At 38.0% G+C, this 72,089-nt stretch overlaps 4 protein-coding genes across 6 annotated transcripts; 3 read left to right on the top strand and 1 right to left on the bottom strand.

Moving 5' to 3' along the window:
* The first annotated feature begins 9,825 nt into the window (after positions 1–9,825).
* LOC149833609 (flowering-promoting factor 1-like protein 1) lies at positions 9,826–10,369 on the top strand. Its single transcript, XM_090009765.1, has one exon. It carries the CDS (start codon positions 9,865–9,867, stop codon positions 10,198–10,200), a length of 336 nt encoding a protein of 111 aa, XP_089865891.1. The 5' UTR covers positions 9,826–9,864; the 3' UTR covers positions 10,201–10,369.
* A 4,945-nt stretch (positions 10,370–15,314) lies between these two features.
* LOC149833608 (ras-related protein RABA5a-like) lies at positions 15,315–27,574 on the top strand. 3 transcript variants are annotated; one of them, XM_090010898.1, is made up of 3 exons: positions 15,315–15,402; positions 26,362–27,000; positions 27,088–27,574. In XM_090010898.1, the coding sequence occupies exons 2-3, from the start codon at positions 26,661–26,663 to the stop codon at positions 27,411–27,413; spliced, it is 666 nt and encodes a 221-aa protein (XP_089867024.1). In that variant the 5' UTR covers positions 15,315–15,402; positions 26,362–26,660; the 3' UTR covers positions 27,414–27,574. The 3 variants fall into 3 exon arrangements, with proteins under 3 accessions (XP_089867024.1, XP_089867023.1, XP_089867022.1); XM_090010897.1 differs by lacking the exon at positions 15,315–15,402 and adding an exon at positions 15,513–15,723 and having other exon boundaries at positions 26,370–27,000; XM_090010896.1 differs by lacking the exon at positions 15,315–15,402 and adding an exon at positions 16,326–16,353.
* A 4,434-nt stretch (positions 27,575–32,008) lies between these two features.
* Positions 32,009–42,843, top strand: LOC149833607 (ankyrin repeat domain-containing protein 2B-like). Its single transcript, XM_090010895.1, has 8 exons — positions 32,009–32,123; positions 33,759–33,895; positions 35,532–35,741; positions 35,834–35,982; positions 36,080–36,245; positions 41,571–41,663; positions 42,264–42,403; positions 42,491–42,843. The coding sequence occupies exons 1-8, from the start codon at positions 32,111–32,113 to the stop codon at positions 42,588–42,590; spliced, it is 1,008 nt and encodes a 335-aa protein (XP_089867021.1). The 5' UTR covers positions 32,009–32,110; the 3' UTR covers positions 42,591–42,843.
* A 2,585-nt stretch (positions 42,844–45,428) lies between these two features.
* On the bottom strand, positions 45,429–51,890 carry LOC149833606 (aquaporin SIP1-2-like). The gene is made up of 3 exons (XM_090010894.1): positions 51,307–51,890; positions 50,900–51,172; positions 45,429–45,908 (listed from the first exon to the last, which is right to left on the bottom strand). Exons 1-3 carry the CDS (start codon positions 51,595–51,597, stop codon positions 45,759–45,761), a joined length of 714 nt encoding a protein of 237 aa, XP_089867020.1. The 5' UTR covers positions 51,598–51,890; the 3' UTR covers positions 45,429–45,758.
* Positions 51,891–72,089: the final 20,199 nt, after the last annotated feature.

Below are 72,089 nucleotides of genomic sequence, written 5' to 3'. Positions count from 1 at the left end.
TTTTTTTTTCTCTCAGCAGAAATCAAGGAACATCATATGCTCCTCGGTGGTCTCCTGTGAATGCCGACTGTGACCAGTAGTTTCAGCCTTGCGATAGAGATTCATTGCACCTGGGAATAGCAGCGGCCAGAAACACCCTCTGCATGCGTTGTCACTAGCCCAACAACATTTTTTTTTCTTTGATGGTGTTTTCAGCCGTTCGAACACCGACCAGTGTTTTCTGTTCTATTTTTTACGGTATTGGCAGTCGACCGTCGATCACTCTGACGGTCAATCTCTTTAAGCCGTGATTCCTTTTTGCAAAACCCTAAAAAAAACACACAAAGAAAACACTGAGAAGCTTCGTGAAGAAGCCTCGAGAAATGTAGAGAAGCTTCTTGAAGAAGCCTCTAGAGAGAGAGAGAAAAACGTGAAAAATACGCATGAGAAAACGAAAAAATTTGGGTTTTATACCCGCTTTTAGAAAATTTCAATTTGCCCCAGAAATTATTCAATTTTTTTAAAGGGGGGTTCAATTGTGTTTTTATTTAAGCCGCCACGTTTTATGTTTTCAGTTTTTGCAAAAAGAGGTTTGCGTTAGAAAATTTCTTGTAAAAACTGAAACTTATAGAGAAATTCCATTTCAGTACCTCTGAATTTCAGAATTTAGCAGAAAACATTTTATTTTATCTTTTTAGTCGTGGACCATTCTTCCAAATTAAAGCTTATTAATAATTTATTTATTTTTACTCTTCAAGAATTATTTTGCTTTATTAAGTATCAACCATCTTGGTTTCTTCAAGTAAAACTAATATAAATTTTTTTATTCTGTTAAACTTGCTATAACAATAAAAATTTAATATTCAAAAAATGGCGAGTAGGTTGTGTGCGTCAGAGCTTGCTAAGATCGATAAGCTAAATGAGAACAACTTTCCCATTTGGAAGCGTAGGATTCCCTTGGCCTTGACTCTAGAAGGCCTGGAGTATGTTCTCCAGAAAACTATGATTCAACCTGGGGAGACTGCCACTAAAGAGAAGAAAGACAAATATGATAAATTTAAAAAGGATGATCGTATGACTAGGACCATCATGTTAACATATATGGATGATGATTTAATTAGAGTCTTTGAGGATTACAAAACTGCAAAAGAAATGATGGATGCCATAGCTGCCAAATATGATACAACATTTGAAGTCCATATCCAATTGCTCCTTGAACAATACAACTCATATAGAATGAAGGAGTTCGATATTATAGTTGATCATTTCAACCAGATGTTGGCAATGGCTAAAGACCTAGCCATAGCAGGTAATGTTATACCAGATAGGAGTATCCACTATTTTGAATAGTTTGCCAGCTTCCTGGAAGATGGTAACCACTACTCTTAGTCTAAACTTCAAAAGCCTTAACTTGACCAAACTACCCCTTCAGTTGGCCATTGAACAAGAACACATGGCTAAAGATAAGCAATCTAAGCTAATGGTAGCCCAGGACAAGCTCTCCAATAGTCGAGTACCCTTTAAAGCCAACCAATTTAAAAGAAAGGATAATAAAAATAACAAGTTCAACAGAGGTCAAATTGCAGGTTTTCGAAGGCCTCAAGGGAATAACGGATCTCAAGTGAAGTGTTACAAATGCAGAAAGCTGAGACATATCCAGAAAAACTGCAGGACAAAGTTCTCCAACAATGGGAACCATGGAAACTATGAGTACAATGGGAGAAACAACAACAGAAGAAATGACAACAAAGAAGTCATCTGTGTAGTGTCTGAATGCTTATTTGCAAATGAAGAGTTGTCTGGATGGTGGGTAAATTCTGGAGCTACCTGACATATATCAAAGACCACAGAAGGGGCAGTGGATATGAAAGAGCTTGGTCCTGGTGAACATAAAGTGTATATGGAAAATCATTCCTACTGTGATGTAATGGTATTGGGTTTTATAGACTCAATGTGGGAGGCACTAGTGTTTTATTAAATGAGGTTTTGTATGTACCCTCCATGAGGAGGAACCTAGTGTCTATGTCAGCTTTGATTGGTAAAGGTTTTGAAGTCAGGTTTGTCCCTGGTAAGGTCACAGTAGGAAAGCATGGCTGAGTCCTTTTCGAAGGAAATTTTGTAAAAGAACATAGTATATTCAAGTTATGTGACAATAAAGGATTTGTTTCTGCTTATATTGATTATGCATTTAATGTTGAGGTCTGGCATAAAACGCTAGGGCATATAAGTATAAAGAAAATGAAGAAATTAGCACAACAAGGAATAATACCTGCCTTTAATGAAACTCACTTTGAAAAATGTGAGTCCTGTATTTATGGTAAGATGGCAAGAAAACCTTTTCCATCCAATGTGATACATGCCATTAATTTATTAGAAATTATTCATACGGATATTTGTGGACCGTTCAGAGTCCAAACCCATAGTGGCATATTATATTTTATAACGTTTATTGATGATTTTTAAGATATGGATATTTGTATCTAATTAGACAAAAGTCTGAGGCTTTTGAGAAATTCAAGAAATATAAAAGTGAAGTTGAAAAACAACTCGAAAGATATATTAAAGTAATAAGGTCTGATAGAGGAGGTGAATACACCTCAAATGAATTTTATGAATATTATAAGGATCTTGGGATAAATATACAAAGAACAATGCCTAGAACACCACAACAAAATGGTGTTGCTGAGAGGTATAATCGAACCCTCTTGAACATGGTGAGATCCATGTTGGTAGGAGCACAATTACCCAAGGTATTTTGGGGTGAAGTTGTAAACACAACTATGTATACGTTGAACAGAGTGCCCCGCAAAGCAGTCCCAACTACCCCTTATGAAAGATGGACCGGTTTGAAACCAAATTTGTGCCATCTCTGAAGATGGGGATATGTAGCATATATGAAGATTTTAGATCCAAAGATGGATAAATTGGATAATAGATTTGTAAGATGCATATTTATTGGATACTTAAAAGGATCCAAAGGCTACAGATTATACCATCAACATATGGGACTGATTGAGAGCAAAGATGTAGATTCCTAGAAGAACTCAATAATGAATCTACTGATCTAGTGGACGATCATTTTTATTTACTGGATGATCTTGATGATCTAAATGAACAGTTAGACAATGAACCAACTATAAAATAGTTAGGCAATGAACCAACTGATTATGGTGCCTCTACTTCTCAAAATCGGGGTGGTCATAAAAGGTCTGGAGCTCCCCCATCCTACTTGGATGATTGCTATGTTTATTTGACTGAAGAGCTTTGTTATTCTGTAGACCTAGATGAAATGACTGATAATCTGACATACAATGATGCAATAAATTCACATGAATCGTCAGATTGGAAGAAAACCATGGATAGAAAAATTGAATCTATTGAAAAGAACCAAGTTTGGGAATTAACAGACCTTCCTGAAGGAAGAAAATTTGTTGGTTGTAAATGGATTCTAAAGAAAAAGTATAAAGCTGATGAAACAATTGATAAATTCAAAGCAAGACTGGTAGCAAAAGGTTTCTCACAAAAAGAAGGTATTGACTATACAAAAATTTATTCACTAGTAGCTAAGTTTGCCTCCATCAGGATAATTCTTTTCATAGTGGCTTTCTATGATTTAGATGCATGGCAGATGGATGTAAAAACTGCCTTCCTGAATGGTGACTTAAAGAAAATAATATATATGGAAAAACCTGAGGGATATATTATTGATAAAGACAAAGTGTACAAGTTGAAAAAATCCTTATACGGGCTAAAACAATCACCAAGACAATGGTATTAGATTTTTCATAAAGCTATCACAAAGATTGGATATGTATCCAATCAATTAGACCACTGTGTATATGTTTAGAAAAGTGAGAGTCACTTTTGCATTCTGTCCCTATATGTTGATGACATATTATTGACATGAAATGACAATGACATGATAACTAAGACTAAGCATTGGTTGAACATCAATTTTGAAATTAAAGATATGGGTGAAGCATCCTATATTTTAGGAATTAAAATCACCCGTGACAGAAAGACTAAGATCCTTAGTCTTAGTCAAGAAAAATATATTGATTATATTTTGAAAAATGTTTGGATGCATGACTCCAAACCGATTGGAACTCCTGTAGCTAAAGGATTTAATCTAAGTAAGAGTGATTGTCCAGGTGAGAGACAACAGAAGCTAAACATACCTTATGCTCAAGCTGTTGGCAGCTTGATATACGTGATGCTATATACAAGACCTGATATAAGTTTTGCAGTAGGTCTTGTCAGTCGATATCAGAGAAATCCTAGGTGGCCTCACTGGCAAGCTACTAAAAGAATATTCTGATATTTAAAAAGGTTGAAAGGACTTCAATTGTGTTTTCAGACTGATGAACTGGAATTGGTCGAATATTCTGATGCTGACTTTGCTGGATGCAAAAATGATAGCAAGTCTATCTCTGACTATATCTTTTTGTTTGGAGGTGGAGCTGTAGCTTGGTCATGTAAGAAACAAGGATGTGTTGCTCAGCACACCCAAGAGGCTGATTATATCACTTGTAATGCAACCACCACCTTTGTTGTCCGGATTAACAGGTTTCTAAAAGAACTAAAGTTGGAAATCGTGAAAGAACTTGTTCAATTATATTGTAATAATCAAGCAACAATCTCATTAATGAAAAGTGAAGTTGATAGCTCGAAAAGTAAATACATAATGGTAAAATATCATTATGTACATGAAATGATTGAGAAAGGTGAGATAAATGTTGACTATTTGTCGACATTAGATATGGTGGCTGACCCTTTGACTAAAGGGATCTCAGAGGAACTGTTTACTAAGAATGTAGCCCATATGGAACTAAGATATCTGTGAATGGATTACGATGAAAACCATGATATGGAAAATCCATAATCTTTGTTGGAAAGCCCATGAAAGTGAGAGCAAACCAACAGTCTCATGGCCAAGTGGGAGATGTTGGTATATGGCCATGAGCCATATCCTTCTTGTATCTCATAATCGTGGGTGGGCCCGCTCATGGTTATGAGTTTTGCAGACCTTTTCAAAAAGATAATTCAAAATCAAATAACCGTTTTATAAAACTATTTTAATAAAGATCATGCGCCGCTTTTCTCTCAATGGCTTAACTGCCAAGACTGAGCAGTAGGGAATCCAACAGTAGGGAATCCAAGAGTGTATACATATATGCCCAGCACGTATACAAAGATACATAAGATAATACACAACACTCTTGAAGCAAACCTACAGAAGGCATATACCTTCATATTCCTCTTTTACTCTCCATCTTCTATCATTGTAGCTGTTGAGGTGAATTTCGGTTACTGCTCGCTTTCTACTGCGCTATCAACACACACACACACACACACACACACACATATATATATATATATATATATATATATATATATATATATATATAGAGAGAGAGAGAGAGAGAGAGAGAGAGAGAGAGAGAGAGAGAGAGAGAGCTGCTAACCACCAGCTAACTGAGATTTTTGAAAGTTTTTTTCGTGTCTTTCTTAAATCTGACCGTTGTGTTCTGCATGCTTGGCTTTATAGGAATCAACTCTTTGATCATTCGATTCCAATACGAAATTAGATTTTTATAAAGTTTAAAAATTGACAGTCTAAAAAGTTCATAAAAGTTTAAAGCTTAAAAAATCATATTTTTTTTATCTAAAATATATTATTCAAGTGTCGTTCCCTAGTAAATTGACTATGTAAAACACATATCCATGGTCAGATTTAAAGAAAACATAAAGAAAACTCTTCAAAACCCCAATTAGTTGGCGGTTGGCCAAAAAAATGGTCAGCAGCTGCCACCTTCCCTATATATACATATATAAAGTTTCCGGTGACAACTTTGGTGGTGACTCAAAAGCCCATGTGGCAGTCCTAGCCTATCCATACTCAAATCTTTGTCCCATGACATCCCACGTGAAGATGGCAATTGTACCCTCATCTGCCCTTCCGTTCCCTCGTGGTGCAGTGCAAAAGGGCTGGGGAGAGTGTTGGGGTGGTCCATTTAGATTTGGAAGAATTTTGAGAAGTTGACACTTATAAAACTTTGGTCTATAGTATGAGTTTGATACCATTCATGGCCTTTTGCCAAGGACCAGGAGTTCGATACGTCCGTGTGGTAGGCCCCTCTTGGCATGGAGAAAGGTGAACAGAGAGTCAGCAGGGTGGTTAACATGGAATGTTCCTATTTAGGGATAGAGAATAGAGTTTGTGGTATTCAATTTTGCTACAACTCAGTCCCCACTCGGAACATTATTTTGGAGTTACCGCAAAACTTAGTTTGATTTTTTATATATATATATATATTTACACGGAGAAACCACCCCAGGATCAGAGACCTAGCCGCGCTGGCTTTGCCTACGATGATACTTACAGTTGCTATCCTGCCAGCGTAAAACTTAGTTTGATTCCTCAACCAGCACTTAGAAGGGAGAGGCAGGGTATCGTGCATTCCTCAGTCCATTGCTTCTCTGTTATGGCATTTCGAAAGAGTCCAAGTTAAACTTAACAGCCGGCAAAGTTCAAGGATGGCTAACCTGTTGGCCAAAATGGCCTCTAATTCAGTACTGGACCGCCAATGGGAGGATTGCCCCCCCCACCCCATTTGGCATCCCCTTGATTATTGAGTTTTATGCATTGTAGATGATGTATCTAATATCTATACCATTTCGTAAGTGTACAGATGTTATTGTTTTAATACACAGGTAGGGTCGGCCTAACCCTAGCTTCATCTTAAAAAAAAGCAGAGAGGGAAAGGGTGACGCCAAGGCACGTGACGTTGCCATGGATGCTCCCCCAAGGGTGTGCAGCAAAGTGTGCCACCTTTCACTAGCATGCGTTTGTGCTTGATATTTTTTTTGAGATGATGAGATGGGAAGGACCACTGCTATAAGTGCTTATTTGAGGGAAGGTCTCTCTCTCTTTCTTTTTGTTTTGTGGGTGTGCCTAGATTCTAGTGGTTGCACCTCGTCAATATCGTCTTTGAAACGACTCTCTCTCTCTCTCTTTCTCTCTCTCTATATATATATCTATATATGTATATATATATATATATGAGAGAATGTACACACCTACCAACTACGCCGAGGGGCATGCAAAAAATCATAGTTGCAGGTAGGTTTTTATTAAAAAAAATCCATTTAGGGGCTAACCTTTCCCCCCTAATTAAAAAAATGGGCCACACTTTTTTGGAACTTAAAATATGGGCCAGTCAATTAAGGAATTTTGAAAACATGATTCCTTTTTGGTTTCTTGTATTGCGCCATGAAAATTGAAGAGTAGTCATTCATCCTCGTAAAAAAGAGAAAAAAAAGAACTCTTAATGATGAAGGTCATTGTTGTAATTTGGCTTGTGATTGAACTTCAGTTAAAGGACAATATTAAATGCAAGCCCTTGCTTTGCAGTTTTCAGGAAAATAGAGGTTCATATTTGGAATTTAAGGAAAATTTTGGCTCCTAAATGAAATTTTTTCTTTTGATTGACTTAAAATTGTAGATGCATAATTTATTGTATTTTACTCGAGCGGTGTGTATTTTTCATATTCAGGTGTTTTTTAAGAGAAAACAATAAATCCATGGCCCATTTCTCACTAAAGTTTTCAGGAAAATAGAGGTTCAAGTTTTTGTTTTTTTAAGCAGGTTAAATCAATTCAATCCAAAGTATTCTTTTTTAATTTAATAATTGGCAACACTACACATGTATTGGCTTAGATTAAGCAAAAAGCAATGCAACTATAATTTTTTGCAGGTCCTAGTGAACAAGTTGGGATCCACGGTGGGCTTAAGTGAACCGGCTAATCACATGACAGCATTCCATGTAGGGCCTGCAATATGTTTCTATGGGCCCCATGTCATGCTGTCATGTGATTGGCTAGTATAACGTAAACTGTCACTTAAATGCACCCTGGATCTCTCTCTCTCTCTCTATATATATATATATATATATATATATATCATGGAAACTTTTGGTACACACCTACTTTAATTTTGAGTGGATTGGATAATCAAATATTAAATCTCATCTTTCAAATATATCTAGATAGCTTCAGTCAAAGCCAATGGGATAATATGATCAATGCTTTGATTGCACTAGCTAGTCTGACCCAGCTTATGAAATACCCCCAAGGTGCCTACTAGATATGATGTTCGAATACCTCAATGAGATATAGTCTATGCTAAACACAGCAAAAAGCCTAGATCTGAAGTTTCTTAATCATATCCATTGTCACTAAGATTTTGAAAATCTCTAGATATTCTGGTGAAACTCTCACAGGTTCTAAAAATCCTGATACTATTTTGAGTTATAAATTATTTTTTTTTACCTATTTATGATATATCATTAGTGTATCGTGATATTTTGCTTTTATGATATTTATTCTTAATAGTTTACATGTCTTACGCCTTATACTTTTTTAAGCGGACCAAGATTTATGGCATGTTTTCAAAAGACATGCCTGCGTATTCACAAATGCACAGACATATAAAGCTGTAATAGCATGAAGGCACATATATAATGTTAGCAATCCAATGCCATTCTTCCCACTTGTTTAATTGTCATTAATATGGCTAGTAAATGGGCTGAATGAGCGGAGCTTGAGGTGTTCAAGCTTGGCTCGTTCTTGTGGCCTATGACAAGCCTGAGATAATTGTGCCGTGTTCGAGCTGGTGCATTTATCGAAAGAATACATTGTTCAAAACTGAATAAGATTTGAACTTTAGACATTGATGCAAGGCTAAGCTGGCTCATTTAATTTACATAAAAGACAATTTGTTTTAAACCTAGAATCAGTAACATTCGAACTCTAAGCTTATTGCTTACACACCAAATACTTGAAAGAGTTAACGTGTCCTTCACTACAATATTATTAATATATAGAATATCTTTTTTTTTTAAAGGCAAGCTGGGGTTAGGCAGACCCACACCAGTTATTATTCAATCGTACCATTTGGGTTTTGAACTTGCAACTCCCCACCACAGGGAGACGTGCACTGACAGCTCCTACCAACAACGCGGAGCCTCACCGAGCATGTTTTATGAGTTTGAACAAGCTGTTACGAGCCGAGCATGAGCTCATCTTGTTTCTCAGCCCTAATTGACACATGCAGCATGCATGCCAAGGTTTTGTGACAAATGAAAAGTTGGTCTTTAAGGAGGCTGCCATCCCAAATGTCAATTTTTTGCGGCAAAATTAAATAGGGGGACTCCTTTGTGACTATTCCCATCCATCAACAATGTCAGAAGCAATACCATACTGAACTCACAATCAATGCTATGTGTGATTGGAGTTATGACATTACTGTGAGATCGCGCATTTTTTTTTTTCGTATGATGAAGGAAAACCCTCATGGAGAATGGAGTCGGCCTCCCTGCAAGACAAAACTCTGGGTTGAGGACATAACCACCCATCCTTATGTGCTCCAACTGTGCATGTGCCAGTGGGTTTCGAAGCCTATTTAGGGTCCTCTCGGTTCCTTGTGATCATTTCAACAATGTTTCCAGCCCTTCATGCAAAATTTATTTAAAAATTGTGCACATAGATTGGAGATTTCTAGATGCTCGTGTGAAGGCATTCCATATGTTGTACCTGCTCTTAGAAATCGGAGCATTGATGTGAAACTGTTTGGTGTGTTTTCTTTTTTTGTTTGGTGGGGCCAAGTTTGGCATCCAAATGCAAAACCATAGGGCACGAACGTGCTTTTAAGCACAATCGCTCTCGCAACTTGTCTTTCCATTTTATGTAAAGAGAAGCCACCTTTCACGCGTATATAAACCCCTTCGAACCTCCCCCATTCCATCCATCTCCTCCTTTTCTTTGTGCCTCTCTCTCTCTCTCTCTACCACTTGAGTTTATATATTGCTTCCATACAATTCCAAGATGTCTGGAGTGTGGGTGTTCAAAAATGGCGTAGCCAGGCTCGTTTCGAACCCGGCAGCCGAGCCGATTGACGGCTCAGTGTCGACTAGCATGCGCCGGAAGGTGCTGGTCCACACCCCAACCAACGAGGTGGTCACGTCTTACGCTTTGCTTGAGAGGAAGCTCCTGAGCCTAGGCTGGGAGCGATACTATGACGACCCGGACCTGATACAGTTCCACAAGGAGTCCTCCATCCACCTCATATCCCTCCCCAAGGACTTCTCCAGGTTCAAGACCATGCACATGTATGACATAGTGGTTAAGAATCGCAATATCTTCGAAGTTAGGGACATGTAGCTAAGGTCCCCTCCTCCTCTTCTATCTCCTTTCTAGCTACGAGCTACTATCAGCTAATTAAGTCAGGTTAACCCCAATGTGGTGTAGATGAGAGATAACCAGTGGGGTAAGTCTAGCTATATTATGTTATAGTAATGTTCTCAATCAAATAATAATGTTCGGAATAAATAAAATGTTATAATAATGTTCATTCTCTTGTGCTTTCTAGTATTAATGAAGTATCGGCTTTCTTTCTGTGAGAATCTCTGGTTTCGAATGCAACTGGAGATCAGAAATATATAGTTGAGGAAACAAGTTGTTTTTCTCTCTTTTACCTTAAGACGATTGAAAAAAAAGAAATACTTGTTATATTGAATATAATTGTGTATTTAATAAAATACCTTCTCAATTCATCATATTTGGTTAGATCCTAGATATGATATGGTTTCAAGGATGGACCAGATATGAGATTAACATTAATCAAGTGGGCTCTCTTGGGACTCCTTCATGAAACAAGAGGGCAATCAAGTGGGCACTCTTGGTTAGATCCTAGATATGGTACTTGTAACCTACCATAGAGGTTACTTAAATTGCCTTAATCAAATTCAAATAATAGCTCGTGGAAGAAAAGTCTTAATTGATTCTTGGGGATGCTATGCTTTAAGTTGGTATATTGATAGAAAAATATTGTTGTTTTATCTCATTTAGGTAACCAATTTCTGGCTATCATTATTAAATGTATCACGATAATATATATGCACATAGTGTATTTCCAATAGTCTGAGTGAGGATTTGGAATTTTTTCCTAGTGATTCTTCTTTTCTATCTTATTTATCATTTATTGGTGAGAGTCAATTCCATTGATAGTCGATACCATCGATCTTAATGAATAGGGATGTGAGGCAATCAGTACAATTTTCTTTCTTTTGACGTTGTCATTGTATGCAATAATAAGGGTAATAATTTTTCTTTTTGTTCTCCAACTTTTGTTTTGGTCCTTAGCAACAATATGCTATATGCACACAATTTATTTTATAAAGAAAACCTATGAACTAAATAATAGATACATGAATAAAAAGACTTAATGATCTATTTTGAACAATACATGTCTTTCACATTCAACTTTGAAAAGTTAATAACTTGTTTTGTGCTTTTGTATTCATAAGTGCTCTATTGGATTTAAATTATGGATCAATTCAAGGACAAAGAATTTGATGTCCTCATCAATTTTTTTTTTCTGAGATTAAAGAAATTCTAATGGGTGCTGGTTAATTTCTCCATATATAGAGGGAAAACATTAAAAATCAATACTTGAATGGTACAATTCCTTTGTCATCCCCTTTCCATATGGTGTGATTTAATAGTTTTTGGTATATGAAGATGAGTGTGTTTGACAGCCTCCATTTAATTTGTTGTTAAATTGATTTTTTGGTACATGTCTGGAGGAACTCAAAGGAATGATGAGGTTGTGTCCTTTGGTCCTCGGTGTGACTGAGGGTGCTGCTTGATCCTCCTAATAAGTACACCTAGGATGAGAAGAGTTCATCTATTGAGCTCAGTTCAGGTTAGGTGTTTGTTTTTTTCTAAATGATCAAGCTGCCCCCTCACCTCTTCCAGTAGAGGTGGCTATAAAATCAGGCAGTTATTCAACCACCTATGCCAGTGGAGTTCGAACTTGCAGCGTCTTATCACATGTTGACTTGCGCAGACTGCTCTACCAAACAGATGGAACTCCCCACCGGTATAGATATATCACACTAAATGTTGAATGTACCGTTCCATGAAGGCGCTGGTTGGTTCGGTGCCACGTCAAAACTGTTTTTTTTTTTCCTTGACTGATCTGAGCAAGGACGATTTGGAAAAGAAGAGAGTATGTTCCCCCAAAAAATGAAAGAGAGCAGCGGATCAGGTCAGAGGCAGCCCTGACAGTAACCCCTCAGAGCACTCTCTGGTACCGTTTATCTACCAAGATGAATGGCCTGCCAGACACCATAGTGAGGGAATTTGTATCTTATATGGATCCTACAAATTCTTTTAGAGTGTACAAAATGGATGGCTCAAAATAAACTCAAAACAGTGTGGTTGGGAGGCCGTTTATCCTGTACAAAATGAACGGTATCAGAGGCAGCTCTGATCTGATTCCCTCTCCAAAGTAAAAGTGTGTTCAGGTTCGATGATGCCACAGGTGGTCACGGGACACCAGACCTAGTAGCAGCTAATGGGAATTAGCCACGTGCCAATCGTCAAATGGGACAGCGAACTGGAATCTGATGCAAAGTTGATGTGGTGTTGTTTTCCTTAAATTAAGGCAAAGGAATCTCTCTGGTCCACTATTGTCGTCATTCCATCGAATCTCGGTGTGGTTCAAGATGAATGGACAAAGTGCCAGATAGCAGAAACAGATTAAGAAAATGGTGATTTACAAAAACTAGCCTTGTCAACTACTATAGAAATGGGGAATTTTATGTAACAGAGGTCCACGATCAATGATTTAAGCCAAGATTTTCTCTGAAATGTAAATTAAAAAAATTTAGATACCTGAATGTACGTAGTAACCAACAAGTTGGTGGATTTTTGTAAATAGCTAACAACCTAGGTGCCTTTCTGCAAATTACTGCTTGAATTAAGATTTTCACAAATGGCACCTTGATGTGGATCTTTATAAAATTTGATACGGGACATGGCATGTTGATTCCGAATTTGCCAAAAATATCCAATGGTTACCTGGATCTGGATCCAAGTAAGTTTCCTTCAAGGTCAGATTTTGATCCAAGACCCATCCTTTACACTCTTATATATAACATGCCCAATAAAGAGTCAAAAACTTTAAAGTTTTTTTTTTTTTTTTAAGGAGAGTCCAGGTATAAGCATTTATTCTTATTTTTATTTTTTCAATTTCTTGTGGGGCGAGAGACACTCCATTTGTGGCCTTGCATTGTGTCCCTTTATATGGTTATATTGATCAAAGCAGGGTCCAATCCGACACCCCGAAATACTGATCGATAACATCATTAATAAGGGTAACCAACCAAATTGGTGTGCTATGTCCAGTTTGTAATGGAAGGCAGCAAAGCTGGATACTGACACAAGAAACAAAGCCCTTCCAGATGGTACCGACTGTCTGTACCGGTTTTCAGCAATCTGTTATACCTTGTGTTTTTACGTGGTTTGCAAAAGAGTCCTTCATGTGTAACTGCAGGCAAAATGGTAGTTTTTGCCATTTTTGGAAAAAATTGTAACAAAATGACTGTTCAAACTTTCACGGCCAAGGATTTTAGGGTTAGGAACTGAGACACGAGTAGAATGGTCTTTTTGTGTACTCATCTAACCATGGTTAATCTAATGTCAGAACCAGTTTGCACTAACGACAGAAGGTAAGGACGATTTGCAGAATTGCATATATATATATATATGTAGAGAGAGAGAGAGAGAGAGAGAGAGAGAGAGAGTTAAACATTTTAGGTCATCTTTTCTCATTCTGCCCTGTTAGGCCCCATAGTTTGAAGTGTTTTATGATAGATCTGAATCATTAGATGTATTTAGCACGATCGATTACTATTAGATCATGTTTTTCTGAAAAAAAAATGTATTTTTATGAGATGGGAAATTTTGATGCTTTCATAGCCATAGATTTTGGATCACCAGAAAAACCTCTATACAGGTCAGATTCCTTTGATCCAAAAGCCGGTTTCCACTAAACAAAACCTATAGATCACATCATCTATGGTGTTAGTTGTGAGAAAAAAATACCGACAACTATGATTTTCAAAAGGGAGTAACAGGGCAGAACGAAAAAAATGGGCAGAACGAGCACATTACTATATATATATATATATATATATATAGCAGTGATTTGCATAAAAACCTAAAGAGTAATATAGGTTTCCCTACATTAACTCAGTACGCCGAATCTGGCCCCATATGTCTTCCAAACGAAGAATGCCAAAAGTATTCCGAGTAGGCATAGAAATAGGAGAGTCTTGGACATCTGCAGTGGTTTAAAATGGCTGTTCTGACTAACTAAGCTCTGAAGATGATCAATTTATTAAAATGATTTAAACATCAACAACTCACCATTGCTATGGTTGTTATTTTAAATGGAACTAGCTAGCTGCATATAGAGAGTTTTGAAGATAGGAGGTAGGGTCAGAGTCTCTTGAATTAGAAAACACGCCTCATTGGATCTAGTTGCATCCTTATCTTCGTACCCCTCATTGGGATTTCATTGATGCAAGTTGTTTTGATCAAATAGGACTCCATAGATGTGATCTAAGTCATTCTTTTAGTGAAGATCCACATTTAAATCACTGAAATCCAGCCTATGTGCAGGGTTTTTTGGTCATTAAAATAAGGAAGACAAAACACAAAATCTTGTGAGTTAAAAAATCACACTTTTGGTCGATCAAGAGTTGATCTTATTAAATCGAGCAAGCTGAAACTATCGGTAAAGTCAGATTTGATAAAAAAATAACTTGCATCGTAAGATTTGAAAGGTGTATGAAGATGGGGATGACATAGGTAGGGATGGCAGTGGGGGCGCGGGACAAGGTCTCCACCCCCGCCCCGCCTCAAGATTAGAACCTCCAGGGATGGATTTTAACCTCCACCCTTGCCAGAACCGTACCTGTGTTTTATGGGGCATGAGGCGAAGGGAAAAAATGGGCCTCTTTTTAATAGTAGGAGTTAGAGGGCAGCGCCTTCAAATTTTTTTTAAAGAATCAAAATAACAATAAAATAGGCCCTTAAAATTTTTATGGGGAGCTGGGGCCTTAAAAAAAATTGGTGTATGCCCTCATTCTTTGAGGTGGTGCTTAAGCAAACTAAACTTTTTGATATTTACACAAAGGAATGACCTCCGGGATCAGGATTGTCGCTGTCCTCGCAGTATAAAAATTAGTAGGCCTTACCTCTTGCCGGAATGACCACTCTTGGGCTTGCGCAAAAAGTAAAGCCCACGAGATTTGAACCAAGATCACTAGCGGCATAGTTTATCCCTTTCATAATCACATGAGTAAAACGAAGATCAGGATTGATTAGAAATAACAAAAGATAATAATTGAAGGTCGAAATAGAAAACGGTAAAACGGAAGGCACGAATACGAAGGGATTATGATCCTCGAGAGGGAGAGAGTCTTCAGAGGGTGGGGCTTTTTGCTCATCACCGTTGAAGGTGAGTCAAAAAGGGGTCAGTCTCCGCCCGGGGATCGGGCACGGCGTCTTCTGGTAATCTCCGTCGATCGAGATCGTTCTTGAATTTTTCTTTTTTTTGGATATGGATTTTGATTGCATTCTGTTTATTATTATTACTGTTACTATTTCATTGGAAGTTGGATGATTTTCGTTTTGCTACTGTTTGAAGATTATCTTTTATTTTCATGTGGTTTGTTGTCGTCTTGAATAATTCTCGGTTTACCGCAGATCAAGAATGATTAGTAGGGAGTTTCTCGCTCTGAGACTGAGGACGGACGATTTTGCGGCGCGGTTTGGATGGTTGTCTGTTTAGGATCTTATTCTGTTTGGGAAGAGTGTGCCCATTTCGATGTGGTATGCGATGGCGTTCTTTTTTCGTCTTAGCACATTATGCTTTTTTTTCTTTTTCCTTTTTTCTGTGGGTTTTGTTCGTTTATGAGGTCCAGTCGAATGCTTGGATTGGAATCGGTTCGAGTTTTGGAAGGGACTTTGGTTGATGTTTAGTTTAGCTTAATGGGATTGTTTTTGGGAGAATGTATGGCCGTGGATGAGATTTAGAAAGCTAGAGTTTTGGGGAGGCCTTAATTGGGTTCATATGTTGAATCTTGGATATGTGACTGGGGAGGTAGTGATAGTGGAGGACACGTCATTGATGGATTCTCCATCAAAAATTGAAATCGGGATGTTCTTTTTGTGAAATAAAGTCAGGGCACCCTCAGTCGCTCACGATCAAGAAATTCACAGACAAGAAAAGAATCTGTGTGAGCTATTGCATGATGTTGCGAATTGCAGCAGAATGGTGGACAACTGCAGATAAATGTCATATATCTCACTTTTTGGGACAAATCTGGGAGAGGAATTCCGTGTTCTAAAACAGCTCAAGAGTTCAACTGTTTCAGATTTAGTCTGTCTAGATTGTTCTCTAGGGTCTGGTGGAGGGTGTTTCTGTTTGGATTGCTTCTTTGGGATTCTTCAATTTCTAAGGTAACTACTTTTGTTGAGTGACCATGTGTGCAAGGGCTTTTCTATATGTATTTCTCTGCATCGTTGGCTGCTCACATTCGGTGCATCCATGATTGTATTGAAACAGTCATTTTTTTTTTGGTCTGGAAGAAACATAGTCATTTTCTTTTTCGTTTGCATCCATGATCACCGACTTACGTGTAAGCTCAAATTGAAGGCAATATCATGGCTATATGGCTATGCTGAAAATCTGACACAGTATAATACTTCAAAGTTCAAATACAAGTTTTAGAGATGGAAAAAGCTTTCACTAAAACTCGTCAAATGTAGAGAAATGTTCTCTTTTCTGCTTTCTAGGTCTACAGTAGACAAGGGGAAAAGGTCCTTATGAAATGGATTAACTCTTAGTTCTGGTGCATTGGGAGTGGACCATGTGAAAGAGGACATAATTCCCTTAACATGTTTGTGATTGATGAAACTAGATTTGGTTGTGATGAGGAATGATTAAGTGATTAATGTTTCTAACAAGTTTAATGTGATCGACGAAGTATAATCTGTGACGCCTACAGGACCAAATAAAGTCGAGGACCCTGACTTGAAGTGGTTCAGATAATTTTCAACCCAACTCATTATGCAACCTCTCACAAAGTAATCTCCTGTGACCAGTCATTGTGTCAACTTTTATTTCATTAGCATGGATTCCACTGGATCTTCGACAAATTGGCTTGATAGAGTTAACAAAATTTTTATTCAGTTCCATCCAGTCCAAAGCAGCTTCATGATCCAGCTTCTAGTACTGTTAACAGTAAATGTAAAATAAAATATCAAATCAGATTATGTGTGTAACAAGAGATTTTCCAACAGTTTGGCTATAGACACCCTGTAGAAAAAATTTATGATTTAGAAATTGGTTTTGATGACAGTGCCTATAAATCTACAAAACTAGGCTGAGATAGGTAATGTATCTTCAACAAAGACACAATTATGTTGCATTTTATTCCTGCACTACTATAGTTACCTTGGTGGTAGCATGGGCCTTTTCATAGTAGGTTATAGACTGCTTCAAAAGAATCTCATCGAAGAAGCCTAAGCCGATATTCAAGTTGAAGGGATTGTCGTTCTAGTTATCAAAGTGAATTTTCTCATTTCTACCATGATGATCATTCATGTGTTTATCGAAAACCTGTGCTGACAGTAAAGGTACAAGGTTACTCTGAAGGCTCGATTCTAAAGCAGATTCTGAGTTTGCATTGAGGTTGATTCTGCCTTAATGATAGATTTTGAAGGTGGTTGCTATGAACTTTTAAAGAATGGTCAATTATGAATCTGCTTTTTGAAATGATGCAGTTCTCTGACTAATTAATAGCAAAAGGAAACTCGAGGATTAGGTATTCTTGATTTTATAAAATGATGCATCTCTTCAAAATTTCTAGCTCTATCAGGACGCTCTTAGGATTTATTCAAGACTTACTAGGGCTATTGGTTTTTTTCCGAGTTTGGATGTTTCAGGCTTCAAGGTGCATCACAAATAGCAGCACTGTGAATATTGACTGATTCTATGTCACATGGGTGCGGGGGTGCGGCGAAAAAAAAAAAAAACAGACCCGGGTAGGATTCGGATCCGACCCAGATCCAAACCTGATAAAACATACCCGTGCTTATTTAAAGCACACAGGGTAGAGTTTCTCATTCGAGAAACCCTCCCCCATGCTGCTCACTCTCTCTCCTCGCTCGCCTTCTCCTCCGGCCGTAGGCTCCCTCTCTCCCGTTCGTTTTCCAGCCACTTGATGCCGACAAGCCCCACGTCCGGCGAGCCTTGGTTTTCTGACCACCCGACGCCGGTCCTTCTTGTGCCAGCGATGCGCCCTCCGACCCCCTTTCAGGTGAGCTCCCTCTCGCCTCTCTCTTTCCTCGTTGTCTTCTTCTTCTTCAGGCGAGCCTCCCTTGACGTGTTTTTCTTTTTACATAAATGATCCGGGGTGCGGTCAAGCACCCAGGGTCGGGTTGACCGCACCAGGTGCCGCACAAGCGCACCTGCATCGCATCGCGTCGACGCGGGTGCGGCACCTGGTTGGCCGAATCCCTGTGACATAGGACTGATTTATAGTTTTTTTATCCTTTCTCCTCCGTTCATTTAGGTACCGATGCAACTTAGTTTCATAGTGACAAAAGGTTAAAATGGCAAAAACAACTGTTAGTTTCTCATGAGAAAATCAAACCCTTTTTACATTTCCCGTATGTTTATTTGCATTCAAATGTGATTTGGAATCTCATGCAAATGGGAGAATGAATCTCATTTGCACAGCTAACCAAACATTTGATTTGGAATCTCATGAAAATGAGAAATGGAATGTGATTTGAAATCACATTTGAAGTGAATCTCATGTGATTCCAAGTCACGGTGGAATATATTAGAATATGAATGGACATGGATCCCTTATTGGATCCATATCCATTTCGTGTTTTATAATGTTGTAATTTGTTTTTCTTATACAGGGCATTTTTGTCTTTGTAAAAGGGTTATAACCCTATTTAATATAATGAAGGTTTACGGCAGCCGACTGTATGAAAAGAGGCTGTTGATTCTCAGAAAGCATGAGTTCCCATCTTCCTCCCTTCCCATACCTTTCTCGATCTCCCCAACAACAAGTCCTGCCAGCTATGTCACACGGACTCGGCTCCAAGGTCGCCGCACCCGCGTCGACACGCACCGACACGGGTGTGGCTCGGACTCGGTCAACCCAACCCTGGGTGTGGTCAACGCACCCAGGGTCATTTTGGTCCATTTTTTGGAAATTTTTTTTTTTGAATTTTTTTTTAAAATTTTCTGGGCTACAGCTGTAAGGAAAAAAACCCATCACAACTAAAAAAACCTGTACACTTTCAAGTTTTAAGTACAGAATGGGCACAACTCAAGTTTTTGTGGTTTTTTCCTGTATGAAGAAAGTGAATTATTACAGTGTATGAAGAAAGTGCCCAAAAGTGAATTATTCCTGTACGAAGAAAGTGTACAAAATGCCTTCACAACTCATCACCTGTCCCCTAATGGGCACAACTTTGACCGAGTCTTATATATATATATATTTTTTTTTATTTTTTTTTATTTTTTTTAATATATATATATATATAGCCGAGTCCCCGTGTCCAAAATTTTTGAAATTGCGCCGCACCCGTGTCGCACCCGCACCCGCACCCGCACCCATGTGACATAGCCTGCCAGTCGAAGGGCAGATTTATCATGGTATCAGAGTTGAGAGCCTAACAACGTCATCAGATTCTTCCAGAAAGTGCGTCAAAGAGGTTTGCTTCAAAATCCAAATCCTTCTTCTACCGTCCTCTTATTATTTCTTCTTTTCTTCCTCTGATATTCTTTTCTCTCAATCCCTTTATGTTTCTTCTTTTCTCTTAACGTCTCCTTCTTCTCTCTTAACGCCTCTTTTGTGCTTCTCTCTTAACGTCTTTTTTTTTCTCTGGGTTGCTGTTAAAACATGATACAACTCTGTTCTTTCTTTCATTCATATTACTTTCTGGGTTGCTATTAAAACGTGATAAGCCTCCGTTCTTTTCTTTCATTCATATTATTTTATGGGTTGTTGTTACAGCCTTCTTTCATTCATATTACTTTCTGGGTTGCTGTTAAATCATTATTTTTCTGGGTTACTGTCCTTAAAATCAGAAAATCAATATATTTTTGGTTGATTCCTTGGACTCTGATCTGCGTATTTTGTTGTGGGTATCTTTCCTGGATCACGTTACACCTTCGTTTCAGCATATGCCTCTTGTTTTATATCACATCAACATATTATTTGAGTATTTGGATTTTGTTGACAACATTATCAGCCTTCAGTTTTGAATATTTGGATTCTATTCTGCTGACATCGTTAGCCTGCAGTTTGCTTGATAAAAAAAAAATCTTTGAGCCTCAATTCGGTCATGGACCCTTCTTTCTCCCAATCTGCTATTTCTTCTAGCTTTTTGGGTCAACTCGTTTCAGAGAAACTCAATAACAATAACAATAACTTCTTGACCTGGAAAAGACAGATAATACCCTTTATTAAAAGTCAGGACCTCTTTGGACACTTGGATGGATCTGTCCCAGCCCCGTCAGAATTTGGTGTGCAGGAAATTAAAGATGCAGGTGAAGCTATCTCAACTAAACTCACTCGAAACCCTGAATTTGTTTCCTGGATGAAACATGACCAAGCTCTAGTTGCATATATTACCTCCACCTTATCCCAGGATGTTCTTATTGCCATTTCTGATGATTGCTCTGCCAAAGAGCTGTGGGAAAGATTGGTTCATACATACTCACAGATTTCAGAAGCCAGAATCATGTACCTTAAGCGTGAATTCCAATTACTCAAAAAGGGGACTATGAATATTATGGAATTCCTAAACAAAGTCAAGAGTATCACTGATCAGCTAGTAGTGGTGGGGTGTAAGGTATCAGATCGAGACATGGTGCAATAGACATTGAATGCATTGGGACAAGAATATCATGTGTTTGTGACCTCCTTGTTATGTCTACCTGAGCTCCCTAAGTTTAAAGATCTGCGAGCCAAGATGTTACAATATGAGGCCACGTTGAAGGGTTTAACAGGTGAAGCAAGTGGACAATCTGATCCTCATGAAGTCCTTGCTACAGGCTTTGGTTTAGGGCACGGACGTGCAGACAATAATTTTGGTGGAGGACGAGGAAGAGGGAGGGCTGGGCAAGGAGGACGAGGATTGCTCCCCACTCCCAGTGGATCATCCAATTTATTTGTAGGAAGTCAGAACAACAAGAGTGTTCCCATTTGCTATCAGTGCAACAAACGTGACCACATCAAAGCCAACTGCTGGTTCAATCCCCAAAATTCTCAAAACCGCAATAGAATACAAAACAATAGAAATGTTGCTACATCAGGATATGTGGGTACCTTTCGGGTTCGTGACGATGCTAAGGATCTTCTCTTGTCTGCTATGGCTAACATGAACCTAAAACAGAATGACGATGAAATATGATATGTTGACTCTAGGGCAGCAGCTCATGTCATTGGCAATGCAGGTAAGTTCTCTACTTTAATCCCCTATTTTGGTAAGTCTAATATTGTAACTGGAGATGGGACTCACCACCCTATTTCAAATGTAGGCAACGTCCTCATCCCTTTGTCTGAATCCTCATCCATTCCTTTATCTAATGTTGTCCATGCACCAAATATAAAGAAAAACATTGTTTATGTTTCTAAGCTTGTTGATTCTACCAATTCATCTGTTGAATTCACTCCTACTTCTGTCTTTGTCAAGGATCTTCAAACGAAGAAGATGTTCGCTAAAGGAGAGCGACGTGGAAACATGTATGTCTTCAATGAAGATCCAACCTCTATTGTTCTGAAACCCCCCAAGTCTGATCATGTCTCTAGAAGTGTTTTGAGTATATCCCAATGTAATAAGCCAGAACTTTGGCATTCCCGTCTTGGTCATTGTAGTCAAGTCTTTATTGAAAAATTAGTGTCTAATGGTTTCTTTCCAGAGTCTGTTTCACCCGCGTTGAAAAATAAAATGTGTTCCAGTTGTCAGGTCTGCAAAAGTCATGTACTTCCTTTTCATCAAATAAATAAAAGAGCCTCCATGCCTTTTGAGATAATATGTTCTGATGTTTGGGGCCCAGCCCCCAATGTTTCCTCTTCTAGAAGTAAATATTATGTATCCTTTATTGACAATTTTTCTCGCTTTACCTGGATATTCTTCATAAAACACAAATCAGAGGTTTGTCTTATTTTTCATCATTTTCATGCCTACGTTAAAACCCAATTCTCTCAAAATATTCAAATTCTCCAATGTGATGGAGGTGGTGAGTATTCTTCCAAAGAATTTTTAGATTTTTTCCAAGATAATGGGATACATCGTAAAGTTTTTTGCCCGTACACTCCACAAAAAAATGGAATTGCTGAACGCAGACACATTGTGGAAAGTGCAATGAGCATGATGCATGATTCTAACGTCCCTATTAGTCTTTGGACAGAAGCTTTTCATACTGTCACTCATGTGATAAATCACCTTCCTATGCCCATTCTTGAAAATCAGTCTCCCTATTATGTTCTCCATGGTGTACATCCAAATTATGATGAGCTACGAGCTTTTGGATGCCTATGTTATGTTCATATTGATAGATCCCTGAGAACTAAATTTCAGGACAAAGCCTCTGTATGCCAATTTGTTGGTTATGCAGATGAACACAAGGGTTACATATGCTATGATCCTGCAAGCAAAAGAATCAGAATTTCCAGAAATGTTGTTTTTGATGAAAATAGTTTTTTGGGGAATGAAATTGATCACAATCGTGAACATATTGACACTACTGATAATTGGTATGATTCATGGCTCAGTGTTGAACTTATAAGCATATGTGATGACACAACTTCAGATGAGGCATCAAGAATAGAATGTTTGAGATACAAAGGGAATGTCTATACCAGGAGGCTCAAAGAGCAAATCGATGTGCCTGCTGAAGAACACGTGACATTGTCCAATAACAGAGAGGCACTAAGAAGATTTGGCATGATAAGACATCCTATTGAAAAGTGGATGAGTTATGATAATTTTTCAATGGTTTTTCAAGTTTTTCTATTCAAGATTGAAAAACACGAAGAACCACTTGATTTTTGTCAAGCTATTCATTCTAACAAATGGATTGAAGCGATGAATAAGGAAATTGAGGCGCTTCATGAATGTCAAACATGGGAGATAGTTGGGCGTCCCCCAGATAAAAATGTTGTTGGCTCAAAATGGGTTTATAAGATTAAATATAAACCAGATGATAGCATTGAACGGTACAAAGCACGCCTTGTTGCCAAAGGTTTTACTCAAGAATACAGTCAAGATTACGAGGAGACATTCAGCCCAGTGGTGAAAATGGTAACTATTCGTATTATTCTTGGCCTGACAATTGAACACGAGTGGACTCTTAGTCAGTTTGATGTTAAAAATGCATTTCTAAATGGGGACTTAAAAGAAGAAGTTTACATGGAGCAACCTCAAGGTTATGCAGAGGGAGACCCAAAGAAATATGTATGCAAACTAACCAGAGCATTGTATGGCTTAAAGCAAGCCTCCAGATCATGGTCTGAAAGCTTCTCCTTAGAAATTCAGAACCACGGTTTCATCCGTTCCCAACTAGATCATTCTCTATTCATATACAAGGTTGGTACCACTGTGGTTTTCTTACTCATATATGTTGATGATATCGTGATCACCGGTAATGCCCCTGACCACATTCAGCGAATTAAAGTGCTACTAAGTATGCGGTTCAAGATGAAAGATTTTGGGGAACTGAGATATTTTCTTGGTGTAGAGGTGGACAGACAGGATGGAAAAATGTCATTGACTTAACACAAATACACTCTTGATCTTCTGGCCAAAGCAGGAATGAGAGATTCCAAACCTCTGCCTACACCTAGTGTTATCAATCAAAAGCTCAACATTTGTGATGGTGAGTTGTATCCTGATGCAAACAAGTATCGCAGTATAGTGGGCATGTTACAGTACCTCACTTTTACTAGACCAGACATCGTATATTCTGTAAATCAAGTATCTCAGTTCATGCATGAACTGAAAACTGGTCACATGGATGCCGTCAAACGTATTCTTCGCTATCTAAAAGGCACGGTGGGTGATGGACTCACATATGTTCAGTCTTCATGTGGGACATCAAAACATGATATATTGGCTTACACAGATGCCGACTGGGCAAGGGACCCAGATGAAAGAAGATTTGTTTTAGGATACTGTGTTTTTATTTGAAAGAATCTTGTCTCATGGAGCAGCAGAAAACAAAAGGCTGTAGTAAGATCTAGCACAAAAGCTGAGTATAGATCTATGGCAACTGCTACAGCTGAAGTGACCTGGATTAGGCATCTACTTACAGAAATGGGAGAGAATGTCTCAAGTTCGAATCTTATGTGTGATAATAAAAGTGCCATACAAATTGCAATCAATCATGTTCATCACAGTCGGACCAAACATATTGAGATTGACCAACATTTCATCAGACAAAAGATAGTAGACAAAGAAATTGAACCAGTTTATGTGTCTTCAGAAGACCAAGTCGCTGATGTGTTCACAAAAGGTCTCACGAGAAACCGTTTCTGGTATCTGAAGAACAAGTTGCACATGGTTTACTCCCATGCACAACTTGAGGGAGGATATTAGAATATGAATAGACATGGATCCCTTATTGGATCCATATCCATTTCGTGTTTTATAATGTTGTAATTTATTTTTCTTATACAGGGCATTTTTGTCTTTGTAAAAGGGTTATAACCCTATTTAATATAATGAAGGTTTACGGCAGCCGACTGTATGAAAAGAGGCTGCTGATTCTCAGAAAGCACGAGTTCCCATCTTCCTCCCTTCCCATACCTTTCTCGATCTCCCCAACAAGTCCTGCCAGTCGAAGGGCAGATTTATCAGACTATGTGATTTGAAATCATGACTTCAAATCACATTTGATTCCATTTCATGTGATTCAAAATCATGAGATGCAACCAATATTGACTAAATATGAATAAATTACAAAGTTTTAAAAATGCAAGCTTCTAGAACCTCTTTAAGACGTTTATATCAGATTTTATATTGCTATTGATTAATTCTACTGACACCATTACTTGTATTAAGGTAGAACCTACTGATTTGATTGAAGTGGCTTAAATCATGGTATAGATGACCAGGTAATTGTTATAAATGTCTGGATTTTATTAAAACTATGTTTGGTTGTTTAAATTCACAAATATAGTTGTTGAAATATCTCTTCATTTACTAATATTTTCCCTAAAGCATATGGGAACTTCCTAAACATTGGGGTCTGCATGGTGTACTACTTCTTTACAGTAGACCATCCAGAATAGAGTTGATCTATGTCATAGTTGACTAGCCAAAATATATACTAGGAAAACAGTGCCTTATTTTTTGTGAGTTGAACCTGCTAAAATCACTTCCATTATTTGGTGATACAATGTTCCATTTTTTAACTTGTGTATAGCATGTATTGCCATTTTTGCTTTTTGAACATCCATCTTTTAGCAAAATTATAATGCAATGCCAGCACAATGAGGGAACCAAAGTTCATGTCAACTTTCATTATTCTGTTCATGGTGGGATGCTGTATGAGGGCATAAGTATGTTTCCTTTTAGTTGCAGCTAAGAAACAAGTGCACATTGAATGCTTCCCTAAACTGTTGCAGCTTCAGAAATAATTACGCATTGACAATCAGCTCTGCCAAAAAATTAGCAGCTCATTGGAACATGATATAGGGTGTGGTTTATACATCCCCCTTTGATCTTGCATGTTTGCAGTGTCAGTGCTATTATTTTCCTCCTAGAAAGTCATCTGAGTTTCATTTTGGACTTGACCTATATCCATTTTATGATCCAGTCAAGGTGAAGTCAACACTTGGGATCAAACGCATCCAATGTTAATTATATATTTTTTATTGTTAATTCTATAGTTAATTATATATCTTTAACATGTTCTAAACTTTTAGGTCGTATTTACAGTCTGCAACTTCATATGTAGAGCACTTTGTAAAATATAGTATATACTTGTGCATTATTCTGTCTGTGTATATGTGTGTGTGTAACTGTCCCTTGTACCCTTTCTTTTAGAAATTCCTCTATCATAGTACTTTGTACCTATGTGACATAGTATCTATCTAATAAATACCAAGTTGAGGATTATAGTCTGATGTTGAAATTAAATCCTGTGCTTATTACAGACTGTTTTTGTTCACATTGATTTTGTTGTGTAGCTTTGCTATTTTTACTTTGTTATATTTGCTTTCTTATGATTGTTGATGCTGTCACACGAAGTTGTGCAAAGAATGCTCTGAATTTATGGAAGAAGAAAACCATAAACTGTTAAAGTTCATGAAAAGACAACTCTCTCTCTCTCTCTCTACATGCGCACACCCATTTGCACACATATATTTGTTTGTATGTATGTATGTATCAAAATTTGAACTTCAGCCTGGCATGATTCTTATTTGCTTTCAGTTCCTCAGTGAGCAGTGGAAAGATCGGCCACAGTTTTTCTGTCAAGAGGAGGAAAATCCTCAGCATATTTCTCATCAGAAAAAAAACCCACCTTGCCGTGGGCACTTGAAGAGAAGAAAATTAGGGACTGACATTGTGTCCACATGCTGTCATTGCCAAGTTGTGCGTTGCCATTTTTTGAGATGCATTATACACACATTTCAGTCTTTGGGACCAAGTTCTCTTACCATTTCTCCCTCAACAGGATTGAGCATTCTCTTTTCTGAATTTGACCTAACAAGCCGAAAAGAAAGGAACCAATGATGTCATATGCTGATGAAGAACGTCGTGAGGACTATCTGTTCAAAATTGTTCTGGTTGGTGATTCTGCTGTTGGAAAATCGAATTTACTCACAAGATTTGCTCGGAATGAGTTCTATCCTAATTCAAAGTCAACAATTGGAGTTGAGTTCCAGACCCAAACAATGGATATCAATGGGAAGGAGATCAAGGCCCAAATCTGGGACACTGCAGGCCAAGAACGTTTCAGGGCAGTCACCTCTGCATACTATCGAGGTGCTGTTGGTGCTTTAGTTGTATATGACATTAGTAGACGGCCGACTTTTGACAGCATTGGTAGATGGCTCAACGAACTTCAAAGTGAGTCTCTCTCTCTCTCTCTTCTGTTGTGCGTTGCATGTGATAGCAAGAAATGCACTCATATTATTTCTTTTATAATTCGAACAGCTCATTCAGATATGAATGTTGTTACCATACTTGTTGGGAACAAGTCTGATCTCAAGGATATGAGAGAGGTTAGTACAGAGGAAGGTAAGGCTGTAGCGGAGGCTCAAGGTCTGTTCTTTATAGAAACATCGGCACTTGATTTATCCAATGTAGATGCTGCATTTCGGACTGTCGTCAAAGAGATCTATAGTATATTGAATAAGAAAGTTTTCCAGTCGCAAGAGCTGAAGAAGCTAGATAACAGGCTAGGAAATGGGAAGACTGTGGTCTTACAAGGAAACGATAATGAACCTTCAGCTAAGGGATCATGGTGTTGTTCTTCCTAATACAATATTGTTTTATTTTGTTTCTTCACATTCTTTTGTGCTTCAGTGTTGGTTTTGTTGCAAATGTTGGTCCAAAGACTCGAAACCACTCTCACTACTGTGTAGAAAATTGTGAGACGCCTGCTGTTATCAAGTTCTGATCAAGTTTTGGTGATGTTGACTGAATAACGTCTGAATGTTCTCTATTTGCATCTTATCACTGGATTCCTTGTTCAATCTGGCTCATGTTTTTTCATGTATTTATTTATTTGTTTGCTTACCTTGCAATTATTGATAATGGATAAAACTCTGATCATCTGCATTCTCATTTTTGCTTACAACTCAATGTTCAAACAGATTCTTTGGATCCTATGAGCGACTTGATTCTTATTCTTTCACAACCATATACTTTTATTTTGGTTGCCTCTGAGACTGATAGAAAATCACTTAGGCGACAGGCTATATTTGCACTGTAAAAATGCCAAAATCAACCAACCCCATCATCAAACTGATGTTACTTCTCCATTTAAGTGGCGTATTTGCCAAATCTTAATTTTCACTAGTATCTTTAAAACTATCTGTTATATAAATTTCAAACCACATGATAGCTCTGGATTCACCACCAAGCTCATTCAGCATGACTTGACCACAGCAAATCTCTCTCTCTCTTTGTTTTTTCCTCGATTTGTTACTTAAAGAAACTGCGTTGGGGACAAGCGAGCTAGTGGCGCTGGATAGGCCTGCTGTGGCTTATGGTCACCTGCCCCAACTCGTAAAAACTTGAAGGGCTACCTTTCTGGGCTTGGGAGAGCCTCCAGTTTTGCCTTGTGAGTCGTGACAGGCGCGTTCACTCTGCAGCTCGAAACGGTGATGAGGTATGCTCTGCCTTGAGGGTTTATGTTGCATTTTTTTTCAAGAGCAGATCAGGTCCATGGGACTTTGGACAGAAAACTGTCCAAGGTACCTTGGATGTCTCTCATCATCAAAATGAACGGTACCCAAGAACCACCAAAAGCTTCTTATTTTTGGATGAATCTCAGTCATCCATTTTTCAACTGCTGAACTGCAGCAGTTCATTCAGAAAGTGAACAACGTCCAAAGTTTTTGTGGGACCCATGCCATTTTTGTTTTTTACAACTTTTGGGTTTTGTTCATCTTGACGATGGGCGGCCTTGGGCAGTTTTCTGTCAAAAGGTGGTGAACCGTCCCGTCGGTTTTGGGTATGCTCTTGAATGTTCCAACATGGGTTCGTCGTCATCACCAGCGATGTCCGGGTTGACGACGAGCTTGTGTAATTGTATGGTGGTGGAGGGACTGAGCTGGCGCCCGAGCTCCTCTGTCCATTCCGATTGGGTGCAATTTGAACCGGTCCAAATAACATAAACATTGGGCCCAGTCCCAACCACCCAAGGATGGCTCCACCTAAGGCTGTGTCTCAATGCACCCATGCATGTGGAAGGAACGAGTTAGGATTGGAACACATTATGATATCTCAGTTTATCTCACATTTTCTGAACATGTAGGTGCACCCCCAATCAGTGGCTGAGCCAGAAATCTAAACTAGGGTGGGCACATACCCACAAAAAAAAGACACTATACTAATTGGTATAAAAATAAATGAAACCGGAATCTTTCAACCCAAACCAAAAATTCATTATTCATGGATTCATGCCTATTGATAATTGAAAAAAAAATATAAAGAAACCAAAAAATACAACTAAACATTTATGCCATTAAAAAAAAAAACACACAAATCAAAACCCTAAATCTTAACAAACATCATTCATATATGTTAATTAAAAAAAATAAAACCCCTAAATTCTTATCAAAATCAAGTATGCATTCAAGGAATCTTGCTTAATGTTGATTGAAAAAAACACAAAAAATACCTAAAGATCTTAATTAAATATTCATGCCCTTTGAAAAAATCAAAATCAATACCCTAAATCTTAAAAAAATCATTGATTTATCTCAAATAAAAACTCTTTAATATTCTAAGAAAATCAAGCAATCATTATTCATAGTCATGCCTATTGCGAATTGAAAAAAAATCTCAAAAACCCAAAAACCTTACTTAAACATTCATGTTATTTGAAAAAAATAAATAAATCAAAACCTTAAATCCTAACAAACATCATACATTATGCTAACTGAAAAAAACCCTAAAATTGAAACCCTATTCCGCATTCATTCAGGAAAATTATTAATTTTCATTGAAAGACAAATCTACAAGAGTTTTAAGCATCTAAGGGTGTTTTTTTTCAACTTCATATGATACTAGTGCTGCTCTCTATCTCAAGTATGAGTTCATAAACTTAGGAAAAAGGAAAAAAAAGTCTTGATTACATGGATGATGTCATGTACAAGTATATATATATATATATATTTCAATCTTGCAGAGAAATAAGTAGAAGTGATAAAGGGACCGGGTGAGCATCCAAGTGGGTGGACCATGGGAATGGCTAGAGACATGTTGATTGGTGGAAATGCATCAATGGATGGTAGAAGCCACAGATGGGTAGACCACACTTCCAAGTGGGCCAAGGCCTAAATAAGGAATCTGTTCACACTTAGAGAAAAAAAGAATCACAAGAATGAAACAGAAAAAGCGAGCTAGTTCAAGAACTTGCTGACTAAAGATGGCAATCTCCTCCAAGCCCGATCCACAGAGCCTTGATGAGCCAGCAAACCAACAATGTAATTTTTGGTTGTCAGCCAGAAACTTTGTGCCAGAAAAAAATGGTTGAGAAAAAAGAAAAAGAAAAAGAAGGGACTGGAAAAAACGCAAAATAGAAGGAAATGGAACAAATCTGCTTTTTATCTAAATGAGTGAAAAAGGGTTGAAAAGAAATTAAGAAATTTTGATCATGTTGGTTTTGGGAGGTTTTAGGCATGGGTGGGCCCCGGACCCCTCAGTTGGGATTGTTGGGTCAGGGTGGGCACGTGCCCATCCTGTCCCCTATGTGGCTCCGGCACTGCCCCAATTGAATGAGGTGGCGGTGAAAGAATTTTCTCTACTGCTTCCAAGAGTACATATATGGAGATGGAGATGGAAGCCAACCCATAAAAACAAATGTTAGACATGAGAAAAAGTAGAGTAACCGGTCATGAAAAAAACTGAAAGCTTTTTCAAGGCAAAAGGAAAAGTGAAAAGAGGGTAGGCAGGCAATATTGAATTGGCATAACTTAATTGGTTAGGAGATTTATATTGTCTAGGATAAGCCCTAAAGAGATAGGTGGGACATTGCATAGTTTGTCACCTGTGACATGGAACAACTTAGGGTGTCAATGGGTCGGGTTTGACCCGGACCAGACTCATACCAAACACTATAGGGTCAGGGTTTGGTGATATATTAAAAAGGTCCGATTAGATTTTGGGTCGAACCCAAAGAGTCTGATAAATATATGGAGCTGGGTATGGTTTGTAAAATTTCATACCAGACTCAGGCCTAACCCCAGTCCCGACTAAGATCCATAATTTTTTAATATAAAATATTATTTTACCAGGTCTGATTCATTTAATTCTCATAGAATCGGGTATGGTTTCTTATGGTGGGTTCGATTGGACCTGAATATGAACCTGGTACCGTCATCTCAAATCAGGTTTGGGTTTGGTTTGGTTTTACCTGGGTCCAAACTAAACCCGACCCGGGTGTACTCTTCAGTGAATAAGGACCTCAAGGGTTTTATCAATCCAAACCTGCCGATGTGTGTCCTTCATGTCTTTCTTGTTCCTTGCTTTAGAAGAAACTAGGGATGGCAGTGGGGGCAGGGCGGGGCGGGGGACAACGTCTCCACCCCTGCCTCGCCTCAAGATTAGAACCTCCATCCCCGCCTCCATCCCCGGCGGGGATGGATTTTAACCTCCACCCCTGCCTTCATCCCCGTTTCATGTCCTCCATCCCCAGTTCAAACGGGGATGAGGCAGGGCGGGGCGACGATGAGTCAGGGAAAAGTGGCAGGGACGGGGCGGGGAAAAGAGTACGTCCATCCCCGAACAGGGATGGATTTTAACCTTCGTCCCCCCGGTCCACTGCCATCCCTTGAAGAAACAAGTGACGAGTGAAATGACAATGTAAGATTTTAAGAGGGGTACTTTGGATAATCTGAACAAGACGACGTGTAAGGCTGTTTGTATCGGTATTCGACTTGACACGAACTCAAATCTCTTAAGTATGAACATAAAAAGCCTGACCTGAATAATATTCGGATCAACTCGAACCTGACCCAGTAATATGCGTGTCAGGTTTGGGTTATAATTTTTGTTGGGTACCAAACTTGATCCGGCTTTTGATGGGTACCTGATCTGACCCAAGTGGTTTAATATGTATTTTTGGTAAAAAATAAACTTTTAAGTAAACTAGTTTTTGGTGAGAAATAACCATAATACTAAGGGAGCTCCGCTTGAATGGCAGGAGCAGTTAGTGCACGTCACCTTTTGTTGGGGCGTTGCAAGTTCGAACCCCAAATGGTATTGTTGTATAACTGGTCCCAGCTTTCTCTGTCTAAAAAAAGAGAAATAACCATAACATTTGGAAGAGAAAATATAAATAATTTTTTATTTTCTTAAAAAAAGAGAGAAAAAAACATTTGGAAGGGAAAATATAATCGTGGGGAGCCTCAGACCCATCGTCAAGAGTGCGACTTGGGGAGCGAAGAAGAGAAGTCAGATAGTCGATCTCCGCGCCACAAAGAAGAGGGGTTTTCAGGAATCGACCATGGCGTCTTCTGGTAACGATCGGTGGAATTCGTGCTTGAATTTTTTTTATATGAATTTCGATTTCATCGTGTTTGTTATTAATTTCTTTTTTATTGTGTTGTGTCTTTGGGGCTGAGATTAGTTTCGTTTTTGCTATTGTTTGAAAATTAGGGTTTCCGTGGAGTTTTTGTTGGTTACTACTATTTTCTCTCCCCGGCTTATCTCTCGTCTCGTATAATTGTGTGTTTTAATCAGATCCGGAAATGATTTGGGTGGGTGGTGCTCGCTATGAGACTCAGGATGAACGATTTGTGAGCGTGCAAGATGGATTTTCGCGGGTGACTCCGTTCATTTTGCTGTTTGGGGTTTTTGAGTGACTGCGTATGTGCAGTGGATCTTCTGTGTCGTAGCAAATCATCCAGTTTTTGTGTTTCTTGTCCGTTTGGAAGGTTGATTTGAATGCTCGAACTGGGATGGTGTGGAGGAAAGGGCATTGCTTCTTATGACGGGGGATATTTATAGATCAAAGAAATTCATTGAGGCATGCTTCTAAAATTGAGTGAAATCATATGAAAAGGAGAGAAAATTAACTATCCTTTTTAGCTTTTTCTTTTGGTGGATGAAATTATTGTTAAGGGCCGAATCAAGTCCTTGATGTAAAGGGTTTGGGTAGTCTATTCTTGGACATAGGGAAGTTGATATTGTCAAAAATGGGGCTGAGGGAATATGTACTGGCCCTCTTAAAAGATACCAGAATTCATGAAGCAAGAATGTCGATTGTGATGAATATCAAATTCATGGTTTTATAGCAAAAGACAGAGCTTTTGATGATCTCATTATTTACCAAAAGATTGTAGGAAAGAATGTTTATCTTATCTTCATTTATCACTAGAATTGACGTTGCATACGTGGTAAATGTTGTAGGTTGTTCATGTGTTCCTCACGTATCTCACTTGAGCACCATGTGGCACGGGTAATTCTACCAGGCCGCCATACCTGTCACATACCACATTGGTACTTCGGGTATGTTCCTCTGTGTTTCAGACTTGACTCAACCGATTTTATCCATTTTATGATCCAGCCAACACTCAGGATAAAAAACATCCGATACTGCATATTTTTTTATTCTTAATTTTTAGTTAATTATATGTCTTTGACATAATTTAAACTTTTAGTTCATAATTGACGATCTACATTTCTATATGTAGAGCATTTGGTACAATTAAGTATACTTGTGCATTTTCTGTGTGTGTGTAGCCGTACCCCTGTACCCATCTTTTTAGAATTTCCGGTGTCGTACCCCGTACCCACACCCGTACCTATGTGACATAGCTTGAGCGTCATATGTTGGAGACTTGGATCTTTGAAATAGTTGAAGACTAACCTATAAAGGGAAGGCTGTGTAGTCTGTACTGGATTCTTTGTTTCTCTTCTTGTGTTACAAGTTGTTAGTGGTATATTTTTTATTTTTTTTCCCTGTTATTGTGGAAAAAACTGTGAACAAGTTATTATGCGGTAATGCAACAGTTTCTTCATCTGGAAGCGTTCTAAATAATTGATTCTGGATTTTTTGTCCCTTTCTCTCTCCCTCTCTCTCTCTCGTGTGTGTGTGTGTGTATATATATATTGATTCCTATGTGATTTTGTCCATGATTTTGTGTCGACAGATGAGAAGTCTCCGAAAAGTGAAGCCACTGAGACACAGCCTGCAAGGAGGAGGGCTACTTCTGGGACAGTTCCAGGGGCTGGTGCAGGAGTTATACCAAATCCTTTTGATTTCTCTGCAATGTCTGGGTTACTTAATGTATGTTTCTGTTTACACTTTCTTATTTCTAAAACTCTTTCATGCACTTGTTGGTTTAAAGATGCATTTTGATATCAGGTGTTTTTATTTGTTCATTTTTATTTTCTGGGTACTTCATTTTTTTCTTGTCATCTTCCCTTTCTGCTTTTTTTAATGACATTGATGGCCTCTACCATGTGTCAGTATCTTCATATCTATGCAATATGACTTGCTATTTTTTTTCCACTCTCCTTTTCTCTCAAAAGGAAAATCCCAGTTCTTCCGGTTTTACTTCTGCAACATTATCCCCACATTCCTAGTTAAGGTGCATATTTGTTTGCTAACAGTTAGAGGATGCACTAAGGACTCCTTTCTTAGACTGCTGCATCAGACAATGGCTTGATATATGTCTTTAAAGATGATGATTACGTCATGAACATTAGGTGTTCATATTTTTTGTCAGTCTCTGCTAAGGAAACCATTAAATGCTACATTCATAAATTATTGAAAATTTGGGAACATAAATATTTTCAAATATGACTTGATGTTGTAATATCTTCTGCCTGTTAGCCTTTTACTGTTCCATTATGATGTTTTGAAGAGCAGTAGGGTTGGTTGCACACATCTCAATGTTCTTTTTTGCCTTCTTTTCTTTTTTCCCTATCTAAAGGTTCTTCACCCTAAAGTTGGCTAGAAGGTGATGTGGCAAAGCAGGCCAAGAAGGTCTACATCTTTCCCTTCACCATGTGTTTAGGGATGTAGCGCCAATAATCAATAGGATGCTAAAGCGCTCTCATTTAGAAAAGAAATGTAGTTACTTGTTTCTAACAAGTATCTCATTGTTCATAAATTGTATTGCTACCCTCTTAGATGTTTGGAGATTTAGACAACAAATTATTAGAAATTGTCGTTAGATGATGAAAGTGATGGAAGTCATGAAAGCATATTCACATCATATATGAAAATGCTTTGGTTTTATTTTTCTTTCTTGGTTGATGTTTTCTTATTCTTTTGTTTGGTCAATTGGTCGAGCTCGCTTGATGTCCTGATATAATGGATTCAGACAGTATGAGTTATCAAAGTCTATTTCTACAGCATCTTTTGCCTATTGAATGCCAATTTACCTTCTTGCTCTTAAGGATTTTGGGTTTGATGTTATTATTAGCAGTACATAGTTTTCTTTTGATGCATTTTGGTTGGACTGGATGAGTGATATTGATAAAGTAATACTGCTAAATTTCTCTGCTCTATATAGCTTCTATTATCATCTTTGATGGGATTTTTTTTACACTGATTGTGGAATGGATCTTTACAAGTAACCTTTCAGACATGAGAGCCGCACACCGTTTGACAAAACAATATTGGTTTATGTGAATGTTTATTTACATGCCTCTAGTTTGGGGCACAACATTGCTCTTCTCACCTCTATTTGGTTGATATGATTTTGCCAAGTCCAGCTTCTAATAGAGTAATGCTTTACATTATGTACGTTTCCTTGCATATATTTTTTCTGTTCAAGTGTTCTATAAAGTATTTTATGATGCTAAGTTCTTAACGGTTGTACAACCATTTGGTTTTTGTTACTTTTTAGATGTACCTATATTTTCAAAATTTATTTGTATTTGTTCATGCATAAACATCTGGTAACTGAAAACAGGACCCAAGCATAAAGGAATTGGCACAACAAATAGAGGAAGATCCTGCCTTCAAACAGATGGCTGAGCAGCTCCAGAAGAGCGTCCAAGGTGCTGGTCATGATGGTATCCCTCAAATGGATGCACAACAGTATATGGCTACCATGCAACAGGTTATGCAGAACCCTCAGTTTATGACCATGGCTGAGCGCCTTGGTAATGCTCTTATGCAGGTACTCTAGGATTCAAGGCTTTGAGATAATCTTGAGGGGTCAACATGAACAGTTTTTTGATGGAGGTTTTTCGTCTGTTTTTTTTTTTGCAGGATCCATCCATGTCCAGCATGCTGGAGACTCTGGCAAATCCTGCTCATAAAGAGCGCCTTGAGGAACAGATGGCACACATCAAGGAAGATCCATCTTTGAAGCCTATGTTAGAAGAAATTGAGACTGGGGGTCCAGCTGCTATGATGAAGTAAGAGATGACATTTTAATTGTGGGCTTCTAAATGAAATCTGTCAGTGTGGCTAATTGCATGCTAAATCGTTCATTCCTCTTGCTTGTTTCTTCAGGTATTGGAATGATCCTGAAGTTATGCAGAAATTGGGCCATGTAATGGGCATTGGTGCTGCTGGAGAGGCTGAACCTTCTGCACCGGATGAAGCTGGAGAAGAAGAGGAAGCTGGATATGAGGATGAATCTTCTGTTCACCACACTGCTAGTGTTGGTGATGTAGAGGTGCAATTTTATGTTATTATCTCAGTTTCATATAGATAGATCTTTTTGATGTGCTGTAGTCTGCTGGGTTCGATGATATCCTCTACATGTTCCATGGAATTTGCTGTCTTTTTGCTCTAAAGGAGGCTGTGTACATGACTACAATTTGAATCAACTTACGGTGTTACATCCATATAGAAATGATTCTTTATAGCTTTTGTGATACGTGTAGCATGCAACTGTAGGTGATGCACCAATGAGCTTCCATCATTTTCATGTTGTTGCTTAGTGTGTCACTGGAAAAGATGAACAAGCTTGCATTCAACAGAGTCCATAAAATTGGTGGTGTTGCAATGATAATTGCCTATTTGTTTTCTGATTTTACTTGTAAGTTTAACTTGCAGTATTCATCATATCATCTTTTTAGAAGTTCATTTAGGCCCTGTTTGGAAACTAGTAGCTGGGATGGGAAGTGGCAGCTGCCAAATCCTGGATTTGGTAGCTGTCAATTCCATGCTTTTAGTGTAAATACAATGCCACTTCCCATCTCAAATGCATTAACTCCCATCCCAGCTACCAGTTTCCAAACAGCCACCAGGTGGTGGTTTGACCTAGAGTTGCCAGTTGAGGAAGCGGGAGCGGGAAGCGATATGGGAAGCGGGAGCGGGAAGTGAGGCACTTTAAAAAATGTAGGAAGCGGGGAAGCGTGGGACCACTTAGAAGAAAATTACGAACCATCTTGGAAGCGACCTAGGAAGTGAACCGGAAGCGACCTAGGAAGCGAACCGGAAGCGAGGGGGAAGCGAAAAAAATGGAAAAATGGGGAAGCGTGGGGAAGCGCGTTTCCCAAAAAAGGGAAGTGCGTTTCCCATAAAAGGGAAACGCGTTTCCCATAAAAGGGGGACGCTTCCCCACGCGTTTTAGAAGCGCAACGTTTCGCGCCCCATTACCCTAGGCGCTTCCGGTAACTCTGGTTTGACCAACTTTTTGCCAAATGCATCAACTCCTATCCCAGTTCCTAGATTCCAAACAGGCGCTTATTCTCTTAGGCCGGTGCTACAAAATTATTTGTTTTTGAAGTTTTCGGTCTCTGGGAATTTTTGGTGGCGTGCAAAATTATGTTGCAACTCTTAAGGAACAATTGAATGGCTCCAAAATACATGAAATAAAGTACATGTATGCATTTTATGGTCTAGATAACATGAAAGCTATGTCACATGGATGCGGGTGCGGTGGTGCAGCACTTTCAAAAACCTTGGGTGCGGGGGTGCAGCAGGGCAAAAATGTAAAAAAAAAAATAAAAAAAATATATATATATATATATATATATATAATTTTGAAGTTTTAACAGTTAACATTGTCATAATATCATTCATCATGCATGCAATATATCAACCTAAATATCAATCAAATAAGTAAAGCAGAAAAGAACTAAATTACATACCAAAGTATATCTTGATGAAGTAATGGATCTTAATAATTTTCTTTTTCGTCATCAAATGCATCATTAGAAGTAGGGGTGGCAAAATCTGACCCGACCCGCCAACCCGATCTGCCAACCCGCTTCTTAGTCGGATTAGGTTTTTGCTTAAATGAGTTTGTGTCGTAAACGGGTCGACCCGCCTAACCCGTTTATTAAACGGGTCGTGTTCGTGTTAGGGGTATGCCAACTCGCCAACCTGTTTGACCCGTTTAATAAACGGGTTAGGCGGGCTGGTCAACCCGTTTACACGAACCCGCAACCTGTTTATATATATTAACTTATCTAACCCTAACTCCTAACGGGTCGGGTTAACCCGTTTACATGAATCCGTCAACCTGCAACCCGAGACCTCTCCTCTCCAGTGGTGGTGTGCGCTTGTGCGGTTATCGTGTCTATGTTATCGGGTCGACCCGTTTAATAAACGGGTCACTGTGTCGTGTAATCGTGTCGTGTCGACCCGACCCGTTTATTAAACGGGTTAACCGTGTCGTGTCGGGTTACCCGTTTAATAAATGGGTCATGTTCGTGTTTGCCACATCCGACCCGTTTAATAAACAGGTCGTGTTCGTGTTGAAGTATTCTGACCCGCCAACCCGCCGACTTGACCTGATTGCCACTCCTAATTAAAAGGAGTACTAGGCTCAACTAAATCCATGTTTGTTATGTTGAAATCATGCTTTCCCTCGAAGTCACACTCTTTTGGGTTTACATCTCAAAATTTGGTTGTTCCTTGTCTGCGTTACAAACCCAATTTGAAAATGTTAAATACAATACAAGTATATTTAAATGAAAAACTAAGAAATAATCAAATAACTAAGAGAGCAAATTAGTACCTGTATTCATCATTGGTTCGCGAAAGTAATCGAAGATTTGAATGAACATATATTAAATCCTCTACACGCTTGCTGGTGAGTTTGTTTTTCTTCATGTTGTGGATTTGAGAATATGTGCTCCAATTTCTTTCACAACAAGAGGAACTAGCAGGCTGCGATAGCAATCTTAATGCAAGACGTTGGAGAAGAGGTGTTTCTAATCCAAATGCTTACCACCATCTCATAGGATCCATATCATCCTCTTCTCTCTCGAATAATGCTGGTCCATAAAATCTCGAAGATGAAAATTTTTCAAACTCTTGTGTGACTTGATGTAGAAGATATGCTTCTGGAAAAATTCTTGTCATATACATATTTCTATGTCTTGATAGCTCTGGGTCTAAATTTGGAGGGACACGACCAATACCACTAGCCCACTACTTATTTACATAATATTTTGGATTAAGAGAATGTGCTATGCAATGCAAAACAATGTTGCTCTTATCCCATCTTTTGACTAAAATTGAATGAATATGATTAAAAAATTTTGAATCATCCAATGCAGGATTTTTTTTCTTCATGCTTGAAAACTATAGCTTGTATTTTTTCAATCATATTATCCGATATTTCATAAACTCTGTGAAGCATGAGCTCATCCTTATCAACTTCTCTTAACATTTCCCAAATAGGTTGCGTAAATTGAAGGAAGTATACCACTCTGTCCCAAAACACATCATCAAGAATGAATTTTTTAATTTCTTGAGCCTTGATATCATTATCAGCATGATAGAATGTTCAATTTTCATCAGTCACCATGTTAATCAAAGCATTTTTCACTCTTTTAATCTTCTTCACTATCACAATGATGGACGCAAAACATGTTTCAGCGACCTTCAACAATTTCAGGTCAGAATGCCTATTATATATAGCATTAGCACAATGGTGGTTAACAACAAAATCCCTAATGCTTTTGACGTTTCTTTCTAAATCTTCAATCCATGAACATAAAACATATGCTTGTGAATTTTTTTCTTCTTTGGGGTTGCAGATGCTCTTTAGGGTCAGATTTAACCTATGTGCTACACAGGGAGTCCAAAAAATATGGGGGTACTCACTCTCCAAACTCAATGCTGTATTTTTGCAAACTGGAGCGTTGTCTGTAATGATTTGTACAACTTTCTGATCACCCACTTATTTTATGACTTCTATAAACAACCTCTTTAAATACTCTGCATTTTTATATTCTCTAGATACACCAACTGCTTTCAAGAATATTGAGCCACTAAGCGAACAAACAATGAAATTGATCATTGGATGCCTTTGAATATCTGTCCATCCATCGGACACAATAGAAACTCCATTTTGCTCCCATGAATATTTTTTAATCTCCAGTAACCTCTCCACATTTGCCCTCTCTTCTGCAAGAAGTGTGATTCATATTTTTTCTGAACTTGGAGGCACATAGCTACTCAAATTATAATTTGTCAAGGATATTACTAAATCCTTCCAATAAGGATTTCTAGCCGCATTAAATGGGAGTGAACTAGAATAAAAATATCTCCCAAATTTTCTATCCAATTCTTCTATTCCATATGTATTGAATGTTGCTTGTATCGTTCCTGTACCTCCTAGATTGATTTTTTTTTTCAGCATCTTCTTGGTGGCTTGCAAATAGCACACTAACTGCACAAGAATCGGCCATTGTCTTTCTCTTCTCATATTCTTCTTGTATTGTCTTCGCATTGCCTCATCAATTTTTTTGTATCCTGAAATGCCATGTCTTGGTATCTTCAATAAATAAGCCTTCACTCTTGTGTAAGGCCCAACAAAATCTCTTTCGCAGAGCTTGCATCAAAATCTCTTGTTTCCACCACCTCCTTCTCCGGTTTTTGCAAGTTTATCTACATGTACTCATAGTGGATCAATCCCATTACAACTATCAGCAGAACTCAGATGTTGGGATGAGGATAATACAAGTCCTTTCCCTTTATCCGTCATTTTTATCCTGAAAACACAAAAAAAAATACATTCAAAATTTCAAATCAATTATACAAACATTATCTTAATATAAAAATATATAATATATATATATATATATATTATATAATAAAATCAGGAGCAAGGAGGGGAGATCTGCCCCTCCCTTGCCAAAAACAGGAGGGACTCAGCCCCTCCCTTGAAGTTAGAGGGAGCAGGGATGAGGGCTTGACCCCCTCCCCTGCCGACCCAACAAGAGAGCGAGAGGGAGCAGGGGGGCTCGGCCCCTCCATTGCCGACACAAGAAGAGGGTACGTACCTGCGACGAAGGAGAGGAGGAGCCTAGGAGGTGGCATCGGGAGGAGAGAGCTCGAGCCGAGCTGCGCGGGAGAGAAGAGGAGAGATTAGGGCAAATTTTTTTTTGCCCTAATCCTCCTTTTCGTTGGGTTTTTTCTTTTTTTAAAGTCCAAAACATGGACAAAAATGACCCTGGGTGCGTTGACCACACCCAGGGTCGTGTTGACTGCACCCGGTGCCGCACCTGCATCGCTTCAACGCGGGTGCGGCACCTGCTTTGAGTCCCTATGACTTAGCATGAAAGCCTTTTGCATTTTGGATGTAAGGGCTTTTGTGCACAATATTGCCAACTGGGAGCTTGTTTTTGAGTTCTACACCCAGTTCATTTGTAGGTACTTCTTTATATTGTATCCTTTTGTTTGTCTGTTACAATATCCTGTAGTCGATGAGTCAAACCACCTCAAACTAGCTATAACTCATGCTGCTGGGCATTTGATCTCTTGGTGATTGAGATATCTGCTGAAGAGTGTTCCAGTGTTTTTGGATGCCAAAGACATGAATGTCCAGACTATGAATATATTCCGCTTGGTACTATGGGTTATCCCTACGTGTTAAGTCTAATATAGTCCTAAAATTGAGACATCCACATCTTTTATAGTGGGTTCACAGGTGGACTTCATTGGTTAACTTGTCTTGGTCAGGGGTCCATGCCTTGCCGCTGTAACACAACCTTGCAAGGTTTTTGATTTGTGTGTTTCTTTGTATGTGGGTTAACAGGGTTTGAAGAATGCACTAGCCTCTGGAGCAGACAAAGATGAGGAAGACTCGGAAGGACGGAGAGCACTTCATTTTGCTTGCGGTTATGGTGAGGTAAATCCTTTTTCCAAAGAAGCTGAGGAAACTTGCATTTGTTATGTTCTTTTGCTCAAGCTCTGACCTCTTTAGAAAGGTTGGCATGATTTGCCCATGGACACCCCTATGTGCATTTCTGGTCAGATTCTATCTCCTGTCCTGTTTCTATCCAAGGAGAATAAACTTTATCCGGACACCCCTATGTGCATTGCTCTTGTAATCTTTCCTGTTGGTAGGTGTATCAAATATGTACAAATAAAGAAATGTTACAGCTCTTTGAACACGTATTAGCATTGTATGAATCCCGCCTTTGAGGGTATGGATGTTTGTCTGTTGAATATGGTAATTTTGACTAGCTGGAAATTGTCTTTTCTTTTAGGAAGAAACTGCTAGGAATTCTATCTCGTCTTCGATGTATATTCACAAGGGTCATCTGGTAATCTGATATATGATGATCGCTAGACAACCATACTGTTCAGGATAATAGCGTTAGTAGTGCAGCCTCTAATTATTGGAAATTCTTCGCCATGATGAAACATCTTCCATTTGAACACACAGGAAATGGTTGGGGGTTGTAATAGCGGTTTTTCTCTTATGAATTGTGTACCAATCGTGCAGGTGGAATGCACCCGGGTGCTTCTCGACGCCAAAGCAGCCGTAGACGCTGTTGACAAGAACAAGAACACCGCCCTCCACTACGCTGCGGGTTACGGTAGAAAGGAGTGCGTTGCCCTCCTCCTCGAGCACGGAGCCTCTGTGTAAGACCTCGCCACCCATCTTGATACGGATTCTGATATAAGTTGCTACCTGATTATCTAATATCTTGCAATGTTTAAATGTGCCAGGACATTACAAAACATGGATGGGAAGACGCCCATAGATGTCGCCAAATTGAACGACCAGAAGGAGGTGCTGAAACTGCTCGAGAAAGATGCGTTCCTATGACGGGGATGCCTCACCTCCAATCTATAGGGGAAACCATTTCGAGATGTTCCACCAAGGGAGTGATTGTTTCGGTTGAGGGAAATGGAGGTCTTGAGTGACGCTCCCTCAATTGTGCGTAGCTATCTATTTTTTGCTTCTTTCTGATACTTGCCCAAGTTGTACGACATTTTGCATTATTGTTTTGGGTGGCAATGACCTTTATTAGATTATTTATATTTTATATACAATCTATTCGGTGTTTGTTTTTGCTGCACGACTAGTAGGTACGAAACAGAAGATGTTCTCAAGATGGTAAAACTCAGATTACAGCAACTAGTGGTGGGTAGTGGAAAGACACAAAAGCAGCTTATAGTTCTTCGTCGTGACTACTTTTTGGGTGCTCTCCGGTTACAGTTTCCTTGGCAGCCTGCTGAGATCCTTCTTTGGTCACATCGTAGGCGCAGCCCGCTGTGTCTTTGGCTCGCTCGATCCCCTCTTTGGCCTTCTCCTTGGTCACATCGTAGGCGTAGCCGGCTGCGTCTTCGGCTCTCTCGGTCCCCTCTTTGGCCTTGCCCATGGCTACATCGTAGGCGTAGCTGGCTGCCTCCTTGGCTTGCTGAGCCGCCTCCCTCGCCTTCTCCAACGTTTTCTCGAAGATGCTGCCGGCAGCGTCTATGGCTTGGGAGGTCCCCTCTCTGGCCCTTTCTTTGGCCTCGTTAAGCAGTTCCTCGGCCTGCCTGATCTTCTCCTGCGCCATCCTCCTGCTTTCTTCCACCTTGCTCTCGCCCTTTTCTTGTGCGTATTCTTTATGTTCCCGCGCTTTGGCCAAGCCACGACTTGCCATTTCTGCGAAGATGCAGCAAAACCATAACACGAGATATATGAACCACTTTTTTTTTGAAGGAAACAAGTATGGCCTGTCTATTTACCTGAGGTTGCTTCCTGCAACTTCTCTATGGCGCCACGGATTTTGTCTTGTGCCTCCTGAAGAGCTTCCTTCGCATCCTCATGTTTCAGACGTAGGCCTCTGCATTTTTTTCAGAACCATGTATATAAATATATGAGAGAGAGAGAGAGAGAGAGAGAGAGAGAGAGAGAGAGAGAGGTCCATGTAGTTGGTTACTCTGAGATTTTGTCCTTGGCCCATTCGGTCCATGACTCGGAAGTTTCTTTGGCCTTCTCCTTGCCGGTTTGCAGGTTCTCCTCTGCGGTCTGCTTGAGTTGTTCGGACTTCTCCTTCAAGGCTTCGGCTGAGCGGTTAGCTTCATCCTCTGCTGTATCCCCTCCTCCACTCCCAACCGTAGATGAGGCGACGAGGATAAAGGACAGCGCAAGGAAGAGAAGTAAGCAACGCCGCAAGGTTTGGCTTGTCGTGAAAGCCATCACTAAGGAGAGAAAGAAAAAGGAAGAGAGCTAAGGGAGTGAAAGGTGGCGAGAACAGAGCAGAATTTCTCGAGTGGTTCAGAAGCTTAGCACTAAAGACGGAGGAGCAAGGCAGGGGTTTTAAAAGGATGGGTATGTTGGGGTTGGGTGGCTCTTGAGTGCGTGTCTTTGTTTCAGCGTTCGTGTGCCACGCGTCAAAGAGCCATGCATGGTTCCTCTGTCCACCGCCTGTTGATTTTGGGCCTCTGTCCCCATTTTCTAGTCTTTTCCAAGCGACTCCCACTCTATGATCTATTGTTGGTCGGTAAAAAAGATCTTAGTGGATTCAGATAAAAAAAACTATTATCGAATCTGAATGTGATTTAGCTTAAATAGCCAATGATTATGTTACTTTTTTACTTTTCACCGAATTCAAATGTTCGACTCGTATTTAGATTCAGGCGCTGATACAAAATCTCTATGCCACATTTTAATCCTATTATTAATCGGATGTCATTTCTGAATCCAGTTAAACAGATTTGGATTTGATCGATGGCTTATCCCAATCCGGTTAAACAGATTCTTATTCGGGTTACTGTCGGCTTTATATACTTCGTATTAGGGGTGCAATGGGTCAGGTATGACCCGAACATGAATGTACTAGATTTGCCAGGATCCATGTTTGGTAATAAAGAAAGGGCGAATTACCTAAGCAGTCAAGTAGGATTCATAGTGTCCGACTTGCATATGAAGCTGGGTATAACTTATGACATTTCATATCAGAGCCGTTCGGACCCGAGTTACGATTAAAATCTATATTTTTGCTTAATGTAAAAATATAAAAATTTATTATCTTGCTGGGTCTGGCTTGGGTTGGTTTTGTGGTTACCCTTATGGTTTTGTTGCAGCCAAAACCAAACCCTGTAAGAGCACCTCAGAGTCAAATCCAGGTGTCGTTATGGTTCGGTTTAACTTGTACAGTCCCTAAACTAGATTTATGGTAAAAAAACACGACCATTTACATGCCAATTTGACTCCTTAGTTCAGGCCAGGGTTGTCTTAGGGATGCCAATGAATAGGATTTTATCCAATATTTGACCAAATTCTTTCCAATTTAGTTGCATTTGGTAAGCCAAATCACGTCCAAATATAATTAGATGTGGATATGGTTTCGATTTTTTCCTACCAAATCTGACCAATATCCAAATTTGTTTACATGTAAAAAAGCAGTTCAGGTATGAGCTTTTCACCATCCGAATCCTTTTAACCAAATATCCGATTAGTCAAATATGGTATTGACCATATCCAATCCAAATCCAAACCATTTACAGCCCTAGCTGTCTACACTCAAGTTCAATCTGATAACCGACCCAGCCCGAGAGAGAGAGAGAGAGAGAGAGAGAGAGAGAGAGAGAGAGAGAGAGAGAGAGAGAGAGAGATCCAATCAACAAAAATGCCTACTTGTGAGTGCTCCTCTATGAAGAAGGTAGAATTTCATGCATTGCAAAGCTTATGAGAGGGAGCCCTCTTAGAATATAATAAAATGTCAAGTCTTGCCTCCATTGTAGCAGCACCACTAACCAATCATACCATCAATATATATACCCCTCCTAGAGTGTGCAGCTAGCTAGTCCAAATTTTTAAGAAATATGATGGCAATATGACAACATAATGATGATGATATATCCTAGCCTTTCCACTAAAAGTGACATCAGTTTACCATCATGGGCAAATAGTTAACCAGTGTGTGACAATTCTATGATGCTAAAGTACCTCAACATTATTCATCATTTTGAATAGTAAAACCAATTACTTTGGTTTCTGCACTCAGGCTTTCTTCAATTTTGGCTTTGGAGGAGAGAAGAAGAGTCTGAAAACCCAAGCAGCCACAATTGATCCGATCAAAGGAGTGATCCAGTAGACATAGAACTGCTCCCATGTGTTGTGGCGGTTGCTGATGTATGCCCAACCATATGCCTGCATTAAAGCAAACCCATATTCAGACTTCATCTGCTCTTCAACCAAAAAATATGTATGCAATGCAAATGCTAAATATGCATGTTCACATGAAACGAAGTTCAGTCTCCGGACACAAGTAGGCCTACCTTGAAATGCATGTTCCATAATCGTTCTAATCTATTGTTTAAGATCTTTAGCAAGATGAAGACCATATCGAATACGTTCCCTTGAATGATAGAGAATTAGAAAACTCCACAAGAGCAGATGGCACCATATACGCAACATTCAGAACAAAATAAGCATGTTAGAGGCATCATGCAGTGAGATGGGGCATCACTATTTTTTTGTTTTGTGCAATGTGATTCCATCTGATCTCCAGTGATCTTGATGACAGGGTGTTTGCCTGAAAAATCATGTATACATTGGCCACCCAGACAGATTGAATATGTAGGCGTTATCAGGAGAAAGAGGAATCAAGGAAAAGTATGTTACATTTAGATGACATAACCTGTTCCATTGCAGTTTATTCCACCTACAGACAAGAGTCGCCAGCACAAGTCTCATTTCTATATGGATTCACTTCACTTAACAGTTTCAGAGGTCATTAGTATATCTTGCTTCATTCTCACAATAGCAGATAGAGGATGATCATTACTCGTTTCTAACACAAAAAAGCTTCTCCAATGATACTCTTCTGGTACCTTATACTAGTACCTTTTTCATTTTTAGATGGTAAACTCTACTTTGATTCTTGCCTGCAGCATACACTTGATTAACATCCATGGACATCTTTTCCTCAAATTTTTTTCCTGGAATCTAACTTATTTTGTCTGGTAAGATAAAAAGACAAATTTTACTTCATGGAACAGGCTTTCAAGCACAAACACCAAAACATGCTAAAAGTCCAAATCATTGCAACATAGAAAAGAGCATTCAACATAGAAAGGCACAACTGCTTAGCTATGAGGTTCAATTATTTGTCGGTGATGTCATTGATCAGTTCCTAAACATGCCAAGGTCAATATGTTATCCACGCAGCACAATAGAATGAAGCAGCCACATCAGCTGTCACCAGTTGGAATCTACAAGAAGCATGTCTACACCAATCACGAGAATCAACTGGCTGTGTGGAAGCCACTCTTTTTCCTTTTCACGCTTTATTCTATATAAAGATGGAAAGAAAACTTTTAAAACCGAACAGGACCCTAACACAATAAGTCATGATGCTAATTGGTTCATCAAGATGTTTGCATCTCCTCATCTCAAAATAAAACCATTCATAAGCATAACACAACAAGGACATCTTCTCCCTACATTTCCACTAAGCGGCTGGCCATACAACAGTCATGTATTCAGCAATCCGTAAAAAGATGCACATTGGATGCTATGAAAAGAATATCACTCGTGAGAGAAAGTCGTTTGTACTATGCCAAAACTACAGCCATGACCAAGACATCTGACAGCAGCAGCAAGCACACACTCCAGAAGGCCTAGAACTTTTGTTAATTTAGAAATATGCACCATCCATACCACAAGAAGCTTGAGTACTGATCGGTTCTATGACCATTTGCAATTTGTGTATACAGAGCATACGTCTCAATAAAAAAAAATTGCTTTTTAAATTTATTCAATCAGCTAGCCAACTGCTGTCCCTAAGTGATGGGCTTGAAGAAAATCATGTCTTGTTTATGAGAAAAGACTAATATCCATCAACTCAAAAGAGAAAACACTATAACAATTATAAAAGGACCTCTTTAAATGGAGAGAACTCACACATACGTTAGATTGAAAGAATTTCGGTAAAACCTCAACACTGAGAACTGCAATTACAATAGAAAATTTCATATCTCATGCAGAAATGTAAAATACCATCTAATCACATAGCTGGCATCAATCTCCTTTAATCCTAATTGTTTCTTCACCTAATGCAAGCAGAAATATCATATATAGCCTTCTTACTGACCTTTCATCAGCAATTTGAGTCTTGAGAGTTAATCAAATAGTCAGTATATAGAGCAACAAGAGTGATTAATGGATACTGAGCATAGAGGATTGAATTCATGATGTTAGGTTGAATAGGCTAATCAGAAAATGATGGGAATGGAAAAGAGTAGCTTGAACATAAAATTAACATGTTATCCATCTTATCAGTTTCTTTTTCGTTTCCATTTTCTTGCCTAACATGTATGATGTAAAGAAACATCAGGTACGTCATGCAATATGACTCTCTTTACCTCTTCATCTCCTTAGAAACCTCCCTATCTTCCAAATCATGCCCCTTTTGCCATAAGCACTTAACTTTTATCTGTATTCCAGTTGCTGTACATATTTAGTGAACAGAAATAACTTTGAGTTAAAAGATGCAATTTGTCCTCCCATAATGAATGAAACTTTGCTTTCTCCACCTAGTTTTTTTTTTCTTTTGTTTGATACTCCCTGATCTTAGTTGTCGAAAGCACTAGTCGGAGCCCAGGCGGAAGACCCCTAAAAGGACTAGTCGGGGTCTAGGCGGGACCAAAAAAATAAAACATCAAGAAAAACAAAAATAATACAATAGATAGTTAAATTTAGTAACAAACATATTATTATAACTATGGATGAAGCGTGTAATTCAATGTAATATATCGCAAAATTCATGAAATTGCATAATATTGAACATACACCAAAATTTGGGGCACACCATCCGATTACTCTCTCTCTCTCTATATATATATATATATCATGCTCACTGATACCGACAATATTTTGAAAATATCACAAGAAATACAGATATTTTAAGGTAGTCAATATTAAAGATAATATCGCCAAAAGACAAAATATCACGATATTTTTGGGAAAAAACTCTTTTTTTTAGTTTGCATCTCTGATTTTTTCTTTCTTTTATATTTTAAAAACTTTAAAACATGTTTCTTTATATTTTTGAAAGGAAAAATAATGCAAAAATTATTATTTTCATAGCTTTTTTTTGTTATTTATATTTTTTTTTCAATTTTGTAAACTCTAGAGATATTCCTGAGAGTTATCAACTTTTGAAAATCTCTATGAGAAATACCCTTATCAAGAAATTACCTTTAACCATATAGGTGACTATGATATATATCTAGATGTGTTTATGACTGTTGTTGAATAGAGAACATGTAATTGATTAAGCATCTTTATGCTCAGATGTGTATTTAAAAGATGTAAAAAAATCATAGGTTGATATCGTACTAAAATTTTATGATAAAATATTCAGATTTTTACATCAAATCAATTTGAAAAAAAACTTGTTTCTCAATAAATAAGCATTGATAAACACATCTAATGGTTCAAATTGAGCATAAAACACCTAAAACTTTGATATTTGGAGGGTAAGAAAAAGGGGACATGATGAACCATATATATATATATATATATATATATATAGGGAAACTAAAATATGTTTACCAGCAAAACATGTTTGCTGGTATGAACTAGGCATTTTCGATGCTTTTTTTTTTGCAAATCTAACCTTGCAAATGCATTCGGCATGGTCCATTTGCTAGAAATCGACTGTTGGATTATGTATTTTCGATAAAGAAATGTGATTTTTTATGCTTGAATATTTATGAAAATTTTGAGCCATTGATTTTCAAGCCTTAAAAGATCCTTCTTATACATCGTAATCGGATGATCCAAGAGTTTGTTTCTATAAAACCAAGCATTTAGATCACATTCATTTGGTAAAATTTTAGAAAAAAAAAACCCTATGAAAATCTCGGTTCATACCAGCAAACATGTTTTGCTGGTAAACATATTTCAGTTACCCATGTATATAAAACTGAAAAAACAGATTTTATATATGTGTGTGTGCCAAAAACACATGCAGATATGTGAAGAAAAAAAAAAAAGAGAAAAAGGAAGAAAAAAATAAAAGAAGAGAGTGGACTCTGCAGAAGAAAAAAGAAAAAATAAGAAGGAAAAAAAGAAAAGGAGAAAAGGAAGAAGAAGAGAAGGTGGAGGGGTGAAAGGAGGAAGAAGAAAAAAAAAAGAAGGAAAAAAAGAAAAGCAAAAGAAGAAGAAAATGAGAGAAAAAAAACTTATGGAGCAGGAGGAAGAAGAAAAAAAATGAAAGAAAATAAAAAAATAACAGCCATGTCCCCACAGCCTAAGCAGAGTAGGTGGCAAAATAGGGTCCTACTGCCTCGACCCATAAGCCTAGGCGGTGGGCCTGCACCTAAGTCCCCGCCTAGCGTTTGACTTATAAAAGTTTTTTCCTTGGAGCCAGTCTCCGTGCAGTTGAGGCCTTCACCATGTTACAGTAATTTAAGTTGCTTTGGGTAAATCCAAACTGACCAATCCAATAAATACTAATAACATTAATCATTATTCAACTGCAAGTTGTGTATGTGCACTGAATGGTCATCAGCCATATCCCTCTCACAATCATGATAAGTATGATCCCAAGTACACTTTGGAAACAGACCATGAAAACTCATTGTTAACATAGCAAAACGGATCAAAGAATTATGGGGCCAGACAAGAAAGAGAGAGAGAGACACACACACACAATTGTCAAGCACAAGCAACTTAATAGTCCTTCTGAAAAAGAGGAACGGCTTAAAATATGCCGTAAAGGAAACCAGCACGACAGATAACCATTTCAAAGCGTGAACAATTCTCTGTAAAATAAGTGTCTACAGCATGAGATTGTACAATGTGGGAAAATGCACTACAATAAAGACGAGTCAAATTTAACTCAGGCTATGTATAGAAAAAAAACACCTATATACATGATGCGTGTTCTTAAAACTGCGAATCATCGCAGATCCAATCTATACATGAGAAAACAAATAGCATGCCATTGTGTCAACAATGAATGACAGGAACTCATATTATAACAAGAATCCTTGGCATGAAAAACAATAAGCAATATCAGAATTTTCAGGCAATCACCATTGTCAAAAGGACTAAAACCAAAACGCTCATGAATCTTGAGGGTTGAAAAACATAGATAGCATGAAACAGAGCATGGAGGGCTTCGAGCTTACATTGGCAGGGTTCATCGACGGCCCAGTATAGCTGGATCCAGCAACGACCAGCGGCACAGTTGTCATGGAGAGAAACCACGTCTTCAGAATCGAGCTATTCGGGCCCTTGATGACGATGAAGAAGACGGCGAGGCTGATAATGAAGGTCAGGACTCCTTCAGCGATGGCTGCGGTGTGCAAATCGACCTTCACCGACGGCCCTTCAAGCATGTGTTTGTACTCCGCAGGCATGAATTCGTTGATGGCCAATGCACCACCCACCGCCCCAATTGCCTAAACACCAAAACAATGGCAGCAAGAACACACACAGAAAAGACGGAAACGCATTAGGAAATCTTTAGTATGGAAACAGGGGATCGAAGAATCTGATGAACTTGGGGTGTTTTGGAAGGGGATCCTGCTTCTACCTGAGCGGGGAAACGGATGGACATGGAAAAGAGGCTATCGTTTCCTAAGCCGGCCGCGTAGAAGGAAGCCGTGCCCGTCGCATTGAAACTGGCACCACCCAAGATATCTCCGATGACGGTGAAGGTGTAGACGAGGGTGAAGAGGAGGGTGGTCGTAACCAGGAGCGTAAGGGGGGGTTGGACTTGCAGGTAGGACGTGATGATGGAAGTGAGCGCGCCCAAAGTAGACACTGCGAACACCCACAAGAAGGTGATCACTGCATCCCCAATGGCCAATTTCACCACCCCCATATTTGCCCTTTAATCTCCTTCCTACCCTTCCTTCCTCCTCTTGAATTTCTTCTGCTTCTGCTTCTCTCTCTAGAAAATGAGGTGGGTCTCTTATTAAGGGGAGAATCAGATAAGCAGAGACGGGTTAGGAATCCTCCTCTCAAATGCTAATTTGCTCCCATTTTCCACGGATGAACAACCGGTGATGCACCTAGAACTGCAAACAGGATTCCTGTTCCTCCTGACCAGAATGCCTAAAAGGCCCTCGTCAATCTCCCCAACATAGTAGGAACACCACACGCTTGTTCAGAAAAAATATACGAGAAACTGCATCGTTTTCAAGATTCGCCAACAACTTTGTAATAATGTATGATATCAGCGACATATCACCGTTGGTTTCAATGCGCTATCTTTCTATCCTGTGGGCAATAAAAAAACTAAAAGATCCCATGACAACCGCCTTTGTTTTTTTATTTCCGGTAATTTACGTAAAAGTGTCCAGAGGATTTATGTTTAGCTGGCTAAGGTTTTAATTATTCAAGATAACCGTCTTTTTTAAGATTTTTTTTTCTTTAAAGGAATACTTTTATGACCTTTTGGAATTATTCGTTTAACAAAGGCCGATTGACCATGGACGAGCTGGGCCATCTCGTACTTGAAAAAGAATAAAAAAAGATACATCAGAGTTGGTCATCTCGTGAAGAATTGTACACTAAAACTTTTGTTTTGATATGGAAAAAGGGCAGTGTTAGGGTGTTGGGGTTGAGACTTGAAGCTTGGCCGCCCAAGAGGAAAAGTACAAAGTCTTTTGGTTAAAAAGTTAATTATCTGGTTGTGCTACTTTTACCATTCAGGGTGTGCTTGAATGCACCAGCAAACAGTCCCGTTTAACTATTTGTCCCAGCTTTTTGTGGCCCATCTGACTTTTTTTTTTTTTTTTGATATTTAGGAGAAACCACCCTTAGGATAAGAGACGTAGCCTTCTTATGGTCGCTGTCCTGATAAGCATAAAACTCAGTGGGCTTACCCCTTGCCCCAGGGAGCTGCATGCCACGTCTTGGGCTTGTACAAGAGGTGACGCCCACAGGATTTGAACTTAGACCACCTGCCTAGCGGCCTAGGACCCATCCCACTACGCGAAACCCTTTTGGGCATGTGGCCCACCTGACTTACAAATTACAAACACTTTAAAATTTTGCTTCATTTGTTTCACCTACTTTACACATTAAAAACGGAGGTTTACTCATGAGACCCTCTATTTTGGTATGTGCGCAAGAGAAACAAACATGAAATAGAGGTTTACTTATGAAACCATCTATTTTGGTATGTGCAAGATAAACAAACAAGTGTTTCTTTTCACACTGCATTTAATACCTAAGTCCATTATCGCCACCGCTTAAGAATGGATTTACGTATGAATTTTTTTTACACATGGCATGGCCTTCTGAGATGTCTTTCCCATGGGTTTTTTCTTATTGGTAAGAATGAAACAAACGAAGCCTTTTAGTATTTTCCAATGGCAATAGATGATTTTCCCTGACTTTTTTCACCGAGACAAATAGTCAGCAACTATTTATTGCCACATTTAAGGTCACGCCAAATACAAGGATAAAACATTTCAGGTTTTGCATGAATCCCACGATTTTTCTCCCCCATTGATCCATCCTAATTTGTCTCATGGGGCTCACGCAAAATCTGAAATACGTATCTGGTGGGATCCAGAACAGCTTGTCAATCAGAATGTGACACATGTTAAATCCATTAAAATAATATTTAAAAAATAGTTTTAAGTATTTTTTAAATGTACTAAAAAATAGCTGATTCAGGCGTGAAGCATCGATTTTCCGCCGATACGATACCCTATACACACCGATACTGACAACAGTGCTATCGAGGTCTGCCCAACCCAGCTTACTTTTGTAGAAAAGGGAAAGTGAGATACTCGGTTACACTCGATGGAAAAATAACACAAGGAATGCCATGGGCCATGTCGTGTCCACATAGCATACAAGGGTATGTTTGATGCGCTGTTCCCAGTGAGATTAGGAAGGAAATCTTGCTGGGTACAGTGATTTCCAACAAACATTGGAGGCGGTGGACGGCGTTCTGCGCGTCTGCTGCGTCCAAATTACTATGTAATTTTTGTTCCACCTCCAACCCCCGTTACAAAATGAACAGGAACGGAGGGGACAAAAAAAAATGCATCGACGAGCGCACCGCACCCATGCGTCTCTCTCTCTATATATATTGTGCTTTCTTTATTTGTTTTGGCTTTTGTTTTTGTTCAGTTGATGGGTTAACATTTTGTTAATGTTGAATTACTTTCGGTTCTCTCTCTCTTTATATATATATATATATATATATATATATATATATATATATATATGCAAGGGCTCCACTGGAGTGGCAGGTGGCGGCACCACAGCCTCCGGCCCCAAGAGGGGGCGTCCCTTCGGCAGTAGAACGGTACTTTTCGGGACCCGTCTTCTCCTCCCTCTCGATACCCAGAACCCCTTCCTCTTCCCTTGCGTGCCGTATCTCCTCCGGCAACGGCCGGCCCACACTGTATCCGGTAATCTCTCTCTCTCTGCTTCTGGCCGGCTGGCCATTTTCCGGTCAGCTATCGCCAATCGGAGAAGGGCCTCCGGCTGGACCTTTTTTGGCCGACCGTTCTGTCCCCTCACCCACGGATTTGTATTCTTAATCCAGCCAAGGCCGTCGAAAGAACTACATGAGTTGGGTGATCGGCTCATGTATTCAATTTTGACACCGCTGCATCGAGCTACGGTTTAGGGTTTTGGGGAAGAGATAATAATGTAGAGTGAGGGTACCATTGTAATACAAGTTTTTTTAGATTTGACACAAAAACGGTAGGTTTATGGATGCCCGTGAAATTATATCGTTTGTGTCAAATGCAACAGCTGGATTTGTCATTGGCAAAGGTGGTTCTAACAATCTTCCAGTTGGCTTTACAATCTAGAACTCGTGTTCAGTTGTCCCGTAACAATGAATAATTTTCAAGAACAGATAGAATCATTATGATAATTGGAAGTGTTAGTGAGATACTTAGTGCAATAGAAATTATACTTTCAAAACTGTAGAGTGAGGGTACCATTGTAATACAAGTTTTTTTTATTGCTGGCATGGTTGCACAACAATTGTGAATTCAATATGAAATTTGCACATTTTTCTTGATAAATTTATGTTATTCAGTTACATGTCAAAGATGGTGATGATGTGGATTTTGCATCAAAGTTGAGACTTGTAGTCCCAAATAGTGCATAATAAACTAAAATAATGTTTTTGTTGTTATCTGTCATGAATGAACATTCTTTAGTTTTTAGATCCAATCCAAGATTTTTAGATTTTAAACTTTTTTTTATGTTATGTATTTGGATCCAATTTAATATTCAAGGCAAAAATCCATAATAAACTTGTAAAATGGCCTGGTTGGAAAAGGAGTTGACTAAGACATATTTTGATAATGAAAGCATAACTAACAATGCAATCAATATGTTTTTTGAAACCCCCAATCCAGGTAGAGTTACGGGAATCTTAAGTCCATCTTTTGAAACCATATGATAAACCACTCTTAGAACTTGTTTAGCATGCACTCTGCCAACCATAACCATGATCCACTTTGACTTGAATATATTGGTTGGTAATCCATATTCGGGTCAAAAATTCATATTTGGGGCAAAATCCAATTAGATATCTATATTTGCGCCAAATATCAAATTCAAGATCCATATTTGGGGCAAAAATCCAATTCAAGATCTATATCCAAAACAAAAATCCATATTCGGGGCAAAAATCTCATTTGAGATCTATATTTGGGGCAAAAATCCAATTCGAGATCCATATTGTAGGAAATAAATTTAATTTGAGATTCACATTCAGAGCAAAAATCCATATTCAGGGCAAAATTTTTATTAAATATCTATATTCGGGGCAAAAAATCAATTCTAAATCCATATTCAGGACAAAAATTCATGATTTTAGATATAATTGCGTAATTGGATTCATATTCGGGCAAAAAATCATAATAAACTTGTTAAAACATGTAAAATGGTGAACGGATCGGGTCATACAATCCAAAATGAAGTAATTTGACCCATTATCCATGACTGTCCAAGTTGTCCGCACATTGTCATCAAACAATGAACATTTAGAACATAGTATTTGTGTACGATCCAAACAAACGTTGAACTTAGAACAATTGTTACCAAACGAACATAACCAATGTTATGTTCCTTTCTTTTTGTTCATTTTATCCAAACCTGAACAAGCCATCAAACATGCCTTAAAGGACTTCTTTGGAGGGAAAGTGCCTCTCCATGAGGACTGTTTTTTTTGCATTTCCCGTAGACATGTTTGTTTCACCACTTGTAAGAAAGAAAGTTTTATTTTTTATGAAAGCTAGCTTCTTTCATAGAAAAGGGCATGAAACAAACGCCCCTTAGGGGCCAACCTTTTGCCTCTATAATTTCAAAAATAAGGTTCACTTTTGTGAAATTCTAGATATGAGCTAAATTTTTTATGAAAACTGTCAAATAGAGACCTTAGGTCAACATCTATCTAGGGGTACGTACATCGGCCCGGCTAGGCCCATTTAGAACTTGACCCATCGGGTTTTAAGTATGGCCCGGCCTGGAGATGTCTCGACCTATTTATTAATGGGTTGGGTTTTTGGCCCGGTTCTTAACGGGCTCGGGTTTTAAGAGCAGCCCATGACCCAGCTCATTGGCTCAGTGGGCCAATGTTTAGCTGGTCAGTTCAGCTTGACCCAAACCCATTTGTAAATTATTTTTGAATGAAGTTCATAAATTCATTACTATAATTCCAAAAACAATGAATTATACGAAAGATTAATTAATGCATCTATCTAATTATCTTTTTATTTCTCATATAATCAATGCAACTAATTAGGTAAATAGTAATAGTTACGAAATTACTATGCAACCAATTACTGAAAAATTAATTAGGTAGCTAAGGCCCAGGGTCAGGCTGGGCCAACTTGAGCCCAACCTTGACCCAAACCCAATCCATGATGTGCTGGGTTGGCTTGGCCCACCAGGCTGCCCGACCCATTGTCCACTCCTACATCTATCGTAGTAGAAAACGTGATTCCTTTTTTGTTTCTTATATTTTCTCTTAAAAATTAAAAAGTACTCACTCATCCTCATCAAAAAGAAAAATTAAACAGTTCGAACTCTTAATTATGAATGTCATTTTGTATTTGACCTGTAATTTAACCTGGCATTAAAAGACAATAATAACCGCCGGCCCATGATTGGCAGTTTCCAGGAAAACAGAGCCCATATTTGGAATTTCAAAAACGTCAGGCTCATAGTTGGAATTAGGTGCAAAAGGGTGGCACCTAGATGCAAATTTCCCTAAATAGTCTTGCTTTCAAAAAAACAACTATTTAGTACTTCTTAAAGTTGATGTAATGGTAGTTTAATGCAAGAAAACATGTTTTTAATAAGATAAAGAAATACCATGAAGTTTTTTAGGGTAATTTACATGTAGGCTTCTAATATATGGTAAATTTAGGTTTAGAAATGGGTGTTTATCTTAAATATTTAAAAACTGAGGTGGTTACACTTAAATTTGCCATATGTCAGATGCCTATATATAAATTGGCCTTTTTATTTAAGGCATTGGTGCACCGTTAAAAAATATGATTTTACATTTGTAACTATATCCTACTTTTAAGGAATTGATGCATGTTAATCTCTCTCTCTCCACACACACCTATTATTTTTTGTATTTAATTTAACATCTTTCACTCATTTGTTTTATATTTTCCTTTGTTTTTTATCTGGATAAACCCTCATATATTTGATTTTGCAATGGAAGTCACAAATTACCATTGTTGATTTTCAAAAAAAAAAAAAGATTTTGCAATGGAAGACTTTTTTTTTTACACATAATATAACATCCAAATCCTAGCTGTATAAGGCTTGCTTTTACATTTTCTAGTTCTAGTGGAGAACCATATACATCAGCACATCCAAACTGCCTGCATAACCGTTCATTTTTTTGCTTCTAAATGAAGGTAAGCCGTGGATTATGACTAGCTACATTGGCACTAGGCGTGGTTGTGTGATTCTGACCTAGCCCAGTCCTGCCTCCCGGTCCAGTTAATTTTTTTTTAAAAGCCCAGTCCTAGCCCAGCCCTGACTGCAGCAAATAGTTTGATTTGTCCATATGAAATAGTTTTTTATTAATAATTGCAGCTGTTTTTTATTTTATCTCAAAAAATAATTTTTCGGGGGCGCTGCCCCTGAACCCCAGACTATCACACCAATTTTTTTTGTTGCTACACCCCTGTTTGCCCCCCCTCACATAAATCCTAGCTACGCCACTGCATGTACATCAGCACATCCAAACCATTCCCGTGTTTCAAACAAGGCATGGTTCCTGGGCTGGGACCGGTCAATTCTCACTCGCGGTGTCTCGTGATTCAAACATGCCTTAAGGGCTTGTTTGATGGCTTGTTCAGGATTGAACAGAATGAATGAACAAAACAGACAGAACTGACGTTCCATATGTTCTGTAACAACTATACCAAGTTCAATATTTGTTTCGATTGTACAAGATGTTGTACTCCTTGTACCCAACATTTTACGCTTTGTGAGGACAACATGAACACACACGGATAATGGGTCGGATAACATTATTTTGGATTGTACAACTCGATCCGCATGACCATATGAGTGTTTTAACATGTTTATTATGGATTTTAGTCTTGGATATGGATCTCGGATTGGATCTAAAAACTAAAAAATATTTACAATTTGAGTCATTTGAGAGAAAATAAGAATTGATATTTTTTATATGTAAATGATTTAATCAATGTCATATCACATTACAAAAGTTTATCATAAAAATACCAAACCTTAAAAGCAAATTAACTATAAAAAATCAAATTATCAAAATCTTATTAAATCATGAAACCTTAAAATATAATCAAATAAATCATAAATAAACTAAAAAACTCTAAACTATAAGAAAAAAATAATAAAATTAAATAAAAAAACCCTAATTCAAACCCTAACCAAAGAAAAAAAATCTCTAGTCAAATACAAAAAATCCTAATCAAATTATAAAATCTTAAAATACAATAAAATAAATCATAAATAAACCAAAAAATCTTAAACTATAAAAAAACCATAAAATTAAATAAAACCCCTCTAATTCAAACCCTAATTAAAGAAAATAAAAATTTCCTAATCAAATACAAGGAAAGCCCTAATCAAATTATAAAACCTTAAAACACAATAAAAAAATCATAAATAAACAAAAAACCTTAAACTATAAGAAAAAAACCATAAAATTAAATAAAAAACCCCCAATTCAAACCCTAACCATAGAAAATAAAAAAAATCCCTAATCAAATACAAGAAAAACCCTAATCAAATTAATTATAAAAAGCTTAATTAAAAAAATTGATTCAAAGCCCTAATCATAAAAAAATCAAAGAAAAAACTCTAATTAAATAAAAAAACCTAATCAAATTTACTATAAAACCCTAAATTAAAAAATTTGATTCCAAGCCCTAATCAAAGAAAATCAAATAAAAATCCTAATCAAATTAACTACAAGTTTTTCTAAATAAAACTTTGTTTTTTGTAACAAAGAAAAGATCAATACATTTGCATCCTCAGGAAAACTTGTACATAAGCCAGACTGGCAAACCAAAGGCCCGTTCCTACCAAAAAGAACAACTATATTACAGCGATCTTTGAAGGGGGATTTCCATAATTTTTCTTAAATCTGACTGTACAAATTTATTTTACATGCTTGATTTTATTAGAATCGACTCTTGGATTGTCTGATTCTGACACACAGGTGTGGGCATTTATAATGTTTAAAATCAATGGTCTAATATTTTTATAAATATTGAAGCCTTAAAAAGTCATGTTTTTTGTTGAAAAATCATAGTCCAAGTATTGTTTTCTACAAAATCGACCATGTCAAACACATCTGCAGGGTTGGATTTGTGGAAAAAAGCCTGAAAACACCCGTTTGCTCCTGATAGGCAGCTACCACTTTTTCTATATATACACACACATGTGACACTGGACACCAACGTTAGACAAACGCATGCCATTCATCGTTCATGATCAACGGCACATGTTTCTTCCACCAAAGGGCCTTTAGTGCAGGTTATGACAGCTCCTAAAAGCTGGCTTTAGCGGCAGAAAAGACCACTCTAAAGCCTTTACGAGCAGACATGTTCGATGGAGTCTGGCGTTACTCCCGTGTGTATATATATATATATATATATATAGGGTTATACATCCGTGTAAAATGAAATATGAAATGAAACATGCTAAATGGGTTCTTCAGTTTTTTTTTTTCTTATTCTTAAATTTTGACGGTAGGTGTGATTTATGTACTTGATTTTATAGGGATCAGCAATTGAAGCGCTCAATTCTGACACAAGAATGGGGTTTTTTAAGATTTAAAAAATCAAAGGTCCAAAATCTTTGTAAAATTTTGAGGCACCAAAAAATTCATTTTTTCATCGAAAACACGCGATGAAGGTGTCGGTTCCTAGTAAATCTACCATGCCCAACACATTTATGAGGTAAAAACTGCGAAAAAATGTAAAAAAAAAAACCGAAAAATCTATTTAGCATATTTCATTTAGCATATATGTACTATATATAATACTAACGTGTGATCCACAATTTTCACAAATTTTTGTTCTTTTCTCTTGAATTTAACCATACAGGAGTGATCTACATGCTTGGTTAATGCAAGAGATTTTTTTAAGGATTTAAAATCAATGGCTCATAATCTTCATAAATATTCAAGCATTCAAAAATAGTATTTTTCATCGAAAATACATGATCAAATGGTTGATTCTTAGCAAATTCACGATGCCAAGCATATTCACATGGTAAGATTTGCAAAAAAAAGTGTTGAAAATATCTATATTTCTAGTTCTCATATTCTAGTGACTATATATAATGGCAGCAGCAGTGCCAACCTTGCAGTGGTTCCAGCGCAGATCCATGTTCATGTTAAAGATCATCCCATCTTTATGATGACATCCACAGGATTGCTTATGCTATTTAACATAATCAGCTAGATTTGAGCTATTCTAACCTTTGGATTAGAAGGATGAAACCACAAACTAAACAAATCCTAGTGTTCCATGGGGAACTCATGTTTCTTTGACAAGAGCACGACTTAGTTAATTAGTAAAAAAAAAAACATATATACGTGTGTGATGGTGCGCATATTTCAGCCAACAAGAGATGTGAGATAACTCCATTGATATGGCAGGAATAAGGCTGTCAATGGGTGGGGCTTGTTTCTGGTACCCGTTCTCAATTCAATCCAAACCTGGTTTTTAGGGTATGGTATGAAAAGTGCCACCTCGAATAATACTTGGGTCAATCCAAACTGGCCTGAGCAATATGTAGGTCGCGAGTTACCTACTATGTTCATGGATAACCTACATAATAAACTTGTTCAGAAAAACAACATTTCTCCCTAGAGAAAATCAATGGAAGCAATATATATATATATATATATATATATATATATATATATATATATATATATATATATATATAAAGAAACACACAAGATTTACATGGTTTCCTCAAACTGAGGTACGTCCACGACGACCGATAGGTCAGTTCCTTCCACTACCTTCGAACAAAGTTTACAAAGTGGCCAAAAAGCATAATCCTTACAAACATACAAAGGTGTAGAGGAAAAACAAGAGTAAAAACCTCACCGAAAAAGTAACAAATGTACTGAAGAACCAACCCCACAAAAGCATCCCCAAAAGAAGTGAAAAAACCTCTTATTGCTAGCCGAACCACCCCTCCCTAAATAGAGAACGAGATTCACATTTAATGTGGAAGACAAAACGCTATCCACAAATCGCTATTCTGCTGAAGCGCCATCTAACAAATCGCTATGCAGCTGAAGCGTCATCTTACAAATCGCTATGTAGCTGAAGCGTCAACCATGAATCGCTATGCTGCTGAATCGCATTGACAAATCGCTATCCAGCAGAATACATAAATCGACCTTGAGACAATCAAAGGTCGTTCTTGGGAAACCCTCCACAATAATGAATATACGTGGTTCCAATGAACATGCCAATAAATGTCAGTCAACAAAAAGATCTTATAAAGTAAATAGATGGGTCCCATAAAGGAGGATAACCCAACAATTCTCCTCCTTCCAACTTATGTGGAGGCTTCGACCATTCCTGCCAAGAGTTGACACTTCTCATGCTTGTCCTTAGGCAATGCCTTAGTCAACATATCAGAAGTATTATCATCAATGTGAACTTTCTCAAGATGTAACAATTTATCATTCAAGACATCACAAATCCAATAGTATCTAACATCAATATGTTTCGATCTTGAATAAAATGACGAATTCTTGCTCAAGTGGATTGCACTCTGACTATCACAATAAAGAACATACCTTTCTTGTTTTAATCTCAACTCTTGTAAGAATTTCTTCATCCATAGTAATTCCTTGCTTGCTTCTGTGATGACAATGAACTCAACTTTTGTGGTGGAGAGAGCTACACATTTCTGTAATCTCGATCACCATGCAACTGCTTCTCCTGCAAAAGTAATCAAATACCCAGAAGTAGATTTTCTGCTATCGACATCACCAGCCATATCAGAATCTATGAACCCATAAAGAATAGGCTCACCTTTTCCAAAATACAAACTCATCTTTGAAGTGCTCTGAAGATACCTCAGAATCCATTTCATTGTTGCCCAGTGTTCTTTTTCCGAATCTGACAAAAATCGACTAACAACCCCAACTGCATGAGCAATATTCGGTCGAGTACAAACCATGGCATACATTAAAGAGCCAACTGCTGAAGCATAAGAAATTTTCTGCATCTCATTTTCTTCTTCATCACTTGTAGGACATTGATTTGAGCTAAATTTGAAATGGCCTGCAAGTGGACAATTAACAGGCTTTGCTTTGTCCATATTGAACCTCTCAAAAATCTTTTTAATATAATTCTCTTGTGATAACCAGATTAACCCATGTGATCTGTCACGAACAATTCTCATCCCAAGAATTTGTCTTGCTGAACCTAAGTCCTTTATGGCAAATGACTTACTCAGTTCTAACTTTAGCTTGTTGATCTTGCTTATGTCTTGGCTCACAATTAGCATATCATCAACATAAAACAAAAGAATAGTAAAATTACCATTTGAAAATTTCTTCACAAACACACAATGATCTATGGTGGTTCTTGAATACCCATGCTCAGTTATGAAAGAATCAATTTTTTTGTATTACTATCTCGATACTCGCTTCAATCCATACAAGCTCTTCTTCAGTTTGCAAACCAAATGATCCTTACCCTTGTCAATGAAACCCTTAGGTTGCTCCATATAAATTTCTTCTTCTAAGTCACCATGCAAAAAAACAGTCTTCACATCAAGCTTTCAACTTCTAAATTCATACTTGCTGCTATTCCAAGTACATATCAGATGGAGGACATCTTCACAACTAGTGAGAAGATTTCATCAAAATCAATTCCCTTCTTCTGATCAAAACCTTTCACAACAAGTCGTGCCTTGAATCTAGGTTGAAAGTTATTCCTATCATTCTTTTGCCTGAAGACCCATTTGTTTTTCAAAATCTTTTTTCCTTTAGGTGGTTTCACCAAATCATAGGTGTGATTCTCATGCAATGACTTCATTTTCTCTTTCATCGCCTTAAACTACTCGGTTTTGTTTTCATGCTCCAAAACTTCTTGATAAGTCTCTTGCTCTTCTTGATCTGTTATCATCATATACTCATGTGAAGAGTATTTTCTAGACATTTGTTTCTCTCTAATAGATATCCTTAACGGTGACTGTAGAGGTGGCTCTTGGGGTGACTGCTCCCCCTCAATCTCTGGCTCAACATTTCCTTCCTCTACATTATCATGAGATGCTTGCATCTCCTTAATGATATCCTGAACAACAGGTTAATCAAGAGGATCTAAGTCAACAAGATCTTCAGTGCTAGACTCAGTTGTCTCAAGCTTGTCAATGTCTTCAATAGTCTGATCTTTCAAGAAAACAATATCTCAACTTCTGACAACCTTTTTATCAATTGGATCATATAATCTGTAGCCAAATTCTTCATACTCATAGCCAAGAAATATGCACTGTTTTGCTTTATAGGATCAAGCTTGGACCTCTCATCCTTTGAAATATGAACAAAAGCTCTGCAACTGAATACTCTCAAGTGATCATAGGAGACTTCCTTCTTTGTCCAAACTTTCTCTGAAACATCACCATTCAACGGAATAGAAGAAGACAAATTGATAAGATCAATTGTTGTCCTCATTAACTCACCCCAAAAAGATCTTGATAATTTAAAATGTGACAACAAACATCCAACTCTCTTAAGAATGATGTGATTCATTCTCTCTGCAATCCCATTCTGTTGAGGTGTCTTTTTTACTGTCTTTTCATGCCTAATGCAATACTGATCAAATGGCCCAATGTATTCACCACCATTATCCAAACAAATACATTTCAACTGTCTTCTAGTTTCTCTTTCAACCATGACTTGAAAATGCTTAAATACACCTAGAACTTGATCTTTAGTTTTCAGTGTATAAGCCCAAACTTTTTTAGAATGATCATCAATAAAAGTAACAAAATATAGTGCACCACCAAGTGTCTTAACCTTTAAAGGACCACATGCATCAGAATGTACCAAATCTAGAACATGAGATTTTCTAGATGCAATATTTCTACAGAATGATACTCTATTTTGTTTACCATGAAAGCAATGAACACATGTTTTCAAAGATGTACCTTTGATTCCCGCTAGAAGCTCTTTCTTGAACAAAACTTGCAGTCATTTCTCACTCAGATGCCCGAGCCTTCTATGCCATAGCACTACAAGAAAAACGTAATTAGCGACGAAAATTTATGACATGAATAATTCATTATAAATTTGTGACGGATTAGCTAGAGAAAACTAGTCGTCCATAAAATTGAAATTAGTTACAAAATTAGAGACAAAAAAATTTCGTCTCAAAATCTGTTGCTACTTAGCGACAAAAAAATTGTGTCTCAAAATTTTTGCAAAATAGTGACGGATATCGCGACAAAATTTTTTTGTCTCTAATCCGTCGCTAAATAGCGATGAATTTTAAGACAAAAAATGCCCATCGTGAATCCGTCACTAATTTGTGATATAAAAAAGGCCCATTTAGGGCACGATCTCTCGCTCTCTTCCCTCCTCCCCTTGCTTTCTCCTCTCCAAATCCTCCTCATTGTTGTCGTCGCCGTCGTCGTTGCCATCGGGAAAGGTGGTCGATCGGATCATGAAGATCTTCACTATGGATTCGGAGAGGTGGAAGCACAAGGTGATGGGGTTTTTTCTGTTTATTGTCGCTGTAAATTTTTTATTTTGGTAGTGTTTGGTGGTGAAAATGAACTCCCTTGGGAGAAAAAATTGTCAACACTACCTCCATTCTAATTGAGGTACAACCGTTTGTTTAAATTCCACCAACACGGTAGCAAAACTCCACAGAACTAGTTTGCTGCCATGTCGCCTTGGTGAAAAAATGAATCCCATGAAACTCGCCCTAATTTATTGAAAATAAAAATTTTGAATTCAATCTAATATCTTTTGCTAAGATATGACGATGACTTCTGATGGTTGAAAATGACCATGATACGATTCAAATTTGGAAACCATCTTTCCATTGGTATTTAAATGTTCGGGATGCCCAAATTGCTTGTATAAAAAATCTGTCCTTGTTTATTGTGGAGTTATTTCATTTATACCTATTGAATTTTCTTTCTTGTGTTTTTCTTGATCTATTGAACATGAAAGTATCTTTTTCTTTGTGTGTAGGAGCGATATATTTGTGTTTCTATTGAGTACTAGAGCTGGAGGTCTTGGAATTAATTTGACCGCTACGGATACAATCATATTTTATGAAAATGATTGGAACCCAACCTTGGATCTACAGGCAATGAATAGAGCATATCGGCTAGGTCAGACAAAGGAGGTCAATTTACCTAATATATAACTTTTAACTAATTTTTTTGTATTGCTGTGAATGAATTGATTCTGCTTTCATATGGTGCTTATCTTTTATCTTTTCTTATGCTCCACTTACACATAAAACCACCTTGGTCTTAAAAGAGGCATGGTTAGAAAATAAATTGTGGGCTTATTCCCCCCGTCTTCTCCATTTTCATTAGTTAATGATTCATCTCCTCAGTTTCTTACTTTTTCTTCTATTACTAGGGAGCAAATTTAATATCATTTAGTATCAGTACACAGTTCAAAAACCATGATATTTATACAAAAGTCTGATCTCATTTTGAGTCAAAGATGGCCATCTTTTACTTTTATTATGTATAGATCTTGGGTTATAGATGATTGCTTCCTTATGTGTTTTATTATCTCATGCATTTGAGGCTACTGTTTTTTGGCTGATACTGATCAAAATGGCTGATGATTTGGCTGCTTGTATTATTAGGCATGATTCACAATACAGATGCTTAGGTTTGGCTAGTTGTCAGTGATTAATGTTTGTTTGAATTATATGTGCTTACTCCTGTATTTTTTTCAATAATTATGTACTCTACATGAATCTACACTGACTGAAGTTTATCTCTTTGGATGCACTTTTTAATTGTGTGCTAAAGGAAGGATTAAAGATAGTTTTTTTTGGCTAAACACTACCTGTATGTGTGGCATGTAGGTAATTGTTTACCGATTGATCTGCAAAGAGACAGTTGAAGAGAAAATTTTGCAAAGAGCAAGTCAGAAAAATACTGTACAATAGCTTGTTATGACTGGAGGTCATGTTCAGAGAAAACTTTTGGCACCTGAGGACGTTGTCTCCTTACTTATTGATGATGCCTAGTTAGAGCAAAAATTAAAAGAGATACCTCAACAGATTACTTCTTAAGGTTTTCTTTAGTAAATTAAAAAAGGTTTCCAAGTCTGAGTGGAGCTAGGAGCATACATCTTTTAAACTTGGTTTTATAAGATGCACATGAATGTTGTCAAGTGTATAGAAAAGAGTTGCCTCAAATGTTTTTGCTTGAAGAAAAAATTATATAGAAAGGAGAGTAACCATGTTTGAGCCATCTAACTGACAAATCTGTCAGTAAGCTTGCTGCTTTAGCTTTCACTATTTTTGAGAAAGGGTTGATAGTTGTGGGTTCCGCGCTCTGCTTTGGTAACTATGCTTGTCATTGTCTTGTGAGTTAAGTTGATGTCACACTGAGTGGCCCACAGAACATCGGTCAATACCAAACCAGGTTAATGTAAATTTATGTCCCATGGCACAATGAATAATTCTTGATTTGGACCAGTAACCAGATATGAAAGTGCTACAATCCCATTATTTGAATCTAAGAACACCATGGTTTCTTGATGCAAGCAAGGATGCAAAGGGGAAGTCCTATGTGGGAAGGGTGGTGTCTCAATGTATTTTATCTTCTCTTTGCAAGCCAGGGAAAGGCAGAAGAAAAAATAGGTAACAAACGTCATTCATCTCGATGCTGAAGGAGATGCCTCGTTAGAAGATTTCACAAATCTCAGTGATGAGGACGCAGGTGGTGACCAAGCACCAGACCTGGAGAATGGAAAGGCACCCAGCAATAAGGTGAAGTGAATCTATCTGCTATGTTCTTATACTTGTTTCTGGATCTTTGATTTTTTTTGTATGTCAGAACTCTTAATTTTCTGATTCTTTCTATCTCTGCGATAAACTTTGCAGAAGAAAGCAAATTCTGACAAGCAAACACCTTCAAGGCAGCACAATTCTCAGAAAGTTTCCAGGAATGTCCAAGCCACAGAGATGGATATTCCATTGGATTATGATGAAGATTTTGGAAAAAACTTGGACACTGGCCAGCCAAAGGGGAAGAGTCGGAAGAGGTCAAAGACAAGCGTGAATGGTAGCCTTGACACTGCATCAAATTTTGTACCAGGAAAAGCAGTGGATCTATCCAAGTTTCCACCTCTCTTTGACCCGACTCCTGTTACCAATGGAGCAAAGCAAGAGGAAGAAAATTTATCCCTCGCACAAGACTCAAACAGTTGATGATGAGTCTTTATCAGGTTTAACAGCAAAGTGAAGGTGCTACCTTCATTTTGTTCTGGACGGGATAAAGGCCTTGGTCTTAAACTCAAAAGGTTTACTAAACATAGGAACCTACATGGTGAAACAATCAAGTCTGTAAAAGTTTGTGGATATTGCACTGGTTTTTGTGGCCATTTCTGCCGTCTTTCTATAAAAAAGACTCCAATTTGGACCAAAGACCATGTGCTGAATTTTCAGTCGAGACATGATGAAAAACACTATCATCAATCCATTGCTGAATAAAACCAATAACTTTTCGGTCTAGCTTTTTTTACTCGTTATCTTTCATTTCTTCTGATTTGCCACTATCACCCTCTATGGGTCCATCCAAATCTTTATAAACCAAAAGATCTTCCATTTTTGTTTTTCAAGACATTCAATTTGTGCCATTCAAACTAATCATACGGTCAACGTTGCTTTCTATAATTTTTACACACAAAATACAACGAATCAAAACTATATTAACCTGACTTTGATACCAGATGTTGAGAAAAACAACCTTTCTCCCAAGTGAAAAACAATGGAAACAATATATATATATATATATATATATATATATATATATATATATATATATATATATATATCAACAGAAATTAAAGAAACACAAAAGATTTATGTGGTTCCCTCAAACTGAGGTACGTTCACGGCGATCGATAGGTCAGTTCCTTCCACTATCTTCAAACAAAGTTTACAAACTGAAAAAGGAACAAATGTTCTGAAGAACCAACCGCACAAAAGCAACCCCAAAAGAAGCGAAAAAACCTCTTATTGCTAGTCGAACCGCCCCTCTCTAAATAGAAAATGAGATTTGCATTTAATGTGGAAGACGAAACTCCATCCACAAATCGCTATTCAGTTGAAGTGCCATCTCACAAATCGCTATGTAGTTGAAGCGCCATAACACAAATCGCTATACAGACCGCAAATCGTTATGCTGCTGAATCGTCATTGAAAAATCACTATCTAGCAGAATACATAAATCGACCTTGAGACAATCAAAGGTCGTTCTTGAAAAACCCTCCGCAATAATGAATATGCGCAGTTTCAATGAGCATGCCAATAAATGTCCGTCAACAAAAGGATCTTATAGAGTAAATAGATGGGTCCCACAAAGGAGGGAAACCCAACAAAACTCACGTTAACACTTTTTTCATGCCCATGCTGCTCATATTACAATATGAAAACAACAACTTTGGCTATTAAATTTCTACACACACCACATACCCATAAGTCTTAATTATACCGCAAATTCAACAATTGAATTTGATTTACACTTCCAACATTGCAGTGGGCCTCAAAAGAATGTGCTAACCCTTTCATCAGAGGTTCTACTCCCACCATCTTGGGTGTGGGCGCAGGTCGATCAAGTGACCCGGTTCTCGGTAAGATCTCTTCGTAAAAGAAAATCGATCTAAATCATGTTTTCTAAATAAATAAAGATTGATCGAACACACTTACAGAAAACATACAGTCGATAGGAAGAGTAACGATAAGCACAAAAACACACAATTAAGTGCAGCATTAATGTGAAAGTGAACGAAGAAATCAATTATTTCAATCTCTTGGACGTTCTAAAGTAGTGGTGGCCTTCTGAGTGACACGACATTTTTTTCTCAGCAACAACTTCCCGAAGACGGAATTTGTGATGATGCAGACCAAATTTCAGGTGAGCTTGATCCAACTCTGAAAAGTCCGAATCATGCAAACGGGTCTAAGCCCTGTCACTCGTACTCCAAATGATGCAAACCACCTCAGCCACATGGGACATCAGTCATGACATGCAATTATGCAAATCAGTTTCACTCATCCCTATCTTCCTACATTTCATCCAGATGTTTTGATCAAATCGGACTTCGTAGTGATCTTCATTATTCATTTAGTGAAAATCAATATTTAAATAAACAAAATTCGACTTGTGTCCAGGATTTTTGTGATTCAAGAATCAACGGCTGAAAAAACATAAAATTTTATGATTTAAAAAAGCAATCATATTTTTCATTGAAAAAATATGCTCCCCACGTTTAATTCTTCCATAAGGTCAGATTTGATGTAAACAAGTTGCATCGTAAGATTTAAAAAGGGCATGCAGATGGGAGATGATGACATAGGGGATTGTGGACCTTGAGTTTTTTCAAATGGTTGGCAAAAAAAAAAAAAATAGAAAAAAGCAAAAAAGATTCAATATATCTGTCCGAAGAATATTTTAAATGCTTTAACAGAGGTATGATGAGCCAAACATAACACGTGCTGAATGGAGAGCGGCAGGCAGGCACTGGTCAAGCAACGAAGCGATAAAACTTGCAGGAAAGTATTGGTGCTTTGCAAGACGGGGAAGCATTGTGGGGTGGGTTTTGTATGTCAGTCAGTCACATGAGAAGCATTTTGTGGGAAAAAGTAAAGCAATCTTTTATTATTATTATCTTTTGTTTGGCATGAACACCATTTTCCTGTCAGTATTTTGGATTACCCACTTTGATGGATCTGTTCGATGTATGATAAAAATCAAATCAAACAGAGAGCTGATCGATGCCCTTCATTCCCACCGATGACAGTGATGGATGCATACATATGGTTTAGTCTAAACATTTAAAGAATGGATTCCTTATGGTTTAAAAGACCCTTCACAAAATCTTACCTCTATTATTGCTCTGCCCCTGTCTTCCACGTTTATGTGGTTCAGCTTTACACATCACCTCAATTATCTAATGACTGACGCATCTCATCTTACCCATGCATCCATGTTCAGTTTTAGAGACTCCGTGATTTCATTTTCGTCAACCCGGATCCTACTCGCTACAGACTATCAAAGCAGGCTACAGTCAAGTCAGAGAGACTCAATACCATGGGTCAATTATAGCTGATATATGAACCATGCGCACCAAACCAATATAGGACCCTTGTAGCTAGAAAGGCTGTGACTAGGCCGTTGAAGACTCGAAGTAAAGGTCCGAACTGATACTATTAAAGTTATTTTTGTGAGTTGGGGAGGAGGAGTCCTGTTATTGTATGCTTTTTATCTTTACAGCCATTGATGAGCTTACTTTCTTGCTCGCCGCAGCAGTTAAAATGAGGTTGGCTGCGTTGGAACTGACAGATTCGTGTGCGTAGGGTGGTGTTTGTACCAGAAAGAACGTGGCTTGATTTGACTGCTTTTGACTAAAACCCTTGCATTTTCTATGGTTTCATATGTAACCTTATCCTGCTAGCTTCAGTGGGATTGCATCTGAACCTGCCTCTTATATATATATATATATATATATATATATATATAGCTCCAAGTAGGGTTGGTGTAATAGCTCAACTAATCGAACAAATGGTGTTCAAGCTCGGCTTATTTCTTGTGTTCATGAGAACAGAGAACTTGTGCTCATGAAAAGCCTGAGCTAAACGATCGAGTTGAATACGAACTAGCTTGTATATAAAAAAAAGTATTTTTTAAAAGATAAAAAAAAACAGAATTTGAATCCCAAACCCACTAAGCCAAGCTTTAACTGGCTCATTTACAGATTATTATTATTTCAAACTTATAAGCAATTACATTCAAACTCTAAACTTATTGCCCACAAGTTAAACACTTCAACCATCTCCACTCTACGATAATGAATTTTCACATGCAACACTAGAATGATAATGATTTTTCACAACAAAGACAAATGGTGCCTTGTTTGTAATAAGCTTGCTCAACCATCTCCTAATATACCATCAACATACTAATGAGATAACATTAATTTTGCCTTTAGAGTAAATGCATGCCAGAGTCCATAGGTTCAAGAATAGAGGCCTACTCTTTATGATAATCCTATATACCTATTCATTCTAGTACATCATACAATACAGAATTAGTCTGAGTCCTAGCAATTGAATTGCCATCCTGTTCTCCCCATCAAAAGAAGCACAAAAGAAAAATAACCAACGACAAAATATTGAAGTCAGAAACAAAGACTTATTCATTGAAGTTTAATAAAATATTGAAGTCAGTAACAAAGCCTGAGTCATAGCAATTGAGTATGTTAGACTCCTTATTCATTGCAGAAAGATTCAATGGCTTTGGTCATTGGATCAAATTTGCATCTCCTATCCTATGTTCATCTTTAGCAGGCAAAGAAGGATTGCCATCTAAAATTGGTGCAATGATTTCCTCATTGATACTCAAATTGCAGAAAACTGAGCAACCATGTTGAAGACAATGAGAGAAAAACTCAAGATAATTTTGGGCACATGGGATTTTAGTTCATTAGTTGCACAACACGGTCGTAGTCTTTGCCACAACAGAAATATAGATGTGAATTCAGCCTTGTTAATGTGGAATTTGAATAGTTAAACAAACAAATAGGATTACATGTGTTTCTTGTAAACTTCTAGTTTTCATGACAAAGCTTTT

This window comes from Nuphar pumila, chromosome 6 (genome assembly GCF_984573655.1).
Source record: "Nuphar pumila chromosome 6, dmNupPumi1.hap1.1, whole genome shotgun sequence".
In the NCBI taxonomy this organism is placed as follows: Eukaryota; Viridiplantae; Streptophyta; class Magnoliopsida; order Nymphaeales; family Nymphaeaceae; genus Nuphar; species Nuphar pumila.
The sequence above is the reverse complement of the archived record's forward strand: the minus strand, read 5'-3'. Positions and strand labels throughout refer to the sequence as shown.

What these genes read in the sequence shown, in the direction of transcription:
- LOC149833609 (XM_090009765.1), top strand. Translation starts at nt 9,865, where the DNA reads ATGTCTGGAGTGTGGGTGTTCAAAAATGGCGTAGCCAGGCTCGTTTCG.
- LOC149833608 (XM_090010898.1), top strand. Translation starts at nt 26,661, where the DNA reads ATGATGTCATATGCTGATGAAGAACGTCGTGAGGACTATCTGTTCAAA. An exon ending in ATGGCTCAACGAACTTCAAA is followed by an intron (nt 27,001 to 27,087) that starts GTGAGTCTCTCT and finishes TAATTCGAACAG; the next exon opens with CTCATTCAGATATGAATGTT.
- LOC149833607 (XM_090010895.1), top strand. An exon ending in CTAGTGTTGGTGATGTAGAG is followed by an intron (nt 36,246 to 41,570) that starts GTGCAATTTTAT and finishes GTGGGTTAACAG; the next exon opens with GGTTTGAAGAATGCACTAGC. An exon ending in TTGCTTGCGGTTATGGTGAG is followed by an intron (nt 41,664 to 42,263) that starts GTAAATCCTTTT and finishes CCAATCGTGCAG; the next exon opens with GTGGAATGCACCCGGGTGCT.
- LOC149833606 (XM_090010894.1), bottom strand. Translation starts at nt 51,597, where the DNA reads ATGGGGGTGGTGAAATTGGCCATTGGGGATGCAGTGATCACCTTCTTG. An exon ending in CCATCCGTTTCCCCGCTCAG is followed by an intron (nt 51,173 to 51,306) that starts GTAGAAGCAGGA and finishes TTTGGTGTTTAG; the next exon opens with GCAATTGGGGCGGTGGGTGG. An exon ending in CGTCGATGAACCCTGCCAAT is followed by an intron (nt 45,909 to 50,899) that starts GTAAGCTCGAAG and finishes GCTTTAATGCAG; the next exon opens with GCATATGGTTGGGCATACAT.